This window comes from Dama dama, chromosome 3 (assembly GCF_033118175.1).
Source record: "Dama dama isolate Ldn47 chromosome 3, ASM3311817v1, whole genome shotgun sequence".
Taxonomy (NCBI): domain Eukaryota; kingdom Metazoa; phylum Chordata; class Mammalia; order Artiodactyla; family Cervidae; genus Dama; species Dama dama.
Genome location: NC_083683.1, coordinates 8,884,181 through 8,956,269, shown reverse-complemented (window position 1 = coordinate 8,956,269; position 72,089 = coordinate 8,884,181).

The following is a 72,089-nucleotide window of genomic DNA, read 5'->3' as shown; positions in this document are numbered from 1 at the left end:
TTTCACAACTTTTCAGGCTCTCCATGTTTTTGAACACTTCTTCATGTTCCTCCTCTTTTTCAGACGCTTTCATTCTCCTCATATTTTTGACACTGTTAGAAGCTCTTCATATATTTCACACCTTTACAGTCTCTTCTTTTTTTTCAACAACACTTCATGCTACTCCTATTTTTCAGACAGTTTCATGCTCATCTCATTTTTGACACGTTTTGAGGCTCTTCATATTTTTCACACCTTTTCAGGCTTTTCATGTTTTTGAACACCGCTTCATGCTCCTCCTATTTTTCAGACCGTTTCATGCTGCTCATATTTTTGACACCTTTTGAAGCTCTTCATATTTTTCACAAATTTTCAGGCTCTTCCTGTTTTTGAACACCGTTTCATGCTCCTCCTATTTTTGAGACCGTTTCATGATCCTCATGTATTTCACACCTTTTGAAGCTCTTCATATTTTTCACTCGTTTTAAGGCTCTTCATGTTTTTCAACACCGCTTCATGCTCCTCCTATTTTTCAGACCGTTTCATAGTCCTCATGTATTTCACACCTTTTGAAGCTCTTCATATTTTTCACACGTTTTCATGCTCTTCATGTTTTTGAACACTGCTTCATGCTCCTCCTATTTTTCAGACCGTTTCATGCTCCTCATATTTTTGACACCTTTTGAAGCTCTTCATATTTTTCACACCTTTACAGGCTCTTCATGTTTTTCCACACCATTTCATGCTTCTCCTATTTTTCGGCCTGTTTCATGCTCCTCATGTATTTCACACATTTTGAAGCTCTTCATATTTTTCACACCTTTTCAGGCTCTTCATATTTTTACTCACCGTTTCATCCTTCTCCTATTTTTCAGACCTTCATTCTCCTCATATATTTGACACATTTTGAAGCTCTGAATATTTTTCACACATTTTCAGGCTCTTCATGTTTTTGAACACTGCCTCATGATCCTCCTATTTTTCAGACGGTTTCATGCTCTTCATATGTTTGACACCTTTTGAAGCTCTTCATATTTTTAACACCTTTTCAGGCTCTTTTTTTTTTTTTGAACACCGCTTCATGCTCCTCCTAATTTTCAGACCGTTTCATCCTCCTCATATTTTTCACACCTTTTCAGGCTCTTCATGTTTTTGAACACAGCTTCATGCTACTCCTATTTTTCAGACCGTTTCATGCTCCTCATATTTTTCACACCTTTTGAAGCTCCTCATATTTTTCACACCTTTTCAGGCTCTTCATGTATTTCAGCACAGTTTGATGCTCCTCTTATTTTTCAGACCGTTTCATGCTCCTCATATTTTTGACATTTTTTGAAACTCTTCATATATTTCATACCTTTTCAGGCTATTCATGTTTTTCAACACCACTTCATGCTCCTCCTTTTTTCAGACCGCTTCATGCTCATCTCATTTTTGACACATTTTGAAGCTGTTCATATTTTTCATATCTTTTGAAGCTCTTCATATATTTTACACGTTTTCAGGCTCTTCATGTTTTTCAAAACCGCTTCGTTATGCTCCTAATTTTCAGATCATTTCATGCTCATCGATTTTTACACCTTTTGCAGGTCTTCATATTTTCACACCTTTTGAAGCTCTTGATATTTTTCACACCTTTTTAGGCTCTTCATGTATTTGAACACCGTTTCATGCTCCTCCTATTTTTCAGACCGTTTCATGCTCCTCATATTTTTTGACACCTTTTGAAGCTCTTCTTTTTTTTTCACACCTTTTGAAGCTCTTCATATATTTCACACCTTTTCAGGCTCTTCATGCTTTTAAACAACACTTCATGCTCCTCCTATTTTTCAGACCGTTTCATGCTCCTCATATTTTTCACACCTTTTGAAGCTCTTTGTATATTTCAAAACTTTTCAGGCTCTTCATGTTTTTGAACACCACTTCATGCTCCTCGTGTTTTTCAGAGAGTTTCATGCTACTCATGTATTTCACACCTTTTGAAGCTCTTCATATTTTTCACACCTTTTGAAGCTCTTCATATTTTTCACACGTTTTGAAGCTCTTCATATATTTCACACCTTTTGAAGCTCTTCATATAATTCACACCTTTTCAGGCTCTTCATTTTTTCAACACCACTTCATGCTCCTCCTATTTTTCAGACCTTTTCTTGGTCATCTAATTTTTGACACCTTTTGAAGCTCTTCATATTTTTCACACCTTTTGAAGCTCTTCATATTTTTCACACCTTCTCAGGTTCTTCATGTTTTTGAACACCGTTTCATGCTCCTCCAATTTTTCAGACTGTTTCATGCTCCTCATATTTTTGACACGTTTTGAAGCTCTTCATATATTTCACACCTTTCCAGGCTATTCATGTTTTCAACACCAATTCATGCTACTCCTATTTTTCAGACCGTATCATGCTCCTCATATTTTTGACACCTTTTGAAACTCTTCATATAAATCACACCTTTTCAGGCTCTTCATTTTTTGAACACCACTTCATGCTCCTCCAATTTTTCAGACCGTTTCATGCTCATCTCATTTTTGACACCTTTTGAAGTTTTTCAGATATTTCACAACTTTTCAGGCTCTTCATGTTTTTGAACAACACTTCATGCTCCTCCTATTTTTCAGAGAGTTTCATGCTCCTCATATATTTCACACTTTTAGGAGCTCTTCATATATTTCACACCTTTTCTGGCTCTTCATTTTTTTCAACACAGCTTCATGCTCGTCCTATTTTTCAAACCGTTTCATGCTCATCTCATTTTTGACACATTTTGAAGCTCTTCGTATTTTTCACACCTTTTGAAGCTCTTCTTATTGTTCACACCTTTTCAGGCTCTTCATGTTTTTCAACACTGCTTCATGCTCCTAGTATTTTTCAGAACGTTTCATGCTCCTCAAATTTTTGACACCTTTTGAAGCTCTTCACATTTTTCACACCTTCTCAGGCTCTTCATGTTTTTCAACACCGCTTCATGCTCCCCCTATTTTTGAGACCGTGGCATGCTCCTCATATTTTTTCACACCTTTATAACTCTTCATATTTTTCACATTTTTGAAGCTCTTCATATTTTTCACACGTTTTCAGACTCTTCATGTTTTTCACCACCGCTTCATGCTCCTGCTATTTTTCAGACCGTTTCATACTCCTCATATTTTTGACACCTTTTGAAGCTCTTCATATTTTTCACACCTTTTCAGCTCTTCATGTTTTGAACACCGTTTCATGCTCCTCCTATTTTTCAGACCGTTTCATTCTCCTATATTTTTAACACCTTTTGTAGCTCTTCATATTTTTCACACCTTTTCAGCTCTTCATGTTTTTGACGACTGCTTCATGCTCCTCCTATTTTTCAGACCGTTTCATGCTCCTTATATATTTGACACCTTGTGAAGCTCTTCCTATTTTTCACATCTTTTCAGGCTCTTCATGTTTTTCAACACCGTTTCATGCTCCTCCTATTTTTCAGACCGTTTCATGTTCCTCATATTTTTCACACCTTTTGAAGCTGTTCATATTTTTCAAAACTTTTCAGGTTTTTCATGTTTTGGATGACTGCTTAATGCTCCTCCTATTTATCAGACCGTTTCATGCTCCTCATATATTTGACACCTTTTGAAGCTCTTCATATTTTTCACATCTTTTCAGGCTCTTCATGTTTTTGAACACCTATTCATGCTTCTTGTATTTTTCAGACCGTTTCATGCTCCACATGTATTTCACATCTTTTCAAGCTCTTCATATTTTTCACATCTTTTCGGGCTCTTCATGTTTTTGAACACCTTATCATGCTCCTCCTATTTTTCAGACCGTTTCAGGCTCCTCATATTTTTGACACCTTTTGAAGCTCCTCATATTTTTCACACCTTTTGAAGCTCTTCATATATTTCACAACTTTTCAGGCACTTCATGTTTTTCAACACCACTTCATGCTCCTCCTATTTTTCAGACTGCTTAATGCTCCTCATTTTTTCACACCTTTTGAAGCTCTTCGTATTTTTCACACCTTTTCAGTCTCTTCATGTTTTTCAACACCACTTCATGCTCTTCCTAATTTTCAGACCTGTTCATGCTCCTCATATTTTTGACACGTTTTGTAGCTCTTCATATATTTCACACCTTTTAAGGCTCTTCATGTTTCTCAACAACACTTCATGCTCCTCGGATTTTTCAGACCGGTTCATGCTCCTCATATTTTTGATACCTTTTGAAGCTCTTCATATATTTCACACCTTTTCAGGCTCTTCATGTTTTCCAACAACACTTCATGCTCCTCCTATTTTTCAGACCGCTTCATGCTCATCTCATTTTTGAGAACTTTTGAAGCTCTTCATATTTTTCACACCTTTTGAATCTCCTCATATTTTTCACACGTTTTCAGGCTCTTCATGTTTTTCAACACCACTTCATGCTCCTCGTATTTTTCAGACCTTTTCATGCTCCTCATATTTTTCACACCTTTCGAAGCTCTTACTAATTTTCACACCTTTTCAGGCTCTTCATGTTTTTGAACAATGTTTCATGCTCCTCCTATTTTTCAGACCGTTTCATGCTCCTCATATTTTTAACACATTTTGAAGCTCTTCATATTTTTCACACCTTTTCAGGCTCTTCATGCATTTTAAAAACACTTCATGCTCCTCCTATTTTTCAGACCGTTTCATTTTCCTCATATTTTTGACACATTTTGAAGCTCTTCATATTTTTCACAACTTTTCAGGCTTTTCATGTTTTTGAACACCGCTTCATGTTCCTCCTATTTTTCAAACTGTTTCATGCTCCTCATGTATTTCACACCTTTTGAAGCTCTTCATATATTTCACACTTTTTCAATCTCTCATGCTTTTGAACACAGCTTCATGCTCCTCCTATTTTTCACGCCGTTTCATGTTCCTCATATATTTCACATCTTCTGAAGCTCTTCCTATTTTTCAAACCTTTTCAGGCTTTTCATGTTTTTGAACACCTTTTCTTGCTCCTCCTAATTTTCAGACCGTTACATGCTCCTCATATATTTGACACCTTTTGAAGCTCTTCATATTTTTCACACGTTTTCAGGCTCTTCATGTTTTTGAACACAGCTTCATGCTCCTCCTATTTTTCAGACGCTTTCATTCTCCTCATATTTTTGACACTGTTAGAAGCTCTTCATATATTTCACACCTTTACAGTCTCTTCTTTGTTTTCAACAACACTTCATGCTACTCCTATTTTTCAGACAGTTTCATGCTCATCTCATTTTTGACACGTTTTGAGGCTCTTCATATTTTTCACACCTTTTCAGGCTTTTCATGTTTTTGAACACCGCTTCATGCTCCTCCTATTTTTCAGACCGTTTCATGCTGCTCATATTTTTGACACCTTTTGAAGCTCTTCATATTTTTCACAAATTTTCAGGCTCTTCCTGTTTTTGAACACCGTTTCATGCTCCTCCTATTTTTGAGACCGTTTCATGATCCTCATGTATTTCACACCTTTTGAAGCTCTTCATATTTTTCACTCGTTTTAAGGCTCTTCATGTTTTTCAACACCGCTTCATGCTCCTCCTATTTTTCAGACCGTTTCATAGTCCTCATGTATTTCACACCTTTTGAAGCTCTTCATATTTTTCACACGTTTTCATGCTCTTCATGTTTTTGAACACTGCTTCATGCTCCTCCTATTTTTCAGACCGTTTCATGCTCCTCATATTTTTGACACCTTTTGAAGCTCTTCATATTTTTCACACCTTTACAGGCTCTTCATGTTTTTCCACACCATTTCATGCTTCTCCTATTTTTCGGCCTGTTTCATGCTCCTCATGTATTTCACACATTTTGAAGCTCTTCATATTTTTCACACCTTTTCAGGCTCTTCATATTTTTACTCACCGTTTCATCCTTCTCCTATTTTTCAGACCTTCATTCTCCTCATATATTTGACACATTTTGAAGTTCTGAATATTTTTCACACATTTTCAGGCTCTTCATGTTTTTGAACACTGCTTCATGATCCTCCTATTTTTCAGACGGTTTCATGCTCTTCATATGTTTGACACCTTTTGAAGCTCTTCATATTTTTAACACCTTTTCAGGCTCTTTTTTTTTTTTTGAACACCGCTCCATGCTCCTCCTAATTTTCAGACCGTTTCATCCTCCTCATATTTTTCACACCTTTTCAGGCTCTTCATGTTTTTGAACACAGCTTCAGGCTACTCGTATTTTTCAGACCGTTTCATGCTCCTCATATTTTTCACACCTTTTGAAGCTCCTCATATTTTTCACACCTTTTCAGGCTTTTCATGTTTTTCAACCCCATTTCATGCTCCTCCTATTTTTCAGACCGTTTCATGCTCCTCATATTTTTGACACCTTTTGAAGCTCTTCATATTTTTCACAACTTTTCAGGCTCTCCATGTTTTTGAACACCCTTTCGTGCTCCTCCTATTTTTCAGACCTTTTCATGCTCCTCATAATTTTGACACCTTTTGAAGCTCTTCATATTTTTCACAACTTTTCAGGCTCTCCATGTTTTTGAACACTTCTTCATGTTCCTCCTCTTTTTCAGACGCTTTCATTCTCCTCATATTTTTGACACTGTTAGAAGCTCTTCATATATTTCACACCTTTACAGTCTCTTCTTTTTTTTCAACAACACTTCATGCTACTCCTATTTTTCAGACAGTTTCATGCTCATCTCATTTTTGACACGTTTTGAGGCTCTTCATATTTTTCACACCTTTTCAGGCTTTTCATGTTTTTGAACACCGCTTCATGCTCCTCCTATTTTTCAGACCGTTTCATGCTGCTCATATTTTTGACACCTTTTGAAGCTCTTCATATTTTTCACAAATTTTCAGGCTCTTCCTGTTTTTGAACACCGTTTCATGCTCCTCCTATTTTTGAGACCGTTTCATGATCCTCATGTATTTCACACCTTTTGAAGCTCTTCATATTTTTCACTCGTTTTAAGGCTCTTCATGTTTTTCAACACCGCTTCATGCTCCTCCTATTTTTCAGACCGTTTCATAGACCTCATGTATTTCACACCTTTTGAAGCTCTTCATATTTTTCACACGTTTTCATGCTCTTCATGTTTTTGAACACTGCTTCATGCTCCTCCTATTTTTCAGACCGTTTCATGCTCCTCATATTTTTGACACCTTTTGAAGCTCTTCATATTTTTCACACCTTTACAGGCTCTTCATGTTTTTCCACACCATTTCATGCTTCTCCTATTTTTCGGCCTGTTTCATGCTCCTCATGTATTTCACACATTTTGAAGCTCTTCATATTTTTCACACCTTTTCAGGCTCTTCATATTTTTACTCACCGTTTCATCCTTCTCCTATTTTTCAGACCTTCATTCTCCTCATATATTTGACACATTTTGAAGCTCTGAATATTTTTCACACATTTTCAGGCTCTTCATGTTTTTGAACACTGCCTCATGATCCTCCTATTTTTCAGACGGTTTCATGCTCTTCATATGTTTGACACCTTTTGAAGCTCTTCATATTTTTAACACCTTTTCAGGCTCTTTTTTTTTTTTTGAACACCGCTTCATGCTCCTCCTAATTTTCAGACCGTTTCATCCTCCTCATATTTTTCACACCTTTTCAGGCTCTTCATGTTTTTGAACACAGCTTCATGCTACTCCTATTTTTCAGACCGTTTCATGCTCCTCATATTTTTCACACCTTTTGAAGCTCCTCATATTTTTCACACCTTTTCAGGCTCTTCATGTATTTCAGCACAGTTTGATGCTCCTCTTATTTTTCAGACCGTTTCATGCTCCTCATATTTTTGACATTTTTTGAAACTCTTCATATATTTCATACCTTTTCAGGCTATTCATGTTTTTCAACACCACTTCATGCTCCTCCTTTTTTCAGACCGCTTCATGCTCATCTCATTTTTGACACATTTTGAAGCTGTTCATATTTTTCATATCTTTTGAAGCTCTTCATATATTTTACACGTTTTCAGGCTCTTCATGTTTTTCAAAACCGCTTCGTTATGCTCCTAATTTTCAGATCATTTCATGCTCATCGATTTTTACACCTTTTGCAGGTCTTCATATTTTCACACCTTTTGAAGCTCTTGATATTTTTCACACCTTTTTAGGCTCTTCATGTATTTGAACACCGTTTCATGCTCCTCCTATTTTTCAGACCGTTTCATGCTCCTCATATTTTTTGACACCTTTTGAAGCTCTTCTTTTTTTTTCACACCTTTTGAAGCTCTTCATATATTTCACACCTTTTCAGGCTCTTCATGCTTTTAAACAACACTTCATGCTCCTCCTATTTTTCAGACCGTTTCATGCTCCTCATATTTTTCACACCTTTTGAAGCTCTTTGTATATTTCAAAACTTTTCAGGCTCTTCATGTTTTTGAACACCACTTCATGCTCCTCGTGTTTTTCAGAGAGTTTCATGCTACTCATGTATTTCACACCTTTTGAAGCTCTTCATATTTTTCACACCTTTTGAAGCTCTTCATATTTTTCACACGTTTTGAAGCTCTTCATATATTTCACACCTTTTGAAGCTCTTCATATAATTCACACCTTTTCAGGCTCTTCATTTTTTCAACACCACTTCATGCTCCTCCTATTTTTCAGACCTTTTCTTGGTCATCTAATTTTTGACACCTTTTGAAGCTCTTCATATTTTTCACACCTTTTGAAGCTCTTCATATTTTTCACACCTTCTCAGGTTCTTCATGTTTTTGAACACCGTTTCATGCTCCTCCAATTTTTCAGACTGTTTCATGCTCCTCATATTTTTGACACGTTTTGAAGCTCTTCATATATTTCACACCTTTCCAGGCTATTCATGTTTTCAACACCAATTCATGCTACTCCTATTTTTCAGACCGTATCATGCTCCTCATATTTTTGACACCTTTTGAAACTCTTCATATAAATCACACCTTTTCAGGCTCTTCATTTTTTGAACACCACTTCATGCTCCTCCAATTTTTCAGACCGTTTCATGCTCATCTCATTTTTGACACCTTTTGAAGTTTTTCAGATATTTCACAACTTTTCAGGCTCTTCATGTTTTTGAACAACACTTCATGCTCCTCCTATTTTTCAGAGAGTTTCATGCTCCTCATATATTTCACACTTTTAGGAGCTCTTCATATATTTCACACCTTTTCTGGCTCTTCATTTTTTTCAACACAGCTTCATGCTCGTCCTATTTTTCAAACCGTTTCATGCTCATCTCATTTTTGACACATTTTGAAGCTCTTCGTATTTTTCACACCTTTTGAAGCTCTTCTTATTGTTCACACCTTTTCAGGCTCTTCATGTTTTTCAACACTGCTTCATGCTCCTAGTATTTTTCAGAACGTTTCATGCTCCTCAAATTTTTGACACCTTTTGAAGCTCTTCACATTTTTCACACTTTCTCAGGCTCTTCATGTTTTTCAACACCGCTTCATGCTCCCCCTATTTTTGAGACCGTGGCATGCTCCTCATATTTTTTCACACCTTTATAACTCTTCATATTTTTCACATTTTTGAAGCTCTTCATATTTTTCACACGTTTTCAGACTCTTCATGTTTTTCACCACCGCTTCATGCTCCTGCTATTTTTCAGACCGTTTCATACTCCTCATATTTTTGACACCTTTTGAAGCTCTTCATATTTTTCACACCTTTTCAGCTCTTCATGTTTTGAACACCGTTTCATGCTCCTCCTATTTTTCAGACCGTTTCATTCTCCTATATTTTTGACACCTTTTGTAGCTCTTCATATTTTTCACACCTTTTCAGCTCTTCATGTTTTTGACGACTGCTTCATGCTCCTCCTATTTTTCAGACCGTTTCATGCTCCTTATATATTTGACACCTTGTGAAGCTCTTCCTATTTTTCACATCTTTTCAGGCTCTTCATGTTTTTCAACACCGTTTCATGCTCCTCCTATTTTTCAGACCGTTTCATGTTCCTCATATTTTTCACACCTTTTGAAGCTGTTCATATTTTTCAAAACTTTTCAGGTTTTTCATGTTTTGGATGACTGCTTAATGCTCCTCCTATTTTTCAGACCGTTTCATGCTCCTCATATATTTGACACCTTTTGAAGCTCTTCATATTTTTCACATCTTTTCAGGCTCTTCATGTTTTTGAACACCTATTCATGCTTCTTGTATTTTTCAGACCGTTTCATGCTCCACATGTATTTCACATCTTTTCAAGCTCTTCATATTTTTCACATCTTTTCGGGCTCTTCATGTTTTTGAACACCTTATCATGCTCCTCCTATTTTTCAGACCGTTTCAGGCTCCTCATATTTTTGACACCTTTTGAAGCTCCTCATATTTTTCACACCTTTTGAAGCTCTTCATATATTTCACAACTTTTCAGGCACTTCATGTTTTTCAACACCACTTCATGCTCCTCCTATTTTTCAGACTGCTTAATGCTCCTCATTTTTTCACACCTTTTGAAGCTCTTCGTATTTTTCACACCTTTTCAGTCTCTTCATGTTTTTCAACACCACTTCATGCTCTTCCTAATTTTCAGACCTGTTCATGCTCCTCATATTTTTGACACGTTTTGTAGCTCTTCATATATTTCACACCATTTAAGGCTCTTCATGTTTCTCAACAACACTTCATGCTCCTCGGATTTTTCAGACCGGTTCATGCTCCTCATATTTTTGATACCTTTTGAAGCTCTTCATATATTTCACACCTTTTCAGGCTCTTCATGTTTTCCAACAACACTTCATGCTCCTCCTATTTTTCAGACCGCTTCATGCTCATCTCATTTTTGAGAACTTTTGAAGCTCTTCGTATTTTTCACACCTTTTGAATCTCCTCATATTTTTCACACGTTTTCAGGCTCTTCATGTTTTTCAACACCACTTCATGCTCCTCGTATTTTTCAGACCTTTTCATGCTCCTCATATTCTTCACACCTTTCGAAGCTCTTACTAATTTTCACACCTTTTCAGGATCTTCATGTTTTTGAACAATGTTTCATGCTCCTCCTATTTTTCAGACCGTTTCATGCTCCTCATATTTTTAACACATTTTGAAGCTCTTCATATTTTTCACACCTTTTCAGGCTCTTCATGCATTTTAAAAACACTTCATGCTCCTCCTATTTTTCAGACCGTTTCATTTTCCTCATATTTTTGACACATTTTGAAGCTCTTCATATTTTTCACAACTTTTCAGGCTTTTCATGTTTTTGAACACCGCTTCATGTTCCTCCTATTTTTCAAACTGTTTCATGCTCCTCATGTATTTCACACCTTTTGAAGCTCTTCATATATTTCACACTTTTTCAATCTCTCATGCTTTTGAACACAGCTTCATGCTCCTCCTATTTTTCACGCCGTTTCATGTTCCTCATATATTTCACATCTTCTGAAGCTCTTCCTATTTTTCAAACCTTTTCAGGCTTTTCATGTTTTTGAACACCTTTTCTTGCTCCTCCTAATTTTCAGACCGTTACATGCTCCTCATATTTTTGACACCTTTTGAAGCTCTTCATAATTTTCACACCTTTTCAGACTCTTCATGTTTTTCTACAACACTTCATGCTCCTCCTATTTTTCAGACCGTTTCATGCTCCGCATATTTTTGACACCTTTTGTAGATCTTCATATATTTCACACCTTTTCATGCTCTTCATGTTTTTCGACTACACTTCATGCTCCTCCTATTTTTCAGACGGCTTCATGCTCATCTCATTTTTCACACCTTTTGAAGCTGTTCATATTTTTCACACCTTTTGAAGCTCTTCATATTTTTCACACGTTTTCAGGTTCTTCATGTTTTTCAACACCGCTTCATGCTCCTCCTATTTTTCAGACCGTTTCCTGCGTATCTCATTTTTGACACCTTTGAAAGCTCGTCATATTTTTCACACCTTTTGAAGCTCTTAATATTTTTCACATTTTTTAAGGCTCTTCATGTTTTTCATCACCGTTTCATGCTCCTCATATTTTTCAGACCGTTTCAATCTCCTTATATTTTTGACACCTTTTGAAGCTCTTCATATTTTTCACAACTTTTCAGGCTCTTCATGTTTTTCAAAACCGCTTCATGCTCCTGCTATTTTTCAGACCGTTTCATGCTCCTCATATTTTGACACCTTTTGAAGCTCTTCATATTTTTCACAGCTTTTCAGGCTCTTCATGTTTTTCAAAACCGCATCATGCTCCTCCTATTTTTCAGACCCTTTCATGCTAATCTAATTTTTGACACTTTTTGATTCTCTTCATATTTTTCACACCTTTTCAGTCTCCGCATGTTTTTGAACACCAGTTCACGCTCCTCCTCTTTTTCAGACCTTTTCATGCTCCTCATGTATTTCACACCTTTTGAAGCTCTCCATATTTTGCACACCTTTTCAGGCTCTTCATGTTTTTCACAACCAGTTCTCGCTCCTCCTATTTTTCAGACCATATCACGCTCCTCATATTTTTCACACCTTTTGAAGCTCTTCATATATTTCACACCTTTTCAGGCTCTTCATTTTTTTCAACACCACTTCATGCTTCTCCTATTTTTCAGACCGTTTCATGCTCATCTCATTTTTGACACCGTTCGAAAATCTTCATATTATTCAAACCTTTTGATGCTCTTCATATTTTTACAAGTTTTCAGTCTCTTCATGTTTTTGAACACCGCATCATGCTCCTCCGATTTTTCAGACCGTTTCATGCTCATCTCATTTTTGACACCTTTTGAATCTCTTCATATTTTTCACACCTTTTGAGACTGTTCATTTTTTTCACACTTTTTCAAGCTCTTCATGTTTTTCAACACCGCTTCATTCTCCTCCTATTTTTCAGACCGTTTCATGCTCCTTATATTTTTGACATCTTTTGAAGCTCTTCATATTTTTCACACCTTTTCAGGCTCTTCATGTTTTTGAACACGGCTTCATGCTCCTCCTATTTTTCAGACCGTTTCATGCTCCTCCTATTTTTCAGACGGTTTCTTGCTCCTCATATTTTGACACCTTTTGAAGCTCTTCATAATTTTCACACCTTTTCAGGCTCTTCATATTTTTGAACACGGCTTCATGCTCCTCCTATTTTTCAGACCGTTTCATGCTCCTCATATATTTGACACCGTTTGAAGCTCTTCATATTTTTCACATCTTTTCAGGCTCTTTATGTTTTTCAACACCGCTTCATGCTCCTCCTTTATTTCAGACAGTTTCATTCTCTTCCTATTTTTGACACCTTTTTAGCTCTTCATATATTTCACACCTTTTCTAGCTCTTCATGTTTTTGAACACTGCTTCATGCTCCTCCTATTCCTCTGACCGTTTCATGCTCCTCGTATTTTTGACACCTTTTGAAGCTCTTCGTATTTTTCACACTTTTTCAGGCTCTTCATGTTTTTGAACATCGCTTCATGCTCCTCCTATTTTTCAGACCCTTTCATGCTCCTCATATTTTTCACACCTTTTGAAGCTCTTCATATTTTTCACACCTTTTCAGGCTCTTCAAGTTTTTTAACACGACTTCATGCTCCTCCTTTTTTCAGACCGTTTTGTGCTCCTCATGTATTTCACACCTTTTGAAGCTCTTCATATTTTTCACAACTTTTCAGGCTCTGCATCTTTTTCAACACCACTTCATGCTCCTCCTATTTCTCAGACAGTTTCAGGCTCCTCATATTTTTGACAGCTTTTGAATCTCTTCATATTTTTCACACCTTTTCATGATCTTCATGTTTTTCAACCCCGTGTCATGCTCCTCCTATTTTTCAGATGGTTTCATGCTCCTCATATTTTTCACACCTTCAAACTCTTCATATTTTTCACACAATTTAAGGCTCTTCATGTTTTTCATCACAGTGTCATGCTCCTCCTATTTTTCAGACGGTTTCATGCTCCTCATAATTTTCACACCTTTAAAGCTCTTCATATTTTTCACACCTTTTAAGGCTCTTCATGTTTTTGAACACCACTTCATGCTCCTCCTATTTTTCAGACCGTTTCATGCTCCTCATATTTTTGACACCTTTTGAAGCTCTTCATATTTTAACACCTTTACAGGCTCTTCATGTTTTTGAACACCATTTCATGCTCCTCATATTTTGACAACTATTGAAACTCTTCATATTTTTCAGACAGTTTCATGCTCCTCATATTTTTGACACCTTTTGAAGCTCTTCATATATTTCACAGCTTTTCAGGCTCTTCAGGATTTTGAACATCGTTTCATGCTCCTCCTATTTGTCAGAACGTTCCATGCTCCTCATATTTTTCACACCTTTTGGAGCTCTTCATATTTTTCACACCTTTTCTGGCTCTTCATATTTTTCAACACCACTTCATGCTCCTCCTATTTTTAGAACGTTTAATGCTCCCCATAATTTTGACACCTTTTGAAACTCTTCATATTTTTGAAACCTTTTCAGGCTCTTCATGTTCCTCAACACCATTTCATGCTCCTCCTATTTCAGACCGTTTCATGCTCCTCATATTTTTGACACGTTTTGAAACTCTTCATTTTTTTCTCACCTTTTCAGGCTCTTCATGTTTTTCAACAGTGCTTCATTCTCCTCCTATTTTTCAGACCGTTTCATGCTCCTCATATTTTTGACACCTTTTGTAGCTCTTCATATATTTCACACGTTTTCAGGCTCTTCATGTTTTTCAAAACCGCTTCATGCTCCTCCTATTTTTCAGAACATTTCATACTTCTCATATTTTTGACACCATTTGAAGCTCTTCATATTTTTCACAGCTTTTCAGGCTCTTCATGTTTTTGAACACCCCTTCATGCTCCTCTTCGTTTTCAGACCGTTTCATGCTCCTCATATTTTTGACACCTTTTGTAGCTCTTCATATTTTTCACACGTTTTCAGGCTCTTCATGTTTTTCAAAACCGCTTCATGCTCCTCCTATTTTTCAGAACGTTTCATACTTCTCATATTTTTGACACCTTTTGAAGCTCTTCATATTTTTCACAGCTTTTCAGGCACTTCATGTTTTTCAACACCGCTTCATGCTCCTCCTATTTTTCAGACCGTTTCATGCTCATCACATTTTTGACACCATTCGAAGCTTTGCATATTTTTCACAACTTTTCAGGCTCTTCATGTTTTTGAACACCGCTTCATGCTCCTCCTATTTTTCAGACCGTATCATGCTCCTCATATTTTTCACACCTTTTGAAGCTCTTCATATTTTTCACACCTTTTCAGGCTCTTCAAGTTTTTTAACACCACTTCATGCTCCTCCTTTTTTCAGAACGTTTCATGCTCCTCATATTTTTGACACTTTTTGCAGCTCTTCATATTTTTCACACTTTTTCAGGCTCTTCATGTTTTTGAACATCGCTTCATGCTCCTCCTATTTTTCAGACCCTTTCATGCTCCTCATATTTTTGACACCTTTTGAAGCTCTTCATATTTTAACACCTTTACAGGCTCTTCATGTTTTTGAACACCATTTCATGCTCCTCATATTTTGACAACTATTGAAACTCTTCATATTTTTCAGACAGTTTCATGCTCCTCATATTTTTGACACCTTTTGAAGCTCTTCATATATTTCACAGCTTTTCAGGCTCTTCAGAATTTTGAACATCGTTTCATGCTCCTCCTATTTTTCAGAACGTTCCATGCTCCTCATATTTTTCACACCTTTTGGAGCTCTTCATATTTTTCACACCTTTTCTGGCTCTTCATATTTTTCAACACCACTTCATGCTCCTCGTATGTTTAGAACGTTTAATGCTTCCCATAATTTTGACACCTTTTGAAACTCTTCATATTTTTCACACCTTTTCAGGCTCTTCATGTTGTTTAACGCCGCTTCATGCTCCTGCTATTTTTCTGACCGTTTGATACTCCTCATATTTTCACACCTTTGAAGCTATTCATATTTTTCACACCTTTTCAGGCTCTTCATGTTTTTGAACACCATTTCATGCTCCTCCTATTTTTCAGACCGTTTCATGCTCCTCATATTTTTGACACCTTTTGAAGCTTTTCATATTTTTCACACCTTTTCAGGCTCTTCATGTTTTTGATCACCGTTACATTCTCCTCCTATTATTCAGACCGTTTCATGCTCCTCATATTTTTGACACTTTTTGAAGCTCTTTATATATTTCACACCTTTTCAGGCTCTTCATGTTTTTGATCACCGTTACATTCTCCTCCTATTATTCAGACCGTTTCATGCTCCTCATATTTTTTACACTTTTTGAAGCTCTTTATATGTTTCACACATTTTCAGGCTCTTCATGTTTTTGAACACAGCTTCATGCTTCTCCTATTTTTCAGACCATTTCATGCTCCTCATATTTTTGACAACTTTGGAAGCTCTTCATATTTTTCACACATTTTCAGGCTCTTCATGTTTTTAAACACTGTTGCATGATCCTCCTATTTTTCAGACCGTTTCATGCTCCTCATATACTTGACACATTTTTAAGCTCTTCATATATTTCACACATTTTCAGGCTATTCATGTTTTTCAACACTGCTTCATGCTCCTTGTATTTTTAAGACCGTTTCATGCTCCTCATATTTTTGACACCTTTTTAAGCTCTTCATATTTCTCACACCTTTTCAGGCTCTTCATGTTTTTCAAAAACGCTTCATGCACCTCCTATTTTTCAGACCGTTTCATGCTCATCTCATTTTTGACACCTTTTGAAGCTTTTCATATTTTTCACACCTTTTCAGGCTCTTCATGTTTTTCCACACCACATCATGCTTCTCCTATTTCTCAGCAAGTTTCATGTTCCTCATGTATTTCACACCTTTTGAAGCTCTTCATATTTTTCAAAATTTTTCAGGCTCTTCCTGTTTTTTAACAGCGCTTCATGCTCCTCCTATATTTCAGACCGTTTCATGCTCCTCATATATTTCACATCTTTTGAAGCTCTTTATATTTTTCACACCCTTGCAGGATCTTCATGTTTTTGAACACCGCTTAATGCTCCTCATATTTTTCAGACCGTTTCATGCTTCTCGTATTTTTGACATCTTTTGAAGCTTTTCATATTTTTCACACCTTCTCAGGCTCTTCAAGTTTTTCAACACCACTTCATGCTCCTCCGTTTTTGCAGACCGTTTGATGCTCCTCATATTTTTGATACCTTTTGATGCTCTTCATATTTTTCACACCTTTTCAGGCTCTTCATTTTTTCAACACCGCTTCATGCTCCTCCTATTTTTCAGACCGTTTCATGCTCATCTCGTTTTTGACACCTCTTGAAGCTTTTCATATTTTTCACAACGTTTCAGGCTCTTCAAGTTTTGAACACCGCTTCATGCTCCTCCTATTTTTCAGACCGTTTCATGCTCCTCATATTTTTGACACCTTTTTAACCTCTTCATATTTCTCACACATTTTCAGGCTCTTCATGTTTTTCAACAACGCTTCATGCACCTCCTATTTTTCAGACCGTTTCATGCTCATCTCATTTTTGACACCTTTTAAAGCTTTTCATATTTTTCACACCTTTTCAGGCTCTTCATGGTTTTGAACACCGCTTCATGCTAATCCTATTTTTCAAACCATATCATGCTCCTCATATTTTTCACACCATTTTAAGCTCTTCATATTTTTCACACCTTTTCAGGCTCTTCATGTTTTTGAACACCGCTTCATGCTCCTCCTATTTTTCCGACCTTTTCATGCTCCTCATATTTTTGACATCTTTTGAAGCTTTTCATATTTTTCACACCTTTTCAGGCTCTTCACGTTTTTCAACACCACTTCATGCTCCTCCTTTTTTGCAGACCGTTTCATGCTCCTCATATTTTTGATATCTTTTGATGATCTTCATATTTTTCACACTTTTTCAGGCTCTTCATTTTTTCAACACCACTTCATGCTCCTCCTATTTTTCAGACCGTTTCATGCTCATCTCATTTTTGAAACCTTTTGAAGCTTTTCATATTTTTCACAACGTTTCAGGCTCTTCAAGTTTTTGAACACCGCTTCATGCTCCTCCTATTTTTCAGACCGTTTCATGCTCCTCATATTTTACACCTTTTGAAGCTCTTCATATTTTTCACTCCTTTTCAGGCTCTTCATGTTTTTGATCACCGTTACATTCTCCTCCTATTATTCAGACCGTTTCATGCTCCTCATATATTTGACACTTTTTGAAGCTCTTTATATATTTCACACCTTTTCAGGCTCTTCATGTTTTTGATCACCGTTACATTCTCCTCCTATCATTCAAACCGTTTCATGTTCCTCATATTTTTGACACTTTTTGAAGCTCTTTATATATTTCACACATTTTCAGGCTCTTCATGTTTTTGAACACAGCTTCATGCTCCTCCTATTTTTCAGACCGTTTCATGCTCCTCATATTTTTGACAACTTTGGAAGCTCTTCATATTTTTCACACATTTTCAGGCTCTTCATGTTTTTCAACACTTTTGCATGATCCTCCTATTTTTCAGACCGTTTCATGCTCCTCATATACTTGACACATTTTTAAGCTCTTCATATATTTCACACATTTTCAGGCTATTCATGTTTTTCAACACTGCTTCATGCTCCTTGTATTTTTAAGACCGTTTCATGCTCCTCATATTTTTGACACCTTTTTAAGCTCTTCATATTTCTCACACCTTTTCAGGCTCTTCATGTTTTTCAAAAACGCTTCATGCACCTCCTATTTTTCAGACCGTTTCATGCTCATCTCATTTTTGACACCTTTTGAAGCTTTTCATATTTTTCACACATTTTCAGGCTCTTCATGTTTTTCCACACCACATCATGCTTCTCCTATTTTTCAGCAAGTTTCATGCTCCTCATGTATTTCACACCTTTTGAAGCTCTTCATATTTTTCAAAACTTTTCAGTCTCTTCCTGTTTTTGAACAGCGCTTCATACTCCTCCTATATTTCAGACCGTTTCATGCTCCTCATATATTTCACACCTTTTGAAGCTCTTTATATTTTTCACACCTTTTCAGGATCTTCATGTTTTTGAACACCGCTTAATGCTCCTCATATCTTTCCGACCGTTTCATGCTCCTCGTATTTTTGACATCTTTTGAAGCTTTTCATATTTTTCACACCTTCTTAGGCTCTTCAAGTTTTTCAACACCACTTCATGCTCCTCCGTTTTTGCAGACCGTTTGATGCTCCTCATATTTTTGATACCTTTTGATGCTCTTCGTATTTTTCACACCTTTTCACGCTCTTCAATTTTTCACCACCGCTTCATGCTCCTCCTATTTTTCAGACCGTTTCATGCTCATCTCATTTTTGACACCTCTTGAAGCTTTTCATATTTTTCACAACGTTTCAGGCTCTTCAAGTTTTGAACACCGCTTCATGTTCCTCCTATTTTTCAGACCGTTTCATGCTCCTCATATTTTTGACACCTTTTGAAGCTCTTCATATTTTTCACACGTTTTCAGGCTCTTCATGTTTTTGAACACCGCTTCATGCTCCTCCTATTTTTCAGACCGTTTCATGCTCCTCATATTTTTGACAACTTTTTAACCTCTTCATATTTCTCACACATTTTCAGGCTCTTCATATTTTTCAACAACGCTTGATGCACCTCCTATTTTTCAGACCGTTTCATGCTCATCTCATTTTTGACACCTTTTAAAGCTTTTCATATTTTTCACACCTTTTCAGGCTCTTCATGGTTTTGAACACCGCTTCATGCTAATCCTATTTTTCAAACCATATCATGCTCCTCATATTTTTCACACCATTTTAAGCTCTTCATATTTTTCACACCTTTTCAGGCTCTTCATGTTTTTGAACACCGCTTCATGCTCCTCCTATTTTTCAGACCGCTTCATGCTCCTCATATTTTTGACACTTTTTGAAGCTCTTCATATTTTTCACACCTTTTCAGGCTCTTCATGTTTTTGAACACCGCCTCATGCTCCTCCTATTTTTCAGACCATTTCATGCTCCTCATATTTTTGACACATTTTGAAGCTCTTCATATTTTTCACACCTTTTCAGGCTCTTCATGTTTTTGGACACCACTTCATGCTCCTCCTGTTTTTCAGACCGTTTCCTGCTCTTCAAATTTTTACACCTTTTGAAGCTCTTCATATTTTTCACAAATTTATAGGCTCTTCATGATTTTGAAAACAGCTTCATTCTCCTCCTATTTTTCAGACCGTTTCATGCTCCTCATATTCTTCACACCTTTTCAGGCTCTTCATGATTTTGAACACCGCTTCATGCTCCTCCTATTTTTCAGAACGTTTCATGTGCCTCCGATTTTTCAGACTGTTTCATGCTCCTCATATTTTTGACACCTTTTGAAGCTCTTCATATTTTTCACCCCATTTCAGGCTCTTCATATTTTGAAACACCACTTCTTACTCCTCCTATTTTCAGACAGTTTCATGCACCTCATATTTTTGACACCTTTTGAAGCTCTTCATATTTTTCACACCTTTTCAGTCTCTTCATGTTTTTCAACACCGCCTCATGCTCCTCCTTTTTTCAGAACGTTTCATGCTGTTAATATTTTTGTCACCTTTTGAAGCTCTTCATATTTTTCACACCTTCTCAGGCTCTTCATGTTTTTGAACACCGTTTCTTGCTGCTACTATTTTTCAGACCTTTTCATGCTCCAAATATTTTTGACACCTTTTGAAGCCTTTCATATTTTTCACACCTTTTCAGGCTCTTCTTGTTTTTCAACACCACTTCATGCTCCTCTTATTTTTCAGACCGTTTCATGCTCCTCATATTTTGACACCTTTTGAAGCTCTTCATATTTTTCACACATTTTCAATCTCTTCATGTTTTTCAACACAGTTTCATGCTCCTCATTTTTTTTCAGTCTGTTTCATGCTCCTCATATTTTTGACACCTTTTGAAGCTCTTCATATTTTTCACACCTTTTCAGGTTCTTCACGTTTTTAAACAACGCTTCATGTTCCTCCTATTTTTCAAAACGTTTCATGCTCCTCATATTTTTGACAACTTTTGAAGCTCTTCATATTTTTAACACCTTTCATTCTCTTCATGTTTTTCCACTGAGCTTCATGCTCCTCCTCTTTTACAGACCGTTTCATCCACCTCATATTTTTGACACCTTTTGAAGCTCTTCATATTTTTCACACCTTTTCATTCTCTTCATGTTTTTCAGCACAGCTTCATGCTCGTACTATTTTTGAGACCGTTTCATGCTCCTCATTTTTTTTGACACCTTCTGAAGCTCATCATATTTTTCACAGGTTTTCATGCTCTTCATCTTTTTCAAAACCGTTTCATTCTCATACTATTTTTCAGACAGTTTCATGCTCCTATATTTTTGACACCTTTTGAAACTCTTCATATTTTTCACACGTTTTCAGGCTCTTCATGGTTTTCAACACTGCTGCATGCTCCTCCTATTTTTCAGACCGTTTCATGCTCTTAATATTTTTGACATCTTTTGAAGCTCTTCATATATTTCACACCTTTTCAGGCTCTTCATGTTTTTCAACACTGTTTCATGCTCCTCCTATTTTTCAGACCGTTTCATGCTTCTCTTATTTTTGACACCTTTTGAAGCTCTTCATATTTTACACACCTTTCCTGGTTCTTCTTGTTTTTGAACACTGTTTCATGCTCTTCCTGTTTTTCAGACCGTTTCATGCTGCTCATATTTTGACACCTTTTGAAGCTCTCCATATTTTTCACACCTTTTCAGGCTCTTCATATTTTTCAACACAACCTCATGCTCCTCATATTTTTCAGACCGTTTCATGCTCCTCATATTTTTGACACCTTTTGAAGCTCTTCCTATTTTTCACAACTTTTCAGGCTCTTCATGTTCTTTAACACCGATTCATGCTCCTCCTACTTTTCAGACCGTTTCCTGCTCCTCATATTTTTGACACCTTTTGAAGCTCTTCATATATTTCACACCTTTTCAGGCTCTTCATGTTCTTTAACACCGATTCATGCTCCTCCTACTTTTCAGACCGTTTCATGCTCCTCATATTTTGACACCTTTTGAAGCTCTTCGTGTTTTTAAAACATCGTTTCATGCTCCTCCTGTTTTTAAGACCGTTTCCTGCTCCTCATATTTTTAACACCTTTTGAAGCTCTTCATATTTTCCATACCTTTTCAGGCTCTTCATGTTTTGGAACACCGTTTCATGCTCCTCCTATTTTTCAGACCATTTCATGCTCCGCATATTTTTGACATATTTTGAAGCTGTTCATATTTTTCACTCCTTTTCAGGCACTTCATGTTTTTGAACACCGTTTCATGCTCCTCCTATTTTTCAGACCGTTTCATGCTCTTCATATTTTAGACACCTTTTGAGGCTCTTCATATTTTTCATACCTTTTCAGGCTCTCCATATTTTGAACAACGCTTCGTGCTCTTCCTAATTTTGAGACGGTTTCATGCTCCTCATATTTATGACACATTTTGAAGCTCTTCATATTATTCACACCTTTTCATGCTCTTCATGTTTCTAACACCGTTTCATGCTTCTCCTGTTTTTCAGACCGTTTAATGCTCCTCATATTTTTCACACCTTTTGAAGCTCTTCATATTTTTCTCATCTTTTCAGGCTCTTCATGTTTTTCAACACCGCTTCATGCTCCTCCTATTTTTCAGATCGTTTCTTGCTCCTCCTATATTTCAAACTGTTTCATGCACCTCTTATTATTGACACCTTTTGAAGCTCTTCATATTTTTCACACCTTTTCAGGCTCTTCATGTTTTTCAACACCACTTCATGCTGCTCCTATTTTTCAGACCGTTTCATGCTTCTCATGTTTTCGACACGTTTGGGGCTCTTCATATTTTTCACACAATTGCAGGCTCTTCATGTTTTTGAACAGCGTTTCATGCTCCTCCTATATTTCAGACTGTTTCATGCTCCTCATATTTTTGACACCTTTTGAAGCTCTTCATATTTTTCACACCTTTTGAAGCTCTTCATATTTTTCACAACATTTCAGGCTCTTCATGTTTTTGAACACCGTTTCATGCTCCTCCTATATTTCAGACCATTTCATGCTCCTCATATTTTTGACACCTTTTGAAGCTCTTCATATTTTTCTCATCTTTTCAGGCTCTTCATGTTTTTCAACACCGCTTCATGCTCCTCCTATTTTTCAGAGTGTTTCATGCTCCTCTCATATCTGACACATTTTGAAGCTCTTCAAATATTTCAAACATTTTCAGGCTCTTCATGTTTTTCAACACCACTTCATGCTCCTCCTATTTTTCAGACCGTTTCATGCTCATCTCATTTTTGACACCTTTTGAAGCTCTTCATATTTTTCACAACTTTTGAAGCTTTTCATATTTTTGACACATTTTCAGGCTCTTCAGGTTTCTCAACACCGCTTCTTGCTCCTCCTAATTTTCAGACCACTTCATGCTCCTACTATTTTTCAGACCGCTTCATGCTCCTCATGTATTTCACACCTTTTGAAGCTCTTCATATTTTTCACACCTTTTCAGGCTCTTCATGTTTTTCAACACCACTTCATGCTCCTCCTATTTTTCAGTCCTTTTCATGCTCATCTCATTTTTCACAGCTTTTGAAGCACTTCATATTTTTCACACTTTTTCAGTCTCTTAATGTTTTTCAATGCCACTTCATGCTCCTCATATTTTTTAGACCGTTTCATGCTCCTCATATTTTGACACCATTTGAAGCTCTTCATATTTTTCACAGCTTTTCAGACTCTTCATGATTTTGAACACCTTTTCATGCTCCTCCTATTTTTCAGACCGTTTCATGCTCCTCTTATATTTCACACTTTTGAAGCTCTTGCTATTTTTCACACCTTTTCAGTCTCTTCATGTTTTTGAACACAGTTTCATGCTACTCGTTTTTTTCAGACCGTTTCATGCTCCTCATCTTTTTGACACCTTTTGAAGTTCTTCATATTTTTCACAGCTTTTCAGGCTCTTCATGTTTTTGGACAGCGTTTCATGCTCCTATTTTTCAGACCGATTCATGCTCTTCATGTGTTTCACACCTTGTGAAGCTCTTCATATTTTTCACACTTTTTCAGGCTCTTCATGTTTTTCAACACCGCTTCATGCTCCACCTATTTTCAGACCGTTTCATGCTCCTCCTATTTTTCAGACCGTTTCATGTTCCTCCTGTTTTTCAGATCATTTCATGCTCCTCATATTTTTCACACCTATTGAAGCTCTTCATATATTTCACACCTTTTCAGGCTCTTCATTTTTTTCAACCCCACTTCATTCTCCTCCTATTTTTCAGACCGTTTCGTGCTCACATCATTTTTGACACCTTTTGAAGCTCTTCTTATTTTTCACATCTTTTGAAGTTCTTCATATTTTTCACACGTTTTCAGGCTCTTCATGTTTTTCAACACCGTTTCATGCTCCTCCTATTTTTCAGACCGTTTCATGCTCCTCATATTTTTGACACCTTTTGAAGCTCTTCATATTTTTGACAGCTTTTGAAGCTCTTCATTTTTTTCACACCTTTTGAAGCTCTTCATATTTTTCACACTTTTTCATGCTCTTCATGTTTTTCAACACCACTTCATGCTCCTCCTGTTTTTCAGAGCGTTTCAAGCTCCTCATATACTTCACACCTTGTGAAGCTCTTCATATTTTTCACACCTTTTCAGGCTCTTCATGTTTTTCAACACCGCTTCATGAACCTCCTAATTTTCAGACCGTTTCCTGCTCCACATAATTTTCACATCTTTTGAAGCTCTTCATATATTTCACACCTTTTCAGGCTCTTCAAGTTTTTCAACACCGCTTCATGCTCCTCCTAGTTTTCAGACCGTTTCATCCTCCTCATGTATTTCACACCTTTTGAAGCTCTTCATATTTTTCACACCTTTTCAGGCTCTTTATGTTTGTCAACAATAATTCATGCTCCTCCTATGTTTCAGACCGTTTCATGCTCCTCATATTTTTGACACCTTTTGAAGCTCTTCATATATTTCACACCTTTTCATGCCCTTCATGTTTTCAACACCACTTCATCCTCCTCCTATTTTTCAGACCGTTTCATGCTCATCTCATTTTTGACACCTTTTGAAGCTCTTGATATATTTCACACCTTTTCAGGCTCTTCATATTTTTCACACCTTTTCAGAATCTTCATGTTTTTAAACACCGCTTCATGCTCCTCCTATTTTTCAGACCTTTTCATGCTCCTCATATTTTTCAAATCTTTTGAAGCTCTTCATATTTTTCGCACCTTTCCAGGATCTTCATGTTTTTGAACACCGTTTCATGCTCCTCATATTTTTCACACTTTTGAAGCTCTTCATATATTTCACACCTTTTCAGGCTCTTTATGTTTTTCAACACCATTTCATGCCGCTTCTATTTTTCAGACCGTTTCATGCTCCTCATGGATTTCACACCTTTTGAAGCTCTTCAAATTTTTCACACCTTTTCAGGCTATTCATGTTTTTGAACACCGCTTCATGCTCCTCCTATTTTTCAGACCGTTTCACGTTCCTCCTATTTTTCAGATCATTTCATGCTTCTCATATTTTTGACACCTTTTGAAGCTCTTCATATTTTCCACACCTTTTCAGGCTCTTCATGTTTTTGAACACCGCTTCATGCTCCTCCTATTTTTCAGTCCGTTTCTTGCTCCTCATGTATTTCCCACCTTTTGAAGCTCTTCATATTTTTCACACCTTTTCAAGCTCTTCATGTTTTTGAACACAACTTCATGCAACTCTATTTTTTACACGGTTTCATGCTCCTCATATTTTTGACACATTTTGAAGCTCTTCATATTTTTCGCACCTTTCCAGGCTCTTCATGTTTTTGAACACCGCTTCATGCTCCTTCTATTTTCAGACTGTTTCATGCTACTCTTGTTTTTGAGACGTTTTGAAGCTCTTCATATTTTTCACACCTTTTCAGGATTTTCATGTTTTTGAACACCGGTTCATGCTCCTCCTATTTTTCGGAAAGTTTAATGCTCCTCATGTATTTCACACCTTTTGAAGCTCTTTATATTTTTCAGACCTTTTCAGGCTCTTCATGTTTTTGAACACCTCTTCATGCTCCTCCTATTTTACAGACCGTTGTATGCTCTTCATATTTTTGACACCTTTTGAAGCTCTCCATATTTTTCACACCTTTTCTGTCTCTGCATATTTTGAACACCGCTTCAGGCTCCTCCTACTTTTCAGACCGTTTCATGATCCTCATATTTTTGACAACTTTTGAAGCTTTTCATATTTTTCACACCTTTTCAGGCTCTTCATGTTTTTGAACACTGCTTCATGCTCCTCCTATTTTTCAGACCGTTTCATTCTCCTCATGAATTTCACACCTTTTGAAGCTCTTCATATTTTTCACACCTTTTGAAGCTCTTCATATATTTTACACCTTTTGAAGCTCTTCATGTTTTTCAACACGTCTTCATGCTCCTCCTATTTTTCAGACCGTTCATGCTCCTCATATTTTTGAAACAATTTGAAGCTCCTCCTATTTTCCACACGTTTTCATGCTCTTCATGTTTTCAACACCACTTCATCCTCCTCCTATTTTTCAGACCGTTTTATGCTCATCTCATTTTTGACACCTTTTGAAGCTCTTTATATTTTTCACAGCTTTTGAAGCTCTTCATATTTTTCACACCTTTTCAGGCTCTTCTTGTTTTTGAACACCGTTTCATGCTTCTCCTATTTTTCAGACCGTTTCATGCTCCTCATATTTTTGACACCTTTTGAAGCTCTTCATATTTTTCAAACCTTTTCAGGTTTTTCAAGGTTTTCAACACCGTTTCATGCTCCTCGTATTTTTCAGACCGTTTCATGCTCCTCATATTTTTGACACCTTTTGAAGCTCTTCCTATTTTCCACACCTTTTCAGCCTCTTCATGTTTTAGAACACCGCTTCATGCTCCTTCTATTTTTCATAACGTTTCATGCTCCTCTCATTTTTCACACCTTTTGAAGCTCTTCATATTTTTCACACCTTTTGAAGCTCTTCATATTTTTCACACCATTTCAGGCTCTTCATGTTTTTCAAAACCGTTTCATGCTGCTTCTATTTTTCAGACCGTTTCATGCTCCTCATATTTTTCACACCTTTTGAATCTCTTCATATTTTTCACACCTTTTCAGGCTCTTCATGTTTTTCTACACCACTTCATGCTTCTCCCATTTTTCAGCCCGTTTCATGCTCCTCATATTTTTCACACCTTTTGAAGCTCTTCATATTTTTCACACCTTTGCAGGCTCTTCATGTTTTTCTACACCACTTCATGCTTCTCCTATTTTTCAGCCCGTTTCATGCTCCTCATGTATTTCACACCTTTTGAAGCTCTTCATATTTTTCACACCTTTTCAGGCTCTTCATGTTTTTGAACACCGCTTCATGCTCCTCCTATTTTTCAGACCGTTTCATGCTCCTCATATTTTTCACACCTTTTGAAGCTCTTCATATTTTTCACACCTTTTCAGGCTCTTCAATTTTTTCAACACCACTTCATGCTCCTCCTTTTTTACAGACCGTTTCCTGCTCCTCATATTTTTGATACCTTTTGATGATCTTCATATTTTTCACACCTTTTCAGGCTCTTCATTTTTTCAACACCACTTCAAGCTCCTCCTATTTTTCAGACCTTTTCATGCTCATCTCATTTTTGAAACCTTTTGAAGCTCTTCATATTTTTCACACATTTTCAGGCTCTTCATGTTTTTCAACACTGTTGCATGCTCCTCCTATTTTTCAGACCGTTTCATGCTCATCTCAATTTTGAAACCTTTTGAAGCTTTTCATATTTTTCACACATTTTCAGGCTTTTCAAGTTTTTGAACGCCGCTTCATGCTCCTCCTATTTTTCAGACCGTTTCATGCTCATCTCATTTTTGACACCTTTTGAAGCTCTTCATATTTTTCACACCTTTTCAGGCTTTTCATGTTTTTGATCACCGTTACATTCTCCTCCTATTATTCAGACCGTTTCATGCTCCTCATATTTTTGGCAATTTTTGAAGCTCTTTATATATTTCACACCTTTTCAGGCTCTTCATGTTTTTGATCACCGTTACATTCTCCTCCTACTATTCAGACCGTTTCATGTTCCTCATATTTTTGACACTTTTTGAAGCTCTTTATATATTTCACACATTTTCAGGCTCTTCATGTTTTTGAACACAGCTTCATGCTCCTCCAATTTTTCAGACCGTTTCATGCTCCTCATATTTTGACACCTTTTGAAGCTATCCATATTTTTCACACCTTTTCAGGCTCTTCATATGTTTCAACACAACCTCATGCTCCTCATATTTTTCAGACCGTTTCATGCTCCTCGTATTTTTGACACCTTTTGAAGCTCTTCCTATTTTTCACAACTTTTCAGGCTCTTCATGTTTTTGAAAACCACTTCATTCTCCTCCTATTTTTCAGATCGTTTCATGCTCCTCATATTTTTGACACCTTTTGAAGCTCTTCATATATTTCACACCTTTTCAGGCTCTTCATGTTCTTTAACACCGATTCATGCTCCTCCTACTTTTCAGACCGTTTCATGCTCCTCATATTTTGACACCTTTTGAAGCTCTTCATGTTTTTCAACACCGTTTCATGCTCCACCTATTTTTAAGACCGTTTCCTGCTCCTCATATTTTTCACACCCTTTGAAGCTTTTCATATTTTTCACAGCTTTTCAGGTTCTTCATGTTTTTCAACACCGCTTCATGCTCCTCCAATTTTTAAGAAGGTTTCATGCTCCTCATATTTTTGACACGTTTAGAAGCTCTTCATATTTTTCACACCTTTTCAGGCTCTTCATATTTTTCACACCTTTTCAGGCTCTTCATGTTTTTCAACACCACTTCATGTTCCTCCTATTATTCAGACCGTTTCATGATCATCTCATTTTTGACACCTTTTGAAGCTTTTGGTATTTTTCACACCTTTTGAAGCTCTTCATATTTTTCACACCATTTCAGGCTCTTTCTGTTTTTCAATACCACTTCATGCTCCTCCTATTTTTCAGACCGTTTCCTGCTCCTCATATATTTGACATCTTTTGAAGCTCTTCTTATTTTTCACACCTTTTCATGCTTTTCATGTTTTTCAACACCGTTTCATGCTCCTCCTATTTTCAGACCGTTTCATGCTCCTCATATATTTGACACCTTTTAAAGCTCTTCATATATTTCACACCTTTTCAGGCTCTTCATGTTTTTGAACACCGTTTCATGCTCCTCATATTTTTCAGACCGTTTCGTGCTCCTCATATATTTGACACCTTGTGAAGCTCTTCATATTCTTCACACCTTTTCAGGCTCTTCATGATTTTGAACACCGCTTCATGCTCCTCCTATTTTTCAGAACGTTTCATGTGCCTCCGATTTTTCAGACTGTTTCATGCTCCTCATATTTTTGACACCTTTTGAAGCTCTTCATATTTTTCACCCCATTTCAGGCTCTTCATATTTTGAAACACCACTTCTTACTCCTCCTATTTTCAGACAGTTTCATGCACCTCATATTTTTGACACCTTTTGAAGCTCTTCATATTTTTCACACCTTTTCAGTCTCTTCATGTTTTTCAACACCGCCTCATGCTCCTCCTTTTTTCAGAACGTTTCATGCTGTTAATATTTTTGTCACCTTTTGAAGCTCTTCATATTTTTCACACCTTCTCAGGCTCTTCATGTTTTTGAACACCGTTTCTTGCTGCTACTATTTTTCAGACCTTTTCATGCTCCAAATATTTTTGACACCTTTTGAAGCCTTTCATATTTTTCACACCTTTTCAGGCTCTTCTTGTTTTTCAACACCACTTCATGCTCCTCTTATTTTTCAGACCGTTTCATGCTCCTCATATTTTGACACCTTTTGAAGCTCTTCATATTTTTCACACATTTTCAATCTCTTCATGTTTTTCAACACAGTTTCATGCTCCTCATTTTTTTTCAGTCTGTTTCATGCTCCTCATATTTTTGACACCTTTTGAAGCTCTTCATATTTTTCACACCTTTTCAGGTTCTTCACGTTTTTAAACAACGCTTCATGTTCCTCCTATTTTTCAAAACGTTTCATGCTCCTCATATTTTTGACAACTTTTGAAGCTCTTAACATTTTTAACACCTTTCATTCTCTTCATGTTTTTCCACTGAGCTTCATGCTCCTCCTCTTTTACAGACCGTTTCATCCTCCTCATATTTTTGACACCTTTTGAAGCTCTTCATATTTTTCACACCTTTTCATTCTCTTCATGTTTTTCAGCACAGCTTCATGCTCGTACTATTTTTGAGACTGTTTCATGCTCCTCATTTTTTTGACACCTTCTGAAGCTCATCATATTTTTCACAGGTTTTCATGCTCTTCATCTTTTTCAAAACCGTTTCATTCTCATACTATTTTTCAGACAGTTTCATGCTCCTATATTTTTGACACCTTTTGAAACTCTTCATATTTTTCACACGTTTTCAGGCTCTTCATGGTTTTCAACACCGCTGCATGCTCCTCCTATTTTTCAGACCGTTTCATGCTCTTAATATTTTTGACATCTTTTGAAGCTCTTCATATATTTCACACCTTTTCAGGCTCTTCATGTTTTTCAACACTGTTTCATGCTCCTCCTATTTTTCAGACCGTTTCATGCTTCTCTTATTTTTGACACCTTTTGAAGCTCTTCATATTTTACACACCTTTCCTGGTTCTTCTTGTTTTTGAACACTGTTTCATGCTCTTCCTGTTTTTCAGACCGTTTCATGCTGCTCATATTTTGACACCTTTTGAAGCTCTCCATATTTTTCACACCTTTTCAGGCTCTTCATATTTTTCAACACAACCTCATGCTCCTCATATTTTTCAGACCGTTTCATGCTCCTCATATTTTTGACACCTTTTGAAGCTCTTCCTATTTTTCACAACTTTTCAGGCTCTTCATGTTCTTTAACACCGATTCATGCTCCTCCTACTTTTCAGACCGTTTCCTGCTCCTCATATTTTTGACACCTTTTGAAGCTCTTCATATATTTCACACCTTTTCAGGCTCTTCATGTTCTTTAACACCGATTCATGCTCCTCCTACTTTTCAGACCGTTTCATGCTCCTCATATTTTGACACCTTTTGAAGCTCTTCGTGTTTTTAAAACACCGTTTCATGCTCCTCCTGTTTTTAAGACCGTTTCCTGCTCCTCATATTTTTAACACCTTTTGAAGCTCTTCATATTTTCCATACCTTTTCAGGCTCTTCATGTTTTGGAACACCGTTTCATGCTCCTCCTATTTTTCAGACCATTTCATGCTCCGCATATTTTTGACATCTTTTGAAGCTGTTCATATTTTTCACTCCTTTTCAGGCACTTCATGTTTTTGAACACCGTTTCATGCTCCTCCTAATTTCAGACCGTTTCATGCTCTTCATATGTTAGACACCTTTTGAGGCTCTTCATATTTTTCATACCTTTTCAGGCTCTCCATATTTTGAACAACGCTTCGTGCTCCTCCTAATTTTGAGACGGTTTCATGCTCCTCATATTTATGACACATTTTGAAGGTCTTCATATTATTCACACCTTTTCATGCTCTTCATGTTTCTAACACCGTTTCATGCTTCTCCTATTTTTCAGACCGTTTAATGCTCCTCATATTTTTCACACCTTTTGAAGCTCTTCATATTTTTCTCATCTTTTCAGGCTCTTCATGTTTTTCAACACCGCTTCATGCTCCTCCTATTTTTCAGATCGTTTCTTGCTCCTCCTATATTTCAAACTGTTTCATGCACCTCTTATTATTGACACCTTTTGAAGCTCTTCATATTTTTCACACCTTTTCAGGCTCTTCATGTTTTTCAACACCACTTCATGCTGCTCCTATTTTTCAGACCGTTTCATGCTTCTCATGTTTTCGACACGTTTGGGGCTCTTCATATTTTTCACACCATTGCAGGCTCTTCATGTTTTTGAACACCGTTTCATGCTCCTCCTATTTTTCAGATCGTTTCTTGCTCCTCCTATATTTCAAACTGTTTCATGCACCTCTTATTATTGACACCTTTTGAAGCTCTTCATATTTTTCACAGCTTTTGAAGCTCTTCATATTTTTCACACCTTTTCAGGCTCTTCTTGTTTTTCAACACCGCTTCATGCTTCTCCTATTTTTCAGACCGTTCATTCTCCTCATAATTTTGAAACATTTTGAAGCTCTTCTTATTTTTCACACCTTTTCAGGCTCTTCATGGTTTTCAAGAACGCTTCATGCTCCTGCTATTTTCCAGACCGTTCATGCTCATCATATTTTTGACACCTTTTGAAGCTCTTCATATTTTTCACACCTTTTCAGGCTCTTCATGTTTTTCAACAAGATTTCATGCTCCTGCTGTTTTTCAGACCGTTTCAAGGTCCTCATGTATTTCACACCATGAGAAGCTCTTCATATTTTTCACACTTTTTCAGGCTCATCATGTTTTTCAACACCACTTCATGCTCCTCCTATTTTTCAGGCCGTTTCATGCTCATCTCATTTTTGACCCCTTTTGAAGCTCTTCATATTTTTCACACCTTTTGAAGCTCTTCATATTTTTCGCACGTTTTCAGGCTCTTCATGTTTTTCAACACCGCTTCATGCACCTCCTTTTTTTCAGACCGTTTCATGCTCATCTCATTTTTGACACGTTTTGAAGGTCTTCATATTTTTCACAATTTTTCATGCTCTTCATGTTTTCGAACACCGTTTCATGCTCCTCCTATTTTTCAGACCGTTTCATGCTCCTCATATTTTTCACACCTTTTGAAGCTCTTCATATTTTTCACACCTTTTTAGGCTCTTCACGTTTTTCAACATCACTTCATTCTCCTCCTATTTTTCAGAGAGTTTCTTGCTCCTAATATATTTGACACCTTATGAAGCTCTTCATATTTTTCACACCTTTTCAGACTCTTCATGCTTTTCAAAACCACTTCATGCTCCTCCTATTTTTAAGACCGGTTCATGCTCCTCATATTTTTCACCTCTTTTGGTGCTCTTCATATTTTTCACACCTTTTCAGGCTCTTCAAGTTTTTAAACATCACTTCTGGCTCCTCCTATTTTTCAGACCGTTTCATGCTCCTCATATTTTTGACACATTTTGAAGATCTTCATATTTCTCACACCTTTTCAGACTCTTCATATTTTTCAACACCGCTTCATGCCCCTCCTATCTTTCAGACCATTTCATGCTCATCTCATTTTTGACACCTTTTGAAGCTCTTCATATATTTCACACGTTTTGAAGCTCTTCATAATTTTCCCACGTTTTCAGGCTCTTCATGTTTTTCAACACGGCTTCATGATCCTCCTTTTTTTCATACCATTCATGCTCCTCATATTTTTGACACCTTTTGAAGTTCTTCCTATTTTTCACAACTCTTCATGCTCTTCATGTTTTTCGACACCGCTTCATGCTCCTCCTATTTTACAGCCTGTTTCATGCTCCTCATATTTTTGACACCTTTTGAAGCTCTTCATATTTTTCATACCTTTTCCCGCTCTTCATGTTTGTTAAAACCGTTTCTTGCTCCTCCTATTTTTCAGACCGTTACATGCTCCTCATATTTTTGACACCTTATGAAGCTCTTCATATTTTTCACTCCTTTTCAGATCTTCATGTTTTTCAACACCACTTCATGCTCCTTCTATTTTTCAGACCGATTCATGCTCCTCATATTTTTGACACGTTTTGAAGCTCTTCATATTCTTCACAGCTTTTGATGCTCTTCATGTTTTTCAACACCGCTTCATGCTCCTCCTATTTTTCAGACCGTTTCATGCTCCTCATATTTTTGACACCTTTTGAAGCTCTTCATATATTTCACACCTTTTCAGGCTCTTCATGTTTTTCAACACCACTTCATGCTCCTCCTATTTTTCAGAGCGTTTCATGCTCCTCATATTTTTGACACCTTTTGAAGTTCCTCATATTTTTCACACCATTTCAGGCTCTTCATGTTTTTCAACACCGTTTCATGCTCCTCCTATTTTTCAGACGGTTTCATGCTCCTCATATTTTTGACACCTTTTGAAGCTCTTCATATATTTCACACCTTTTCACGCACTTCATGTTTGTTAAAACCGTTTCTTGCTTCTCCTATTTTTCAGACCGTTTCTTGCTCCTCATATTTTTGACACATTATGAAGCTCTTCATATTTTTCACAACTTTTCAGACTCTTCATGTTTTTCAACACCACTTCATGCTCATCCTATTTCTCAGACCGATTCAACCTCCTCATATTTTTGACACCTTTTGAAGCTCTTCAAATTTTTCACACATTTTCAGGCTCTTCATGTTTTTCAACACCGCTTCAAGCTCCCCCTATTTTTCAGACCTTTTCATGCTCCTCATATTTTTGACACCTTTTGAAGCTCTTCATATTTTTCACACCTTTTTTGGCTCTTCATGTTTTTCAACATCACTTCATGATCCTCCTATTTTTCAGACCGTTTCATGCTCCTCATATTTTTGACACCTTTTGAAGATCTCCATATTTCTCACAAATTTTCAGGCTCTTCATGTTTTTCATCACCGCTTCATGCTCCTCCTATCTTTCAGACAATATCATGCTCATCTCATTTTGACTTCTTTTGAAGCTCTTCATATATTTCACATCTTTTGAAGCTCTTCATATATTTCACACCTTTTGAAGTTCTTCCTATTTTTCACAACTCTTCATGCTCTTCATGTTTTTCGACACCGCTTCATGCTCCTCCTATTTTACAGCCTGTTTCATGCTCCTCATATTTTTGACACGTTTTGAAGCTCTTTATATATTTCACACTTTTTCAGGCTCATCATGTTTTTCAACACCACTTCATGCTCCTCCTATTTTTCAGGCCGTTTCATGCTCATCTCATTTTTGACACCTTTTGAAGCTCTTCATATTTTTCACACCTTTAGAAGCTGTTCATATTTTTCACACCTTTAGAAGCTCTTCATATTTTTCGCACGTTTTCAGGCTCTTCATGTTTTTCAACACCGCTTATTCTCCTTCTATTTTTCAGACCGTTTCAAGCTCCTCATATTTTTGACACCTTTTGAATCTCTTCATATACTTCACACGTTTTCAGGCTCTTCATGTTTTTCACCAACACTTCATGCTCCTCCTATTTTTTAGGCCATTTCATGCTCATCTCATTTTTCACACCTTTTGAAGCTCTTCATATTTTTCACACCTTTTGAACCTGTTCATATTTTTCACACTTTTTCAGGCTCTTCATGTTTTCAACACCGCTTCATGCACCTCCTATTTTTCAGAGCGTTTCATGCCCCTCATATTTTTCACACCTTTTGAAGATCTTCATATTTTTCACACCTTTTCAGGCTCTTCATGTTGTTGAACAAAACTTCATGCTTCTCCTATTTTTCAAAGCGATTAATGCTCCTCATGTACTTCACACCTTTTGAAGGTCTTCATATTTTTCACACCTTTTCAGGCTCTTCATGTTTTTCAACACCGCTTCACGCTCCTCCTATTTTTCAGACCGTTCATTCTCCTCATAATTTTGAAACATTTTGAAGCTCTTCTTATTTTTCACACCTTTTCAGGCTCTTCATGGTTTTCAAGACCGCTTCATGCTCCTCCTATTTTCCAGACCGTTCGTGCTCCTCATATTTTTGACACCTTTTGCAGCTCTTCATATTTTTCACACCTTTTCAGGCTCTTCATGTTTTTCAACACCGCTTCATGCTCCTCCTATTTTTCAGACCGTTTCATGCTCCTCATATTTTTGACACCTTTTGAAGCTCTTCATATATTTCACACTTTTTCAGGCTCATCATGTTTTTCAACACCACTTCATGCTCCTCCTATTTTTCAGGCCGTTTCATGCTCATCTCATTTTTGACACCTTTTGAAGCTCTTCATATTTTTCACACCTTTAGAAGCTCTTCATATTTTTCGCACGTTTTCAGGCTCTTCATGTTTTTCAACACCGCTTCATGCACCTCCTTTTTTTCAGACCGTTTCATGCTCATCTCATTTTTGACACGTTTTGAAGGTCTTCATATTTTTCACACATTTTCATGCTCTTCATGTTTTCAAACACCGTTTCATGCTCCTCCTATTTTTCAGACCGTTTCATGCTCCTCATATTTTTCACACCTTTTGAAGCTCGTCATATTTTCCACACCTTTTTAGGCTCTTCACGTTTTTCAACACCACTTCATGCTCCTCCTATTTTTCAGACAGTTTCATGCTCCTAATATTTTTGACACCTTATGAAGCTCTTCATATTTTCCACACCTTTTCAGACTCTTCATGGTTTTCAAAACCGCTTCTTGCTCCTCCTACTTTTCAGACCGTTTCATGCTCCTCATATTTTTGACACATTTTGAAGATCTTCATATTTCTCACAGCTTTTCAGGCTCTTCATGTTTTTCAACACCGCTTCATGCCCCTCCTATCTTTCAGACCATTTCATGCTCATCTCATTTTTGACACCTTTTGGAGCTCTTCATATATTTCACACCTTTTGAAGCTCTTCATAATTTTCACACGTTTTCAGGCTCTTCATGTTTTTCAACACGGCTTCATGATCCTCCTATTTTTCATACCGTTCATGCTCCTCATATTTTTGACACCTTTTGAAGTTCTTCATATTTTTCACACCTTTTCCCGCTCTTCATGTTTGTTAAAACCGTTTCTTGCTCCTCCTATTTTTCAGACCGTTACATGCTCCTCATATTTTTGACACCATATGAAGCTCTTCATATTTTTCACTCCTTTTCAGATCTTCATGTTTTTCAACACCACTTCATGCTCCTTCTATTTTTCAGACCGATTCATGCTCCTCATATTTTTGACACGTTTTGAAGCTCTTCATATTCTTCACAGCTTTTGATGCTCTTCATGTTTTTCAACACTGCTTCATGCTCCTCCTATATTTCAGACCGTTTCATGCTCCTCATATTTTTGACACCTTTTGAAGCTCTTCATATATTTCACACCTTTTCAGACTCTTCATGTTTTTCAACACCACTTCATCCTCATCCTATTTTTCAGACCGATTCAACCTCCTCATATTTTTGACACCTTTTGAAGCTCTTCAAATTTTTCACACATTTTCATGCTCTTCATGTTTTTCAACACCGCTTCATGCTCCTCCTATTTTTCAGACCTTTCCATGCTCCTCATATTTTTGACACCTTTTGAAGCTCTTCATATTTTTCACACCTTTTTTGGCTCTTCATGTTTTTCAACATCACTTCATGATCCTCCTATTTTTCAGACCGGTTCATCCTCCTCATATTTTTGACACCTTTTGAAGATCTCCATATTTCTCACACCTTTTCAGGCTCTTCATGTTTTTCAACACCGCTTCATGCTCCTCCTATCTTTCAGACAATATCATGCTCACCTCATTTTTGACTTCTTTTGAAGCTCTTCATATATTTCACACCTTTTGAAGCTCTTCACATTTTTCACACCTTTTCAGTCTCTTCATGTTTTTCAACACCAATTCATGTTCCTCCTAATATTCAGACCGTTTCATGCTCATCTCATTTTTGACACATTTTGAAGCTCTTCATATTTTTCACACCTTTTGAAGCTCTTCACATTTTTCACACCTTTTCAGACTCTTCTTGTTTTTTAACACCGCTTCATGCTCCTCCTATTTTTCAGACCGTTTCATGCTCCTCATATTTTTGACACCTTTTGAATCTCTTCATATACTTCACACTTCTTCAGGCTCTTCATGTTTTTCACCAACACTTCATGCTCCTCCTATTTTTTAGGCCATTTCATGCTCATCTCATTTTTGACACCGTTTGAAGCTCTTCATATTTTTCACACCATTTGAAGCTCTTCATATTTTTCACACCTTTTGAAGCTGTTCATATTTTTCACACGTTTTCAGGCTCTTCATGTTTTCAACACCGCTTCATGCACCTCCTATTTTTCAGACCGTTTCATGCCCCTCATATTTTTCACACCTTTTGAAGATCTTCATATATTTCACACCTTTTCAGGCTCTTCATGTTTTTGAACAAAACTTCATGCTTCTCCTATTTTTCAGAGCGTTTAATGCTCCTCATGTACTTCACACCTTTTGAAGGTCTTCATATATTTCACACCTTTTCAGGCTCTTCATGTTTTTCAACACCGCTTCATGCTCCTCCTATTTTTCAGACCGTTCATTCTCCTCATAATTTTGAAACATTTTGAAGCTCTTCTTATTTTTCACACCTTTTCAGGCTCTTCATGGTTTTCAAGAACGCTTCATGCTCCTGCTATTTTCCAGACCGTTCATGCTCATCATATTTTTGACACCTTTTGAAGCTCTTCATATTTTTCACACCTTTTCAGGCTCTTCATGTTTTTCAACAAGATTTCATGCTCCTGCTGTTTTTCAGACCGTTTCAAGGTCCTCATGTATTTCACACCATGAGAAGCTCTTCATATTTTTCACACTTTTTCAGGCTCATCATGTTTTTCAACACCACTTCATGCTCCTCCTATTTTTCAGGCCGTTTCATGCTCATCTCATTTTTGACCCCTTTTGAAGCTCTTCATATTTTTCACACCTTTAGAAGCTCTTCATATTTTTCACACGTTCTCAGGCTCTTCATGTTTTTCAACACCGCTTCATGCACCTCCTTTTTTTCAGACCGTTTCATGCTCATCTCAGTTTTGACACGTTTTGAAGGTCTTCATATTTTTCACAATTTTTCATGCTCTTCATGTTTTCGAACACCGTTTCATGCTCCTCCTATTTTTCAGACCGTTTCATGCTCCTCATATTTTTCACACCTTTTGAAGCTCTTCATATATTTCACACTTTTTCAGGCTCATCATGTTTTTCAACACCACTTCATGCTCCTCCTATTTTTCAGGCCGTTTCATGCTCATCTCATTTTTGACACCTTTTGAAGCTCTTCATATTTTTCACACCTTTAGAAGCTCTTCATATTTTTCGCACGTTTTCAGGCTCTTCATGTTTTTCAACACCGCTTCATGCACCTCCTTTTTTTCAGACCGTTTCATGCTCATCTCATTTTTGACACGTTTTGAAGGTCTTCATATTTTTCACACATTTTCATGCTCTTCATGTTTTCAAACACCGTTTCATGCTCCTCCTATTTTTCAGACCGTTTCATGCTCCTCATATTTTTCACACCTTTTGAAGCTCGTCATATTTTTCACACCTTTTTAGGCTCTTCACGTTTTTCAACACCACTTCATGCTCCTCCTATTTTTCAGACAGTTTCATGCTCCTAATATTTTTGACACCTTATGAAGCTCTTCATATTTTCCACACCTTTTCAGACTCTTCATGCTTTTCAAAACCGCTTCTTGCTCCTCCTATTTTTCAGACCGTTTCATGCTCCTCATATTTTTGACACATTTTGAAGATCTTCATATTTCTCACAGCTTTTCAGGCTCTTCATGTTTTTCAACACCGCTTCATGCCCCTCCTATCTTTCAGACCATTTCATGCTCATCTCATTTTTGACACCTTTTGGAGCTCTTCATATATTTCACACCTTTTGAAGCTCTTCATAATTTTCACACGTTTTCAGGCTCTTCATGTTTTTCAACAAGATTTCATGCTCCTCCTGTTTTTCAGACCATTTCAAAGTCCTCATGTATTTCACACCATTTGAAGCTCTTCATATTTTTCACACCTTTTCAGGCTCTTCATATTTTTCAACACCGCTTCATGCCCCTCCTATCTTTCAGACCATTTCATGCTCATCTCATTTTTGACACCTTTTGAAGCTCTTCATATATTTCACACCTTTTGAAGCTCTTCATAATTTTCACACGTTTTCAGGCTCTTCATGTTTTTCAACACGGCTTCATGATCCTCCTATTTTTCATACCGTTCATGCTCCTCATATTTTTGACACCTTTTGAAGTTCTTCCTATTTTTCACAACACTTCATGCTCTTTATGTTTTTCGACACCGCTTCATGCTCCTCCTATTTTTCAGCCTGTTTCATGCTCCTCATATTTTTGACACCTTTTGAAGCTCTTCATATTTTTCACACCTTTTCCCGCTCTTCATGTTTGTTAAAACCGTTTCTTGCTCCTCCTATTTTTCAGACCGTTTCATGTTCCTCATATTTTTGACACCTTATGAAGCTCTTCATATTGTTCACTCCTTTTCAGATCTTCCTGTTTTTCAACACCACTTCATGCTCCTTCTATTTTTCAGACCGATTCATGCTCCTCATATTTTTGACACGTTTTGAAGCTCTTCATATTCTTCACAGCTTTTGATGCTCTTCATGTTTTTCAACACCGCTTCATGCTCCTCCTATTTTTCAGACCGTTTCATGCTCCTCATATTTTTGACACCTTTTGAAGCTCTTCATATATTTCACACCTTTTCAGGCTCTTCATGTTTTTCAATACCACTTCATGCTCCTCCTATTTTTCAGAGCGTTTCATGCTCCTCATATTTTTGACACCTTTTGAAGCTCTTCATATTTTTCACACCTTTTTTGGCTCTTCAAGTTTTTCAACATCACTTCATGATCCTCCTATTTTTCAGACCGTTTCATGCTCCTCATATTTCTGACACCTTTTGAAGATCTCCATATTTCTCACACCTTTTCAGGCTCTTCATGGTATTCAACACCGCTTCATGCTCCTCCTATCTTTCAGACAATATCATGGTCATCTCATTTTTGACTTCTTTTGAAGCTCTTCATATATTTCACACCTTTTGAAGCTCTTCATATTTTTCACACCTTTTCAGTCTCTTCATGTTTTTCAACACCGCTTCATGCTCCTCCTATTTTTCGGACCATCTCATGCTCCTCATATTTTTCACACCTTTTGAAGCTCTTCATATTTTGCACACCTTTTCAGGCTCTTCATGTTTTTCAACACCGCTTCATTCTCCTTCTATTTTTCAGACCGTTTCATGCTCCTCATATTTTTGACACCTTTTGAATCTCTTCATATACTTCACACGTTTTCAGGCTCTTCATGTTTTTCACCAACACTTCATGCTCCTCCTATTTTTTAGGCCATTTCATGCTCATCTCATTTTTCACACCTTTTGAAGCTCTTCATATTTTTCACACTTTTTCAGGCTCTTCATGTTTTCAACACCGCTTCATGCACCTCCCATTTTTCAGAGCGTTTCATGCCCCTCATATTTTTCACACCTTTTGAAGATCTTCATATATTTCACACCTTTTCAGGCTCTTCATGTTGTTGAACAAAACTTCATGCTTCTCCTCTTTTTCAGAGCGATTAATGCTCCTCATGTACATCACACCTTTTGAAGGTCTTCATATTTTTCACAACTTTTCAGGCTCTTCATGTTTTTCAACACCGCTTCACGCTCCTCCTATTTTTCAGACCGTTCATTCTCCTCATAATTTTGAAACATTTTGAAGCTCTTCTTATTTTTCACACCTTTTCAGGCTCTTCATGGTTTTCAAGAACGCTTCATGCTCCTGCTATTTTCCAGACCGTTCATGCTCCTCATATTTTTGACACCTTTTGCAGCTCTTCATATTTTTCACACCTTTTCAGGCTCTTCATATTTTTCAACACCACTTCATGCTCCTCCTATTTTTCAGGCCGTTTCATGCTCATCTCATTTTTGAAACCTTTTGAAGCTCTTCATATTTTTCACACCTTTAGAAGCTCTTCATATTTTTCGCACGTTTTCAGGCTCTTCATGTTTTTCAACACCGCTTCATGCACCTCCTTTTTTTCAGACCGTTTCATGCTCATCTCATTTTTGACACGTTTTGAAGGTCTTCATATTTTTCACACATTTTCATGCTCTTCATGTTTTCAAACACCGTTTCATGCTCCTCTTATTTTTCAGACCGTTTCATGCTCCTCATATTTTTCACACCTTTTGAAGCTCTTTATATTTTTCACACCTTTTTAGGCTCTTCACGTTTTTCAACACCACTTCATGCTCCTCCTATTTTTCAGACAGTTTCATGCTCCTAATATTTTTGACACCTTATGAAGCTCTTCATATTTTTCACACCTTTTCAGACTCTTCATGCTTTTCAAAACCGCTTCATGCTCCTCCTATTTTTCAGACCGGTTCATGCTCCTCATATTTTTCACATCTTTTTATGCTCTTCATATTTTTCACACCTTTTCAGGCTCTTCATGTTTTTAAACATCACTTCTTGCTCCTCCTATTTTTCAGACCATTTCATGCTCCTCATATTTTTGACACATTTTGAAGATCTTCAATTTTCTCACACCTTTTCAGGCTCTTCATGTTTTTAAACATCACTTCTTGCTCCTCCTATTTTTCAGACCGTTTCATGCTCCTCATATTTTTGACACATTTTGAAGATCTTCATATTTCTCACACCTTTTCAGGCTCTTCATGTTTTTCAACAGCGCTTCATGCCCCTCCTATATTTCAGTCCATTTCATGCTCATCTCATTTTTGACACCTTTTGAAGCTCTTCATATATTTCACACCTTTTGAAGCTCTTGATAATTTTCACACGTTTTCAGGCTCGTCATGTTTTTCAACAAGATTTCATGCTCCTCCTGTTTTTCAGACCGATGCATGCTCCTCATATTTTTGACACGTTTTGAAGCTCTTCATATTCTTCACAGCTTTTGATGCTCTTCATGTTTTTCAACACCGCTTCATGCTCCTCCTATTTTTCAGAACGTTTCATGCTCCTCATATTTTTGACACCTTTTGAAGATCTCCATATTTCTCACACCTTTTCAGGCTCTTCATGTTTTTCAACACCGCTTCATGGTCCTCCTATCTTTCAGACAATATCATGCTCATCTCATTTTTTACTTCTTTTGAAGCTCTTCATATAATTCACACCTTTTGAAGCTCTTCATATTTTTTCACACCTTTTCTGGCTCCCCATGTTTTTCAACACCGTTTCATGCTCCTCCTATTTTTCAGACCGTTTTATGCTCCTCATATTTTTGACACCTTTTGAAGCTGTTCATATTTTTCACACCTTTTCCGGCTCCCCATGTTTTTCAACACGGCTTCATGATCCTCCTGTTTTTCAGACCATTTCATGCTCCTCATATTTTTGACACCATTTGAGGTTCCTCATATTTTTCACACCTTTTCAGGCTCTTCATGTTTTTCACACCACTTCATGCTCCTCCTATTTTTCAGAACGTTTCATGCTCTTCATATTTTTGACACTTTTTGAATCTCTTCATATTTTTCACACCTTTTCTGGCTCTTCATGTTTTTCAACACCGCTTCATGCTCGTCCTACTTTCCAGACCGTTTCATGCTCGTCTCATTTTTGACACCTTTTGAAGCTCTTCATATTTCTCACTACTTTTAAGCTCTTCATGTTTTTCACACGTTTTCATGCTCTTCATGTTTTTCAACACCGCTTCATGCTCCTCCCATTTTTCAGACCGTTTCATGCTCCTCATATTTTTGACACTTTTTGAAGCTCTTCATATTTTACCCACCTTTTCAGGCTCTTCATGTTTTTGAACACCGCTTCATGCTCCTCCTATTTTTCAGACCGTTTCATGCTCCTCATGTATTTCCAAACTTTTGAAGCTCTTCATATTTTTCACACCTTTTCAGGCTCTTCATGTTTTTGAACAGCGCTTCATGCTCCTCCTATTTTTCAGACCGTTTCATGCTCCTCATAATTTTCAAGCCTTTTGAAGCTCTTCATATTTTTTACACGTTTTCCGGTTCTTCATGTTTTTGAACACTGCTTTATGTTCCTCCTATTTTTCAGACCGTTTCATGCTCCTCATGTATTGCACACCTTTTGAAGCGCTTCATATATTTCGCATGTTTTCAGGCTCTTCATGTTTTTCAAAACCAATTCATGCTCCTCCTATTTTTCAGACTGTTTCATGCTCCTCATAATTTGGACATCTTTTGAAGCGCTTCATATTTTTCACACCTTTTGAGGCTTTTCATGTTCTTCAACACCGCTTCATGCTCCTCCTATTTTTCAAACCGTTACAAGCTCCTCATATTTTTGACACCTTTTGAAGCGCTTCATATTTTTCACACCTTTTCAGGCTCTTCATGTTTTTCAAAACCGCTTCATGCTCCTCGTATTCTTCAGAAATTTTCATGATCCTCATATTTTTGACATCTTTTGAAGCTCTGCATATTTTTCACACCTTCTCAGGCTCTTCATGTTTTTCAACACCGCTTCATGCTCCTCCTATTTTTCAGAGCGTTTCATGCTCCTCATATATTTGACACCTTTTGAAGCTCTTTATATTTTTCACACCATTTCAGGCTCTTCATGTTTTTCAACAGCGCTTCATGATCCTCCTGTTTTTCAGACCGTTTCATGCTCCTAATATTTTTGACACCTTTTGAAGCTCTTCATATTTTTCATACCTTTTCAGGCTCCCCATGTTTTTCAACACGGCTTCATGATCCTCCTGCTTTTCAGACCGTTTCATGCTCCTCCTATTTTTCAGACCGTTTCATGCTCCTCATATTTTTGACTCCTTTTGAAACTCTTCATATTTTTCACACCTTTTCAGGTTCTTCATGTTTTCAACACAACTTCATGCTCCTCCTATTTTTCACACCGTTTCATGCTCCTCATATTTTTGACACCTTTTGAAGCTCTTCATATGTTTCACACCTCTTCAGGCTCTTCATGTATTTCAACACCGTTTCATGCTACTCCTATTTTTCAGACCGTTTCGTCCTCCTCATATTATTCACACCTTTTGAAGCTCTTCATATTTTTCACACCTTTTCAGGCTCTTCATATATTTCAACACCATTTCATGCTCCTCCTCTTTTTCAGACCGTTTCATGCTCCTCATATTTTTGCCACCTTTTGAAGCTCTTCATATTTGTCACACCTTTTCAGGCTCTTCTTGCTTTTCAACTCCGCTTCATGCTCCTCCTATTTTTCATACCGTTTCATGCTCCTCATATTTTTGACACCTTGTGAAGCTCTTCATATGTTTCACACCTTTTCAGGCTCTTCATGTTTTTTAACACCGTTTCATGCTCCTCCTATTTTTCTGATCGTTTCCCACTCCTCATATGTTTCACACTTTTTGAAGCTCTTCATGTTTTTAAACACCTTTTGATGCTCCTCCTATATTTCAGTCAGTTTCATGCTCCTCATATTTTGACACCTTTTGAAGCTCTTCATATTTTTCACACCTTTTCAGGGTCTTCATGTTTTTCTACACCACTTCATGCTCCTCCTATTTTTCAGACCGTTCCTGCTCCTCATATTTTTGACACCTTTTGAAGCTCTTTATATGTTTCACACCTTTTCAAGCTCTTCATGTTTTTGAACACCGTTTCATGCTCCTCCTATTTTTCAGAACGTTTCATGCCCCTCATATTTTTGACACCTTTTGAAGCTCTTCATATATTTAACACCTTTTCAGGCTCTTCATGTTCTTTAACACCGCTTCATGCTCCTACTATTTTTCAGACTGTTTCCTGCTCCTCATATTTTTCACACCTTTTGAAGCTTGACATAATTTCACAGCTTTTCAGGCTCTTCATGTTTCTGAATACCGCTTCATGCTCCTCCTATTTTTCAGACCGTTTCATGCTCCTTATATTTTTGACACCTTTTGAAGCTCTTCATATTTTGCACACCTTTTCTGGCTCTTCATGTTTTTGAATACCGCTTCATGCTCCTCCTATTTTTCAGACCGTTTCATGCTCCTCATATATATGACACCTTTTGAAGCTCTTCATATTTTTCACACCTTTTCAGGGTCTTCATGTTTTTGAACACAGCTTCATGCTCCTCCTATTTTTCAGACCATTCGTGCTCCTCATATTTTTGACAACATTTGAAGCTCTTCATATTTTTCAAACCTTTTCTGGCTCTTCATGTTTTTGAATTCCGTTTCTTGCTCCTCCAATATTTCAGACCGTTTCATGCTCCTCATATTTTGACACCTTTTGAAGCTCTTCATATTTTTCACACCTTTTCAGGCTCTTCATGTTTTTCAACACCGTTTCATGCTGCTTCTATTTTTCACACCATTTCATGCTCCTCATATTTTTGACACCTTTTGAAGCTCTTCATATTTCTCACACCTTTTCAGGCTCTTCATGTTTTTGAACACCGCTTCATGCTCCTCCTATTTTTCAGACCGTTTCATGCTCCTCATGCATTTCACACCTTTTGAAGCTCTTCATATTTTTCAGAACTTTTCAGGATCTTCATGTTTTTCAACACCGCTTCATGCTCCTCCTACTTTTCAGACCGTTTAATGCTCCTCATATTTTTCACACGTTTTCAAGCTCTTCATATTTTTCACACCTTTTCAGGCTCTTCATGTTTTTGAACACCGTTTCATGCTCCTCATATTTTTCAGACCGTTTAATACTCCTCATGTATATCACATCTTTTGAAGCTCTTCTTATGTTTCACACATTGTGAAGCTCTTCATGTTTTTTAACACCGCTTCATGCTCCTCGTATTTTTCAGACCGTTTCATGCTCCTCATATTTTTCACACCTTTTGAAGCTTGTCTTAATTTCACAGATTTTCAGGCACTTCATGTTTTTCAACACCGCTTAATGCTCCTCCTGCTTTTCAAACCGTTTCATGCTCCTCATATTTTTGACACCTTTTGAAACTCTTCATATTTTTCACACCTTTTCAGCCTCTTCATGTTTTTCAACACCACTTCACGCTCCTCCTATTTTTCAGACCGTTTCATGCTCCTCATGCATTTCACACCTTTTGAAGCTCGTCATATTTTTCAGAACTTTTCAGGCTCTTCATGTTTTTTAACACCGTTTCATGCTCCTCCTATTTTTCTGATCGTTTCCCACTCCTCATATGTTTCACACTTTTTGAAGCTCTTCATGTTTTTAAACACCTTTTCATGCTCCTCCTATATTTCAGACAGTTTCATTCTACTCATATTTTGACACCTTTTGAAGCTCTTCATATTTTTCACACCTTTTCAGGCTCGTCATGTTTTTCAACACCACTTCATGCTCCTCCTTTTTTTCAGACCGTTTCATGCTCCTCAGATTTTTGACACCTTTTGAAGCTCTTCATATTTCTCACACCTTTTCAGGCTCTTCATGTTTTTGAACACCGCTTCATGCTCCTCCTATTTTTCAGACCTTTTCATGCTCCTCATGCATTTCACACCTTTTGAAGCTCTTCATATTTTTCAGAACTTTCCAGGATCTTCATGTTTTTCAGCACCGCTTCATGCTCCTCCTAATTTTCAGACCGTTTAATGCTCCTCATAATTTTCATACGTTTTCAAGCTCTTCATATTTTTCACACCTTTTCAGGCTCTTCATGTTTTTGAACACCGTTTCATGCTCCTCATATTTTTCAGAACGTTTAATGCTCCTCATGTATTTCACATCTTTTGAAGCTCTTCATATTTTTCACACCTTTTCAGGCTCTTCATGTTTTTGAACACCGTTTCATGGTCCTCATATTTTTCAGACCGTTTAATGCTCCTCATGTATATCACATCTTTTGAAGCTCTTCTTATGTTTCACACATTGTGAAGCTCTTCATGTTTTTTAACACCGCTTCATGCTCCTCGTATTTTTCAGACCGTTTCATGCTCCTCATATTTTTCACACCTTTTGAAGCTCTTCATATTTTTCACACCATTTCAGGCTCTTCATGATTTTCAACACCGCTTTATGCTCCTCCTATTTTTCAGACCGTTTCATGCTCATCTCTTTTTTGACACCTTTTGAAGCTCTTCGTATTTTTTACACCTTTTGAAGCTCTTCATATTTTTACAACTTTTCAGGCTCTTCATGTTTTTCAACACCGCTTCATGCTCCTCCTATTTTTCAGACCGTTTCATGTTCCTCATATATTTGACACCTTTTGAAGCTCTTCATATATTTCACACCTTTTCAGGCGCTTCATGTTTTTCAACACCGCTTCATGCTCCTCCTATTTTTCAGACCGTTTCATGCTCATCTCTTTTTTGTCACCTTTTGAAGCTCTTCATATTTTTCACAACTTTTGAAGCTCTTCATATTTTTCAACACTGCTTTATGCTTCTCCTATTTTTCAGACCGTTCATGCCCCTCATAATTTTGAAACATTTTGAAGCTCTTCATATTTATTACACCTTTTCAGGCTCTTCATGTTTTTCAACACCACTTCATCCTCCTCCTGTTTTTAAGACCGTTCATGTCCCTCATATTTTTGACACCTTTTGAAGCTCTTCATATTTTCACACGTTTTCAGGCTCTTCATGTTTTTCAACACCTTATCATGCTCATCGTATTTTTCAGACCGTTTCATGCTCCTCATATTTTTGACACGTTTTGAGTCTCTTCATATTTTTCACACATTTTAAGGCTCTTCATGTTTTTGAACACCGCTTCATGCTCCTCTTATTTGTGACACCTTTTGAAGCTCTTCATATTTTTCACACATTTTCAGGCTCTTTATGTTTTTTCACCACCGCTTCATGCTCCTCCTATTTTTGAGACCGTTTCATGCTCATCTCTTTTTTGACACCTTTTGAAGCTCTTCGTATTTTTTACACCTTTTGAAGCTCTTCATATTTTTCACACATTTTCAGGCTCTTTATGTTTTTTCACCACCGCTTCATGCTCCTCCTATTTTTGAGACCGTTTCATGCTCATCTCTTTTTTGACACCTTTTGAAGCTCTTCGTATTTTTCACACCTTTTGAAGCTCTTCATATTTTTCACACCTTTTCAGGCTCTTCACGTTTTTCAACACCGTCTCAAGCTCCTCCTATTTTTCAGACCGATTCATTCTCCTCATATTTTTGACACCGTTTGTAGCTCTTCATATTTTTCACACCTTTTCAGGCTCTTCATGTTTCTGAACACCGCTTCATGCTCCTCCTATTTTATACACCGTTTCATGCTCCTCATGTATTTCACACCTTTTGTAGCTCTTCATAATTTTTACACCTTTTCAAGCTCTTCATGTTTTTGAACAGCGCTTCATGCTCCTCCTATTTTTCAGACAGTTTCATGCTCCTCATGTATTTCACACCTTTTGAAGCTCTTCGTATTTTTCACACCTTTTCAGGCTCTTCATGTTTTTGAACACCGCTTCATGCTCCTCATATATTTCAGACCGTTTCATGCTCCTCTTATTTGTGACACCTTTTAAGCTCTTCGTATTTTTCACACATTTTCAGGCTCTTCATGTTTTTCAACACCGCTTCATGATCCTCCTCTTTTTCAGACCGTTTCATGCTCCTCATATTTTTGACCTCTTTTGAAGCTCCTAATATTTTTCACATCTTATGAAGCTCTTCATATATTTCACACTTTTTCAGGCTCTTCATGTTTTTCAACACCGCTTCATGCTCCTCCTATTTTTCACAACTGTTGAAGCTCTTCATATTTTTCACATATTTTCAGGCTCTTCATGTTTTTCAACAACACTTCATGCTCCACCATTTTTCAGACCGCTTCAAGCTCATCTCATTTTTGAAACTTTTTGAAGCTCTTCATATTTTTCACACCTTTTGAAGCTCTTCATATTTTTCACACGTTTTCAGGCTCTTCATGTTTTTCAACACCGCTTCATGCTCCTCCTATTTTTCACAGCTATTGAAGCTCTTCATATTTTTCACACCTTTTCAGGCTCTTCATGTTTTTGAACACCGCTTCATGATCCTCCTATTTTTCAGACCGTTTCATGCTCATGTCAATTTTCACACCTTTTCAGGCTCTTCTTATTTTTCAAACAAGTGAAGCTCTTCATATTTTTCACACTTTTTCAGGCTTTTCATGTTTAGAATACCGCTTCATGCTCCTCCTATTTTTCTGACCGTTGCTTCCTCCTCATGTATTTCACACCTTTTGAAGCTCTTCGTATTTTTCACACCTTTTCAGGCTCTTCATGTTTTTGAACACCGTTTTATGCTGCTTCTATTTTTCAGACCGTTTCATGCTCCTCATATATTTTAAACCTTTGAATCTCTTCATATTATTCACACCTTTTCAGGCTGTTCATGTTTTTCAACAACGCTTCATGATCCTCCTATTTTTCAGACCGTTTCATGCTCCTCATAATTTTGACACCCTTTGAAGCTCTTCTTTTATTTCACACCTTTTCAGGCTCTTCATGTTTTTGAACACCGCTTCATGCTCCTCATATATTTCAGACCGTTTCATGCTCCTCATATTTGTGACACCTTTTGAAGCTCTTCGTATTTTTCACACATTTTCACGCTCTTCATGTTTTTCATCATGACTTCATGCTCCTCCTATTTTTCAGACCGTTTCATGCTCCTCATATTTTTGACACCTTTTGAAATCTTCATATACTTCACACCTTTTCAGATTCTTCATTTTTTTGAAAAGAACTTCATGCTCCTTCTATTTTTCAGACCGTTTCATGGTCATCTCATTTTTGACACGTTTTGAAGCTCCTCATATTTTTCATTCCTTTTGAAGATCTTCATATTTTTCACACGTTTTCAGGCTCTTCATATTTTTCAACACCGCATCATGCTTCTCCTATTTTTCAGACAGTTTCATTCTCCTCATATTTTTGACACGTTTTGAAGCTCTTCATATTTTTCACACCTTTTCAGGCTCTTCATGTTTTTCAACACTGTTTCATGATCCTCCTATTTTTCAGACCGATTCATGCTCCTCAAGTATTTCACACCTTTTGAGGCTTCATGTTTTTCAACACCACTTTATGCTCCACCTATTTTTCAGACCGTTTCATGCTCATCTCATTTTTGACACCTTTTGAAGCTCTTCATATTTTTCACACCTTTTGAAGCTCTTTATATTTTTCACAAGTTTTCAGATCTTCATGTTTTTCAACACTGCTTCTTGATCCTCCTATTTTTCAGACCGTTTCATGCTCCTCCTAATTTTCACACCTTTTGAAGCACCTCAAATTTTTCACACCTTTTCAGGCTCTTCATGTTCTTGAACACGGTTTCCTGCTCCTCCTTTTTTTTCAGACCGTTTCATGCTCCTCATATTTTTGACACCTTTTGAATCTCTTCATATATTTCACACCTTTTCAGGCTCTTCATATATTGGAACACCGCTTCATGCTCCTCCTATTTTTCGGACGGTTTCATTCTCCTCATGTACTTCACACCTTTTGAAGCTCTTCATATATTTCACACTTTTTCAGGCTCTTCATGTTTTTCAACACCACTTCATGCTCCTCCTATTTTTCAGACCGTTTCATGCTCATCTCATTTTTGACACCTTCTGAAGCTCTTCATATTTGTTACACCCTTTCAGGCTCTTCATGTTTTTCAACACGGCTTCATGCTACTCCTATTTTTCAGACCGTTTCATGCTCCTCATATTTTTCACACCTTTTGAAGCTCTTCATATTTTTCACACATTTTCAGGCTCTTCATGTTTTTCAACACCACTTCATGCTCCTCCTATTTTTCAGACCGTTTCATGCTCCTCATGTATTTCACACCTTTTGAAGCTCTTCATATTTTTCACACTTTTGAAGCTCTTCATATATTTCACACATTTTCAGGCTCTTCATGTTTTTCAACACCGCTTCATGCTCCTCCTTTTTTTCAGACCGTTTCATGGTCCTCATGTATTTCACACATTTTGAGGCTCTTCATATCTTTCACACCTTTTCAGCCGCTTCATGATTTTGAACACCGTTTCATGCTCCTCCTATTTTTCAGACCGTTTCATGCTCCTCATATTTTTGACACCTTTTGAAGCTCTTCATATTTTTCACACATTTTCAGGCTCTTCATGTTTTTCACAAGTTTTCAGATCTTCATGTTTTTCAACACCGCTTCTTGATCCTCCTATTTTTCAGATCGTTTCATGCTCCTCATATTTTTGTCACGTTTTGAAGCTCTTCATATTTTACACACATTTTCAGGCTCTTCATGTTTTTGAACATCGCTACATGCTCCTCCGAATTTTCACACCTTTTGAAGCACCTCAAATTTTTCACACCTTTTCAGGCTCTTCATGTTCTTGAACACGGTTTCCTGCTCCTCCTTTTTTTCAGACTGTTTCATGCTCCTCATATTTTTGACAGCTTTTGAATCTCTTCATATATTTCACACCTTTTCAGGCTCTTCATGTATTGGAACACCGCTTCATGCTCCTCCTATTTTTCGGACGGTTTCATTCTCCTCATGTACTTCACACCTTTTGAAGCTCTTCATATATTTCACACTTTTTCAGGTTCTTCATGTTTTTCAACACCACTTCATGCTCCTCCTATTTTTCAGACCGTTTCATGCTCTTCTCATTTTTGACACCTTCTGAAACTCTTCATATTTGTTACACCCTTTCAGGCTCTTCATGTTTTTCAACACTGCTTCATGCTCCTCCTATTTTTCAGACCGTTTCATGCTCCTCATATTTTTCACACCTTTTGAAGCTCTTAATATTTTTCACACATTTTCAGGCTCTTCATGTTTTTCAACACCGCTTCATGCTCCTCCTATTGTTCAGACCGTTTCATGCTCTTCTTATATTTGACACGTTTTGAGGCTCTTCATATATTTCACACCTTTTCAGGCTCTTCATTTTTTTCAACACCGCTTCATACTCCTCCTATTTTTCAGACCGATTCAAGCTCCTCATATTTTTGACACCTTTTGAAGCACTTCATATTTTTCACACCTTTTCAGGCTCTTCATTTTTTTGAATACCGCTTCATGCTCCTCCTATTTTTCAGACCGTTTCATGCTCCTCATATTTTTGACACCTTTTGAAGCACTTCGTATTTTTCACACCTTTTCAGGCTCTTCATTTTTTTGAACACTGCTTCATGCTCCTCCTATTTTTCAGACCGTTTCATGCTCCTCATGATTTTCACGTCTTTTGTAGCTCTTCATATTTTTCACAACTTTTGAAGCTCTTCATATTTTTCACACCTTTTGAAGCTCTTCATATTTTTCACATGTTTTCACGCTCTTCATGTTTTCAACACCGCTTCTTGATCCACCTATATTTCAGACTGTTTCATGCTCCTAATATTTTTGTCACGTTTTGAAGCTCTTCATATTTTACACACATTTTCAGGCTCTTCATGTTTTTCAACACCGCTTCATGCTCCTCCTATTTTTAACACCTTTTGAAGCTCTTCATATTTTTCACACCTTTTCAGGCTCTTCATGTTTTTGAACACGGTTTCCTGCTCCTCCTTTTTTTCAGACCGTTGCATGCTCCTCATATTTTTGACACGTTTTGAATCTCTTCATATATTTCACACCTTTTCAGGCTCTTCATATATTTGAACAACGCTTCATGCTCCTCCTATTTTTCAGACGGTTTCATCCTCCTCATGTATTTCACACCTTTTGAAGCTCTTCATATTTTTCACACCTTTTCAGGCTCTTCATGTTTTTGAACACCGTTTCATGCTGCTCCTATTTTTCAGACCGTTTCATGCTCTTCATATATTTGACACCTCTTGAAGCTCTTCATATTTTTCACACCTTTTCAGGCTCTTCATGTTTTTCCCCACCACTTCATTCTTCTCCTATTTTTCAGACCATTTCATGCTCCTCATGAATTTCACACCTTTTGAAGCTCTTCATATTTTTCACACCTTTTCAGGCTCTTCATGTTTTTTATCACCATTTCATGCTCCTATTTTTCAGACCGTTTCATGCTCCTCATATTTTTGACACCTTTTGCAGCTCTTCATATTTTTCACAAGTTTTCAGTCTCTTCATGATTTTGAACACCGCTTCATGATCCTCCTATTTTTAAGACCGTTTCATGCTCTTCATATTTTTGACACCTTTTGCAGCTCTTCATATTTTTCACACCTTTTCAGGCTCTTCATGTTTTTCAACACCGCTTCATGCTGCTTCTCTTTTTCAGACCGTTTCATGCTCCTCATATTTTTCACACCTTTTGAAGCTACTCATATTTTTCACACCTTTTCAGGCTGTTCATGTTTTTGAACACCGCTTCATGCTCCTCCAATTTTTCAGGCCGTTTCATGCTCCTCATAATTTTGACACCTTTTGAAGCTCTTCATATGTTTCACACCTTTTCAGGCTCTTCATTTTTTTCAACACCACTTCATGCTCCTCCTATTTTTCAGACGGTTTCATGCTCATCTCATTTTTTACACCTTTTGAAGCTCTTCATATTTTTCACACCTTTTCAGGCTCTTCATATTTTTCACACGTTTTCAGGCTCTTCTTGTTTTTCAACACCGCTTCATTCTCCTCCTATTTTTCAGACCGTTTCTTGCTCCTCATATTTTTGACACCTTTTGAAGCTCTTCATATTTTTCACAACTTTTCAGTATCTTCCTGTTTTTGAACACCGTTTCATGCTCCTCCTATTTTTCAGTCCGTTTAATGCTCCTCATGTATTTCACACCTTTTGAAGCTCTTCATATTTTTCACACGTTCTCAGGCTCTTCATGTTTTTGAACACCGCTTCATGCTCCTCCAATTTCAGACCGTTTCATGCTCCTCATGTATTTCACACCTTTTGAAGCTCTTCATATTTTTCACAACTTTTCAGGCTCCTCATGTTTTTGAACACCGCTTCATGCTCCTCCTATTTTCCAGACCGTTTCATGCTCCTCATATTTTTGACACCTTTTGCAGGTCTTCATATTTGTCACACCTTTTCAGGCTCTTCATATTTTTGAACACTGCTTCATGATCCTCCTATTTTTCAGACCGTTTCATGCTCTTCATATTTTTGACACCTTTTGAAGCTCTTCATATTTTTCACACCTTTTCAGGCTCTTCATGTTTTTCCACACCACTTCATGCTTCTCCTATTTTTCAGACCGTTTCATGATCCTCATGAATTTCACCATTTTGAAGCTCTTTATATTTTTCACACATTTTCAGGCTCTTCATGTTTTTGATCACCGCTTCATGATCCTCCTATTTTTCAGACCGTTTCATGCTCTTCATATATTTGACACCTCTTGAAGCTCTTCATATTTTTCACACCTTTTCAGGCTCTTCATGTTTTTCCCCACTACTTCATTCTTCTCCTATTTTTCAGACCATTTCATGCTCCTCATGAATTTCACACCTTTTGAAGCTCTTCATATTTTTCACACCTTTTCAGGCTCTTCATGTTTTTTATCACCTTTTCATGCTCCTATTTTTCAGACCGTTTCATGCTCCTCATATTTTTGACACCTTTTGCAGCTCTTCATATTTTTCACAAGTTTTCAGTCTCTTCATGGTTTTGAACACCACTTCATGCTGCTTCTCTTTTTCAGACCGTTTCATGCTCCTCATATTTTTCACACCTTTTGAAGCTCCTCATATTTTTCACACCTTTTCAGGCTCTTCATGTTTTTGAACACCGCTTCATGCTCCTCCAATTTTTCAGACCGTTTCATGCTCCTCATGTATTTCACATCTTTTGAAGCTCTTCATATTTCTCACAACTTTTTAGGCTCTTCATGTTTTTCCACATCACTTCATGCTTCTCGTATTTTTCGGCCTGTTTCATGCTCCTCATGTATTTCACACCTTTTGAAGCTCTTCATATTTTTCACACCTTTTCAGGCTCTTCATGTTTTTGAACACCGTTTCATGCTCCTCCTATTTTTCAGACCGTTTCATGCTCCTCATATTTTTGACACCTTTTGAAGCTCTTCATATTTTTCACACATTTTCAGGCTCTTCATGTTTTTCACAAGTTTTCAGATCTTCATGTTTTTCAACACCGCTTCTTGATCCTCCTATTTTTCAGATCGTTTCATGCTCCTCATATTTTTGTCACGTTTTGAAGCTCTTCATATTTTACACACATTTTCAGGCTCTTCATGTTTTTGAACATCGCTACATGCTCCTCCGAATTTTCACACCTTTTGAAGCACCTCAAATTTTTCACACCTTTTCAGGCTCTTCATGTTCTTGAACACGGTTTCCTGCTCCTCCTTTTTTTCAGACTGTTTCATGCTCCTCATATTTTTGACAGCTTTTGAATCTCTTCATATATTTCACACCTTTTCAGGCTCTTCATGTATTGGAACACCGCTTCATGCTCCTCCTATTTTTCGGACGGTTTCATTCTCCTCATGTACTTCACACCTTTTGAAGCTCTTCATATATTTCACACTTTTTCAGGTTCTTCATGTTTTTCAACACCACTTCATGCTCCTCCTATTTTTCAGACCGTTTCATGCTCTTCTCATTTTTGACACCTTCTGAAACTCTTCATATTTGTTACACCCTTTCAGGCTCTTCATGTTTTTCAACACTGCTTCATGCTCCTCCTATTTTTCAGACCGTTTCATGCTCCTCATATTTTTCACACCTTTTGAAGCTCTTAATATTTTTCACACATTTTCAGGCTCTTCATGTTTTTCAACACCGCTTCATGCTCCTCCTATTGTTCAGACCGTTTCATGCTCTTCTTATATTTGACACGTTTTGAGGCTCTTCATATATTTCACACCTTTTCAGGCTCTTCATTTTTTTCAACACCGCTTCATACTCCTCCTATTTTTCAGACCGATTCAAGCTCCTCATATTTTTGACACCTTTTGAAGCACTTCATATTTTTCACACCTTTTCAGGCTCTTCATTTTTTTGAATACCGCTTCATGCTCCTCCTATTTTTCAGACCGTTTCATGCTCCTCATATTTTTGACACCTTTTGAAGCACTTCGTATTTTTCACACCTTTTCAGGCTCTTCATTTTTTTGAATACCGCTTCATGCTCCTCCTATTTTTCAGACCGTTTCATGCTCCTCATATTTTTGACACCTTTTGAAGCACTTCGTATTTTTCACACCTTTTCAGGCTCTTCATTTTTTTGAACACTGCTTCATGCTCCTCCTATTTTTCAGACCGTTTCATGCTCCTCATGATTTTCACGTCTTTTGTAGCTCTTCATATTTTTCACAACTTTTGAAGCTCTTCATATTTTTCACACCTTTTGAAGCTCTTCATATTTTTCACATGTTTTCACGCTCTTCATGTTTTCAACACCGCTTCTTGATCCACCTATATTTCAGACTGTTTCATGCTCCTAATATTTTTGTCACGTTTTGAAGCTCTTCATATTTTACACACATTTTCAGGCTCTTCATGTTTTTCAACACCGCTTCATGCTCCTCCTATTTTTAACACCTTTTGAAGCTCTTCATATTTTTCACACCTTTTCAGGCTCTTCATGTTTTTGAACACGGTTTCCTGCTCCTCCTTTTTTTCAGACCGTTGCATGCTCCTCATATTTTTGACACGTTTTGAATCTCTTCATATATTTCACACCTTTTCAGGCTCTTCATATATTTGAACAACGCTTCATGCTCCTCCTATTTTTCAGACGGTTTCATCCTCCTCATGTATTTCACACCTTTTGAAGCTCTTCATATTTTTCACACCTTTTCAGGCTCTTCATGTTTTTGAACACCGTTTCATGCTGCTCCTATTTTTCAGACCGTTTCATGCTCTTCATATATTTGACACCTCTTGAAGCTCTTCATATTTTTCACACCTTTTCAGGCTCTTCATGTTTTTCCCCACCACTTCATTCTTCTCCTATTTTTCAGACCATTTCATGCTCCTCATGAATTTCACACCTTTTGAAGCTCTTCATATTTTTCACACCTTTTCAGGCTCTTCATGTTTTTTATCACCATTTCATGCTCCTATTTTTCAGACCGTTTCATGCTCCTCATATTTTTGACACCTTTTGCAGCTCTTCATATTTTTCACAAGTTTTCAGTCTCTTCATGATTTTGAACACCGCTTCATGATCCTCCTATTTTTAAGACCGTTTCATGCTCTTCATATTTTTGACACCTTTTGCAGCTCTTCATATTTTTCACACCTTTTCAGGCTCTTCATGTTTTTCAACACCGCTTCATGCTGCTTCTCTTTTTCAGACCGTTTCATGCTCCTCATATTTTTCACACCTTTTGAAGCTACTCATATTTTTCACACCTTTTCAGGCTGTTCATGTTTTTGAACACCGCTTCATGCTCCTCCAATTTTTCAGGCCGTTTCATGCTCCTCATAATTTTGACACCTTTTGAAGCTCTTCATATGTTTCACACCTTTTCAGGCTCTTCATTTTTTTCAACACCACTTCATGCTCCTCCTATTTTTCAGACGGTTTCATGCTCATCTCATTTTTTACACCTTTTGAAGCTCTTCATATTTTTCACACCTTTTCAGGCTCTTCATATTTTTCACACGTTTTCAGGCTCTTCTTGTTTTTCAACACCGCTTCATTCTCCTCCTATTTTTCAGACCGTTTCTTGCTCCTCATATTTTTGACACCTTTTGAAGCTCTTCATATTTTTCACAACTTTTCAGTATCTTCCTGTTTTTGAACACCGTTTCATGCTCCTCCTATTTTTCAGTCCGTTTAATGCTCCTCATGTATTTCACACCTTTTGAAGCTCTTCATATTTTTCACACGTTCTCAGGCTCTTCATGTTTTTGAACACCGCTTCATGCTCCTCCAATTTCAGACCGTTTCATGCTCCTCATGTATTTCACACCTTTTGAAGCTCTTCATATTTTTCACAACTTTTCAGGCTCCTCATGTTTTTGAACACCGCTTCATGCTCCTCCTATTTTCCAGACCGTTTCATGCTCCTCATATTTTTGACACCTTTTGCAGGTCTTCATATTTGTCACACCTTTTCAGGCTCTTCATATTTTTGAACACTGCTTCATGATCCTCCTATTTTTCAGACCGTTTCATGCTCTTCATATTTTTGACACCTTTTGAAGCTCTTCATATTTTTCACACCTTTTCAGGCTCTTCATGTTTTTCCACACCACTTCATGCTTCTCCTATTTTTCAGACCGTTTCATGATCCTCATGAATTTCACCATTTTGAAGCTCTTTATATTTTTCACACATTTTCAGGCTCTTCATGTTTTTGATCACCGCTTCATGATCCTCCTATTTTTCAGACCGTTTCATGCTCTTCATATATTTGACACCTCTTGAAGCTCTTCATATTTTTCACACCTTTTCAGGCTCTTCATGTTTTTCCCCACTACTTCATTCTTCTCCTATTTTTCAGACCATTTCATGCTCCTCATGAATTTCACACCTTTTGAAGCTCTTCATATTTTTCACACCTTTTCAGGCTCTTCATGTTTTTTATCACCTTTTCATGCTCCTATTTTTCAGACCGTTTCATGCTCCTCATATTTTTGACACCTTTTGCAGCTCTTCATATTTTTCACAAGTTTTCAGTCTCTTCATGGTTTTGAACACCACTTCATGCTGCTTCTCTTTTTCAGACCGTTTCATGCTCCTCATATTTTTCACACCTTTTGAAGCTCCTCATATTTTTCACACCTTTTCAGGCTCTTCATGTTTTTGAACACCGCTTCATGCTCCTCCAATTTTTCAGACCGTTTCATGCTCCTCATGTATTTCACATCTTTTGAAGCTCTTCATATTTCTCACAACTTTTTAGGCTCTTCATGTTTTTCCACATCACTTCATGCTTCTCGTATTTTTCGGCCTGTTTCATGCTCCTCATGTATTTCACACCTTTTGAAGCTCTTCATATTTTTCACACCTTTTCAGGCTCTTCATGTTTTTAATCACCGTTTCATGCTTCTCCTATTTTTCAGACCGTTTCATGCTCCTCATATATTTGACACATTTTGAAGCTCTTTATATTTTTCACACATTTTCAGGCTCTTCATGTTTTTGAACACTGCTTCATGATCCTCCTATTTTTCAGACCTTTTCATGTTCTTCATATGTTTGACACATTTTGAAGCTCTTCATATTTTTCACACCTTTTCAGGCTCTTCATGTGTTTCAACACCACTTCATGCTTCTCCTATTTTTCAGACCGGTTCATGCGCCTCATGTATTTCACACCTTTTGAAGCTCTTCATAATTTTCACATCTTTTCAGTCTCTTCATGTTTTTGAACACCATTTCATGCTGCTTCTATTTTTTAGACCGTTTCCTGCTCCTCATATTTTTCACACCTTTTGATGCTCTTCATATTTTTCACACGTTTTCAGGCTCTTCTTGTTTTTCAACACCGCTTCATGCTCCTCCTATTTTTCAGACCGTTTCTTGCACCTCATATTTTTCTCACCTTTTGAAGCGCTTCATATTTTCCACACCTTTTCAGGCTCTTCATGTTTTTCAGCACCGCTTCATGCTCCTCCTATTTTTCAGACCGTTTCATGCTCCTCATATTTTTGACACGTTTTGAAGCTCTTCATATTTTTCAAACGTTTTCAGGCTCTTCATATTTTTCACACCTTTTCAGGCTCTTCATGTTTTTGAACACCATTTCATGATCCTCCTATTTTTCTGACCGTTTAATGCTCCTCATATTTTTGACACCTTTAGAAACTCTTCATATTTTTCACACCTTTTCAAGCACTTCATGGTTTTCCACACCATTTCATGATCCTTCTATTTTTCAGACGGTTTCATGCTATTCATATTTTTGATAACTTTTGAAGCTCTTCATATTTTTCACACCTTTTCAGGCTCTTCATGTTTTTCAAGACCACTTCATGCTCCTCCTATTTTTCAGACCGTTTCATGCTCATCTCATTTTTGACACCTTTTGAAGTTCTTCATATTTTTCCCACCTTTTGAAGCTCTTCATATATTTCACACGTTTTCAGGTTCTTCATGTTTTTCAACACCGTTTCATGCTGCTTCTATTTTTCAGACCGTTTCATGCTCCTCATATTTTTCACACCTTTTGAAGCTCTTCATATTTTTCACACCTTTTCAGGCTCTTCATGTTTTTCAACACCAATTCATGCTTCTCCTATTTTTAAGACTGTTTAATGCTCCTCATATTTTTGACACCTTTAGAAACTCTTCATATTTTTCACACCTTTTCAAGCACTTCATGGTTTTCCACACCGCGTCATGCTCCTCCTATTTTTCATACCGTTTCATTCTCCTCATATTTTTGACATCTTTTGAAGCTCTCATATATTTCACACCTTTTCAGGCTCTTCATTTTTTTCAACACCACGTCATGCTCCTCCTATTTTACAGACCGTTTCATGCTCTTTATATTTTTGACCCCTTTTGAAGCTCTTCATATTTTTCACACCTTTTGAAGCTCTTCATGATTTTCACACCTTTTCAGGCTCTTCATGATTTTCAACACCGCTTCATGCTCCTTCTATTTTTCTGACCGTTTCATGCTCCTCATAATTTTGACACATTTTGAAGCTCTTCATATTTTTCACACCTTTTCAGGCTCTTCATGTTTTTCAACACCGCTTCGTGCTCCTCCTCTTTTTCAGACCGTTTCATGCTCCTCATATTTTTGACATCTATTGAAGCTCTTCATATTTCTCACACCTTTTCAGGTTCTTCACGTTTTTCAACACCACTTCATGCTCCTCCTATTTTTCAGACCGTTTCATGCACATTTCATTTTTGACACCTTTTGAAGCTCTTCATATCTTTCATATTTTTGAAGTTCTTCATATTTTCACAGGTTTTCAGACTCTTCATGTTTTTCAACACCGCTTCATGCTCCTGCTATTTTTCAGACCGTTTCATGCTCTTCATATATTTGACACCTCTTGAAGCTCTTCATATTTTTCACACCTTTTCAGGCTCTTCATGTTTTTCCCCACCACTTCATTCTTCTCCTATTTTTCAGACCGTTTCATGATCCTCATGAATTTCACACATTTTGAAGCTCTTTATATTTTTCACACATTTTCAGGCTCCTCATGTTTTTGATCACCGCTTCATGATCCTCCTATTTTTCAGACCGTTTCATGCTCTTCATATATTTGACACCTCTTGAAGCTCTTCATATTTTTCACACCTTTTCAGGCTCTTCATGTTTTTCCCCACCACTTCATTCTTCTCCTATTTTTCAGACCATTTCATGCTCCTCATGAATTTCACACCTTTTGAAGCTCTTCATATTTTTCACACCTTTTCAGGCTCTTCATGTTTTTTATCACCGTTTCATGCTCCTATTTATCAGACCGTTTCATGCTCCTCATATTTTTGACACCTTTTGCAGCTCTTCATATTTTTCACAAGTTTTCAGTCTCTTCATGGTTTTGAACACCGCTTCATGATCCTCCTATTTTTAAGACCGTTTCATGCTCTTCATATTTTTGACACCTTTTGCAGCTCTTCATATTTTTCACACCTTTTCAGGCTCTTCATGTTTTTCAACACCGCTTCATGCTGCTTCTCTTTTTCAGACCGTTTCATGCTCCTCATATTTTTCACACCTTTTGAAGCTCCTCATATTTTTCACACCTTTTCAGGCTCTTCATGTTTTTGAACACAGCTTCATGCTACTCCTTTTTTTTAGAGAGTTTCATGCTCATCTCATTTTTGACACCTTTTGAAGCTCTTCATATTTCTCACAACTTTTTAGGCTTTTCATATTTTTGAACACCGCTTCATGCTCCTCCTATTTTTCAGAGAGTTTCATGCTCCTCATGTATTTCACATCTTTTGAAGCTCTTCATATTTCTCACAACTTTTTAGGCTCTTCATGTTTTTCCACATCACTTCATGCTTCTCGTATTTTTTGGCCTGTTTCATGCTCCTCATGTATTTCACACCTTTTGAAGCTCTTCATATTTTTCACACCTTTTCAGGCTCTTGATGTTTTTAATCACCGTTTCATGCTTCTCCTATTTTTCAGACCGTTTCATGCTCCTCATATATTTGACACATTTTGAAGCTCTTTATATTTTTCACACATTTTCAGGCTCTTCATGTTTTTGAACACTGCTTCATGATCCTCCTATTTTTCAGACCTTTTCATGTTCTTCATATGTTTGACACATTTTGAAGCTCTTCATATTTTTCACACCTTTTCAGGCTCTTCATGTGTTTCAACACCACTTCATGCTTCTCCTATTTTTCAGACCGTTTCATGCGCCTCATGTATTTCACACCTTTTGAAGCTCTTCATAATTTTCACATCTTTTCAGTCTCTTCATGTTTTTGAACACCATTTCATGCCGCTTCTATTTTTTAGACCGTTTCCTGCTCCTCATATTTTTCACACCTTTTGATGCTCTTCATATTTTTCACACGTTTTCAGGCTCTTCTTGTTTTTCAACACCGCTTCATGCTCCTATTTTTCAGACCGTTTCATGCTCCTCATATTTTTGACACGTTTTGAAGCTCTTCATATTTTTCACACGTTTTCAGGCTCTTCATATTTTTCACACCTTTTCAGGCTCTTCATGTTTTTGAACACCATTTCATGATCCTCCTATTTTTCTGACCGTTTAATGCTCCTCATATTTTTGACACCTTTAGAAACTCTTCATATTTCTCACACCTTTTCAAGCACTTCATGGTTTTCCACACCATTTCATGATCCTTCTATTTTTCAGACGGTTTCATGCTATTCATATTTTTGATAACTTTTGAAGCTCTTCATATTTTTCACACCTTTTCAGGCTCTTCATGTTTTTCAAGACCACTTCATGCTCCTCCTATTTTTCAGACCGTTTCATGCTCATCTCATTTTTGACACCTTTTGAAGTTCTTCATATTTTTCCCACCTTTTGAAGCTCTTCATATATTTCACACGTTTTCAGGTTCTTCATGTTTTTCAACACCGTTTCATGCTGCTTCTATTTTTCAGACCGTTTCATGCTCCTCATATTTTTCACACCTTTTGAAGCTCTTCATATTTTTCACACGTTTTCAGGCTCTTCATGTTTTTCAACACCGTTTAATTCTGCTTCTATTTTTCAGACCGTTTCATGCTCCTCATATTTTTGACACCTTTAGACTCTTCATATTTTTAACACCTTTTCAGCCTCTTCACGTTTTTCACACATTTTCAGCCTCTTCATGTTTTTGAACACCCCTTCTTGCTCCTTTTATTTTTCAGAGAGTTTCATGCTCCTCATGTATTTCACACCTTTTAAAGCTCTTCATATTTTTCACACCTTTACAGGCTCTTCATGTTTTTGAACACCGTTTCATCCTCCTCCTATTTTTCAGACCGTTTCATGCTCCTCATATTTTTGACACCTTTTGAAGCTCTTCATATTTTTCACACCTTTTCAGGCTCTTCATGTTTTTCAACACCAATTCATGCTTCTCCTATTTTTCAGACTGTTTAATGCTCCTCATATTTTTGACACCTTTAGAAACTCTTCATATTTTTCACACCTTTTCAAGCACTTCATGGTTTTCCACACCGGGTCATGTTCCTCCTATTTTTCATACCGTTTCATTCTCCTCATATTTTTGACATCTTTTGAAGCTCTCATATATTTCACACCTTTTCAGGCTCTTCATTTTTTTCAACACCACGTCATGCTCCTCCTATTTTTCAGACCCTTTTATGCTCTTCTCATTTTTGACACCTTTTGAAGCTCTTCATATTTTTCACACCTTTTGAAGCTCTTCATGGTTTTCACACCTTTTCAGGCTCTTCATGTTTTTCAACACCGCTTCATGCTCCTTCTATTTTTCTGACCGTTTCATGCTCCTCATAATTTTGACACATTTTGAAGCTCTTCATATTTTTCACACCTTTTCAGGCTCTTCATGTTTTTCAACACCGCTTCGTGCTCCTCCTCTTTTTCAGACCGTTTCATGCTCCTCATATTTTTGACATCTATTGAAGCTCTTCATATTTCTCACACCTTTTCAGGTTCTTCACGTTTTTCAACACCACTTCATGCTCCTCCTATTTTTCAGACCGTTTCATGCACATCTCATTTTTGACACCTTTTGAAGCTCTTCATATCTTTCATATTTTTGAAGTTCTTCATATTTTCACAGGTTTTCAGACTCTTCATGTTTTTCAACACCGCTTCATGCTCCTGCTATTTTTCAGACCGTTTCATGCTCTTCATATATTTGACACCTCTTGAAGCTCTTCATATTTTTCACACCTTTTCAGGCTCTTCATGTTTTTCCCCACCACTTCATTCTTCTCCTATTTTTCAGATCATTTCATGCTCCTCATGAATTTCACACCTTTTGAAGCTCTTCATATTTTTCACACCTTTTCAGGCTCTTCATGTTTTTTATCACCGTTTCATGCTCCTATTTATCAGACCGTTTCATGCTCCTCATATTTTTGACACCTTTTGCAGCTCTTCATATTTTTCACAAGTTTTCAGTCTCTTCATGATTTTGAACACCGCTTCAAGATCCTCCTATTTTTAAGACCGTTTCATGCTCTTCATATTTTTGACACCTTTTGCAGCTCTTCATATTTTTCACACCTTTTCAGGCTCTTCATGTTTTTCAACACCGTTTCATGCTGCTTCTCTTTTTCAAACCGTTTCATGCTCCTCATATTTTTCACACCTTTTGAAGCTCCTCATATTTTTCACACCTTTTCAGGCTCTTCATGTTTTTGAACACAGCTTCATGCTACTCCTATTTTTCAGACTGTTTCATGCTCCTCATATTTTTCACACCTTTTGAAGCTCCTCATATTTTTCACACCTTTTCAGGCTCTTCATGTTTTTCAACACCGTTACATGATCCTCCTATTTTTCAGACTGTTTCATGCTCATCTCATTTTTGACCCCTTTTGAAGCTTTTCAGATTTTTCTCAACTTTTTAGGCTCTTCATGTTTCTCAACACGGCTTCATGCTCCACATATTTTTCAGACCGTTTCATGCTCATCTCATTTTTGACAACTTTTGAAGCTCTTCATATTTCTCACAACTTTTTAGGCTTTTCATATTTTTGAACAACGCTTCATGCTCCTCCTATTTTTCAGAGAGTTTCATGCTCCTCATGTATTTCACATCTTTTGAAGCTCTTCATATCTCACAACTTTTTAGGCTCTTCATGTTTTTCCACATCACTTCATGCTTCTCGTATTTTTCGGCCTTTTTCATGCTCCTCATGTATTTCACACCTTTTGAAGCTCTTCATATTTTTCACACCTTTTCAGGCTCTTCATGTTTTTAATCACCGTTTCATGCTTCTCCTATTTTTCAGACCGTTTCATGCTCCTCATATATTTGACACATTTTGAAGCTCTTTATATTTTTCACACATTTTCAGGCTCTTCATGTTTTTGAACACTGCTTCATGATCCTCCTATTTTTCAGACCTTTTCATGTTCTTCATATGTTTGACACATTTTGAAGCTCTTCATATTTTTCACACCTTTTCAGGCTCTTCATGTGTTTCAACACCACTTCATGCTTCTCCTATTTTTCAGACCGGTTCATGCTCCTCGTGTATTTCACACCTTTTGAAGCTCTTCATAATTTTCACATCTTTTCAGTCTCTTCATGTTTTTGAACACCATTTCATGCCGCTTCTATTTTTTAGACCGTTTCCTGCTCCTCATATTTTTCACACCTTTTGATGCTCTTCATATTTTTCACACGTTTTCAGGCTCTTCTTGTTTTTCAACACCGCTTCATGCTCCTCCTATTTTTCAGACCGTTTCTTGCACCTCATATTTTTCTCACCTTTTGAAGCGCTTCATATTTTTCACACCTTTTCAGGCTCTTCATGTTTTTCAAGACCACTTCATGCTCCTCCTATTTTTCAGACCGTTTCATGCTCATCTCATTTTTGACACCTTTTGAAGTTCTTCATATTTTTCCCACCTTTTGAAGCTCTTCATATTTCTCACACCTTTTCAGGCTCTTCATGTTTTTCAACACCAATTCATGCTTCTCCTATTTTTCAGACTGTTTAATGCTCCTCATATTTTTGACACCTTTAGAAACTCTTCATATTTTTCACACCTTTTCAAGCACTTCATGGTTTTCCACACCGCTTCATGCTCCTCCTATTTTTCAGACCGTTTCATGCTCCTCATATTTTTGACACCTTTTGAAGCTCTTCATATATTTCACACCTTTTCAGGCTCTTCTTTTTTTTCAACACCACTTCATGCTCCTACTATTTTTCAGACCGTTTCATGCTCATCTCATTTTTGACACCTTTTGATGCACTTCATATTTTTAACACCTTTTGAAGCTCTTCGTATATTTCACACCTTTTCAGGCTCTTCATGTTTTCAACACCACTTCATGCCCCTCCTATTTTTCAGACCCTTTCATGCTAAACTAAATTTGACACCTTATGAAGCTTTTCATGTTTTTCACACCTTTTCATGCTCTTTATGTTTTTGAACACCGGTTCATGCTCCTCCTATTTTTCAACCCGTTTCATGCTCCTCATGTATTTCACATCTTTTGAAGTTCTTCATATTTTTCACACCTTTTCAGTCTGTTCATGTTTTTGAACACCGTTTCATGCTCCTCCTACTTTTCAGACCATATAATGCTCGTCATATATTTCACACGTTTTGAAGCTCTTCATATTTTTCACACCTTTTCAGGCTCTTCATGTTTTTAAACACCACTTCATGCTCCTCCTAATTATCAGACCGTTTCATGCTCCTCATATATTTGACACCTTTTGTAGCTCTTCATATTATTCACACCTTTTCAGACTCCCCATGTTTTTCAACACCACTTCATGTTCCTCCCATTTTGCAGACAGTTTCATACTCCTCATATTTTTCACAACATTTGAAGCTCTTCATATTTCTAACACCTTTTCAGGCGCTTCATGTTTTTCAACACCGCTTCGTGTGCCTCCTATTTTTCAGACCGTTTCATGCTCATCTCATTTTTGACACCTTTTGAAGCTCTTCTTATTTTCCACATCATTTGAAACCCTTCATATTTTTCACACGTTTTCAAGCTCTTCATGTTTTTCAACAACGTTTCATGCTCTTCCTATTTTTCAGACCGTTTCATGCTCCTCATATTTTTGACACCTTTTGAAGCTCTTCATATTTTTCACAACTTTTGAATCTCTTATTTTTTTCACACCTTTTCAGGCTCTTCATGATTTTCAACACCGCTTCATGCTCCTCCTATTTTTCAGACCGTTTCTTGTTCCTCATATATTTGACACCTTTTGAAGCTCTTCATATATTTCACAGCTTTTCAGGCGCTTCATGTTTTTCAACACCGCTTCATGCTCCTCCTATTTTTCAGACCATTTCTTGCTCATCTCTTTTTTGACACCTTTTGAAGCTCTTCATATTTTTCACACCTTTTGAGCTCTTTATATTTTTCAAGACTGCTTTATGCTCCTCCTATTTTTCAGACCATTCATGCCCCTCATAATTTTGAAGCATTTTGAAGCTCTTCATATTTTTTACACCTTTTCAGGCTCTTCATGTTTTTCAACACCACTTCATCCTCCTCCTGTTTTTAAGACCGTTCATGTCCCTCATATTTTTGACACCTTTTGAAGCTCTTCATATTTTCACACGTTTTCAGGCTCTTCATGTTTTTCAACACCTCATCATGCTCATCGTATTTTTCAGACCGTTTCATGCTCCTCATATTTTTGACACGTTTTCAGTCTCTTCATATTTTTCACACATTTTCAGGCTCTTCATGTTTTTGAACACCGCTTCATGCTCCTCATATTTTTCACACCTTTTGAAGCTCTTCGTATTTTTCACACATTTTCAGGCTCTTTATGTTTTTCACCACCGCTTCATGCTCCTCCTATTTTTCAGAACTTTTCATGCTCATCTCATTTTTGACACCTTGTGAAGCTCTTCGTATTTTTTACACCTTTTGAAGCTCTTCATATTTTTATACCTTTTCAGGTTCTTGACGTTATTCAACACCACTTCATGCTACTCCTGTTTTTCAGACCGTTTCATGCTCCTCATATTTTTGACACCTTTTGAAGCTCTTCATACTTTTCACATCTTTTCAGGCTCTTCATGATTTTCAACACCACTTCATGCTCCTAGTATTTTTCAGACCTTTTCATGCTCCTCGTATTTTTGACACCTTTTGAAGCTCTTCATATTTTTCACACCTTTTGAAGCTCTTCGTATTTTTCACACCTTTTCAGGCTCTTCATATTTTTGAACACCGTTTTATGCTGCTTCTATTTTTCAGAACTTTTCATGCTCCTCATATATTTTAAACCTTTTGAATCTTTTCATATTTTTCACACCTTTTCATGCTTTTCATGTTTTTCAACAATGCTTCCTGATCCTCCTATTTTTCAGACCGTTTCATGCTCCTCAAGTATTTCACACCTTTTAAAGCTCTTCATATTTTTCACACCTTTTCAGGCTCTTCATGTTTTTCAACACCGCTCATGCTTCTCCTGTTTTTCAGACCATTTCATGCTCCTCTTAATTTTAACACCTTTTGAAGCTCTTCATATTTTCCACATCTTTTCAGGCTCTTCATGTTTTTGAACACTGCTTCATGTTCCTTCTATTTTTCAGACCGTTTCATGCTCCTCAAATTTTTTAAAACTTTTGAAGCTCTTCATATTTTTCACACCTTTTCAGGCTCTTCATGTTTTTGAAGACCGATTCATGCTCCTCCTGTTTTTCAGACCGTTTCAGGCTCCTCATATTTTTGACACCTTTTGAAGCTCTTCATATTTTTTACAACTTTTCAGGCATTTCATGTTTTTGAACACCTCTTCATGCTCCTCCTATTTTTCACACCTTTTGAAGCTCTTCACATTTTTCACACCATTTCAGGCTCTTCATGTTTTTCAACATCGCTTGCTGCTGCTCCTCTTTTTCAGAGCGTTTCATGCTCCTCATAATTTTGACACCTTTGAAGCTCTTCATATTTTTCACACCTTTTCAGGCTCTACATATTTTTCAACACCACTTCATGCTTCTCCTATTTTTCAGACCGTTGAATGCTCCTCATATTTTTGACACTTTTTGAAGCTCTTCATATTTTTCACACTTCTCCAGGCTCTTCATTTTTTTGAACACCGCTTCATGCTCCTCCTATTTTTCAGACCTTTTCATGCTCCTCATGTTTTTGACACCTTTTGAAGCACTTCATATTTTTCACACCTTTTCAGGCTCTTCATGTTTTTCAACAACGCTTCATGCTCCTCCTATTTTTCAGACCGTTTCATGCTCCTCATATGTTTCACACCTTTTGAAGCTCTTCATATTTTTTTTAACACCTTTTCACGCTCCTCCTATATTTCAGACCGTTTCAAGCTCCTCATATTTTTGACACTTTTTGTAGCTCTTCATATTTTTCACACCTTTTCAGGGTCTTCATGTTTTTCTACACCACTTCATGCTCCTCCTATTTTTCAGACCGTTTTATTTTACTCATATGTTTCACACCTTTTTCAAGCTCTTCATGTTTTTCAACACCACTTCATGCTCCTCCTAATTATCAGACCGTTTCATTCTCCTCATATTTTTGACACCATTTGAAGCTCTTCATATTTTTCACACCTTTTCAGGCTCTTCATGTTTTTTAACACCTTTTCATGCTCCTCCTATATTTCAGACCGTTTCATGCTCCTTATATTTTTGACACCTTTTGAAGCTCTTCATATTTTTCATACGTTTTCAGGCTCTTCATATTTTTCAACACCGCTTCATGCTCCTCCTATTTTTCAGACCGTATCATGCTCCTCATATGTTTCACACCTTTTTCAGGCTCTTCATGTTTTTCAACAACACTTCATGCTCCTCCTATGTTTCAGACCGTTTCATGCTCCTCATATTTTTGACACAGTTTGAAGCTCTTCACATTGTTCACACCTTTTGAGGCTCTTCATGTTTTTGAAAACAGTTTCTTGTTCCTCATATTTTTCAGACCGTTTCACCCTCTATATATTTGACACCTTTTTGAAGCTCTTCATATTTTTCACACCTTTTGAGGCTCTTCATGTTTTTGAAAACAGTTTCTTGCTCCTCATATTTTTCAGACCGTTTCACCCTCTATATATTTGACACCTTTTTGAAGCTCTTCATATTTTTCACACCTTTTCAGGCTCTTCATGTTTTTCAACACCACTTCAAGCTCCTTCTATTTTTCAGACCGTTTCTTGCTCCTCATATTTTTGACACCTTTGAGGCTCTTCATATATTTCACACTTTTTCAGGCTCTTCATGTATTTCAACACCACTTCAAGCTCCTTCAATTTTTCAGACCGTTTCTTGCTCCTCATATTTTTGACACCTTTGAGGCTCTTCATATATTTCACACTGTTTCAGGCTCTTTAGGTTTTTCAACACCGCTTTATTCTCCTCCTAATTTTCAGACCGTTTCATTCTCCTCATATTTTTGACACCTTTTGAAGCTATTCATATTTTTCACACCTTTTCAGGCTCTTCATGTTTTTGAACACCGCTTCATGCTCCTTCTATTTTTCAGACCATTACATGCTCCTCATATTTTTGACACCTTTTGAAGCTCTTCATATTTTTCACACCTTTTCAGGCTCTTCATGTTTTTCAACACAACTTCATGCTCCTCCTATTTTTCAGACCGTTTCATGCTCCTCATATTTTTGACACCTTTTTAAGCTTTTCATATTTTTCACACCTTTTCAGCCTCTTCATGTTTTTCAACACCACTTCATGCTTCACCTTTTTTGCAGACCGTTTAATGCTCCTCATATTTTTGACACCTTTTGAAGCTCTTCATATTTTTCACAACTTTTCAGGCTCTTCATGTTTTTCAAAACCGCTTCATGCTCCTGCTATTTTTCAGACCGTTTCATGCTCCTCATATTTTGACACCTTTTGAAGCTCTTCATATTTTTCACGTCTTTTCAGGCTCTTCATGTTTTTGAACACCGCTTCATGCTCCCCCTATTTTTCAGAGAATTTCATGCTCCTCATTTATTTCACACCTTTTGAAGCTCTTCATATTTTTCACACATTTTTCAGGCTCTTCATGTTTTTCAACACCGCTTCATGCTCCTGCTATTTTTCAGACCGTTTCATGCTCCTCATATTTTTGACACCTTTTGAAGCTCTTCAGATATTTCACACCTTTCCAGGCTCTTCATTTTTTCAACACCACTTCATGCTCCTCCTATTTTTCAGACCTTTTCATGCTCATCTCATTTTGACACCTTTTGAGGCTCTTCATATTTTTCACATTTATGAATCTCTTCATATTTTCCACACGTTTTCAGACTTTTCATGTTTTTCAACACCGCTTCATGCTCCTGCTATTTTTCCGACCGTTTCATACTCCTCATAATTTTGACACGTTTTGAGTCTCTTCATATTTTTCACACCTTTACAGGTTCGTCATGTTTTTGAACACCGCTTCATCCTCCTCCTATTTTTAAGACCGTTTCATGCTCCTCATATTTTTGACACCTTTTGAAGCTCTTCATATTTTTCACACCTTTTCAGGCTCTTTATGTTTTTAACACCGCTTCATGCTCCTCCTATTTTCCAGACCGTTTCATGCTCCTCATATTTTTGACACTTTTGAAGCTCTTCATATTTTTCACACCTTTTCAGGCTCTTCATGTTTTTGAACACCGCTTCATGCTCCTCCTATTTTTCAGACCGTTTCATGCTCATCTAATTTTTGGCACTTTTTGAAGCTCTTCAT